Source organism: Heptranchias perlo, chromosome 13, assembly GCF_035084215.1.
Source record: "Heptranchias perlo isolate sHepPer1 chromosome 13, sHepPer1.hap1, whole genome shotgun sequence".
Taxonomy (NCBI): domain Eukaryota; kingdom Metazoa; phylum Chordata; class Chondrichthyes; order Hexanchiformes; family Hexanchidae; genus Heptranchias; species Heptranchias perlo.
In genome coordinates, this window is record NC_090337.1 from 173,218 (window position 1) to 234,165 (window position 60,948).

Below are 60,948 nucleotides of genomic sequence, written 5' to 3' on the forward strand. Positions count from 1 at the left end.
GTTAGTGCACTCTTCTGTTTGTACACTCTGTCCCTTCCTGACACAAGCTGGTTACCCTTACCCCAATCACTTTCCTGCACTGCGTCCTTGTCTTTTCTCTTTAGCATTCTCGATTTCTGTCCACCAGGACCCTCCCACCCCCCCCCCCCCAACCACCGCCTCCCTCCTTTTTTAGTTTAAAGTCCTATCTACCTCCCTAGTTATTCGATTTGCTAGAACTCTGGTCCCAGCATGGTTCAGGTGAAGCCCGTCCCAGTGGAACAGCTCCCTCTTTCCCCGGTACTGGTGCCAGTGCCCCACGAATCGAAACCCACTTCTCCCACACCAATCTTTGAGCCAAGCATTCATCTCCCTGATCCTATTGACTCTATGCCAATTTGCTTGTGGCTCAGGTAATAATCCAGAGATTATTACCTTTTGTGGTTCTGCTTTTTAATTTAGTCCCTAGCTGCTCAAACTCTCTCAGCAGAACCTTTTTCTTAGTCCTACCTATGTCGTTGTTTTCTGTTCTTTATTCGTTCATGGAATGTGGGTGTTGCTGGCAAGGCCGGCATTTATTGCTCATCCCTAATTGCCCTTGAGAAGGTGGTGGTGAGCCGCTGCCTTGAACCGCTGCAGTCCGTGTGGTGAAGGTTCTCCCACAGTGCTGTTAGGAAGGGAGTTTCAGGATTTTGACCCAGTGACGATGAAGGAACGGCGATATATTTCCAAGTCGGGATGGTGTGTGACTTGGAGGGGAACGTGCAGGTGGTGTTGTTCCCATGTGCCTGCTGCTCTTGTCCTTCTAGGTGGTAGAGGTTGCGGGTTTGGGAGGTGCTGTTGAAGAAGCCTTGGCGAGTTGCTGCAGTGCCTTGCCAGCAATGCCCACATCCCATGAACAAATAAAAAAAAAAAAAAATGCTCTTCTACACTCCTCATTGAACCAGGGTTGATCCTCTGGCTTGTTGGTAATGGTAGAGTGAGGAATATGCCGGGCCATGAGGTTACAGATTGTGTTGGAATACAATTCTGCTGCTGCTGATGGCCCACAGCGCCTCATGGATGCCCAGTTTTGAGCCGCTAGATCTGTTCTGAATATCCCATCCAGCATGGTGGTAGTTCCACACAACACGTTGGATGGTGTCCTCAGTGTGAAGACGGGACTTCGTCTCCACAAGGACTGTGCGGTGGCCACTCCTACCAATACTGTCATGGACAGATGCATCTGTGACAGGTAGATTGGTGAGGACGAGGTCAAGTAGGTTTTTCCCTCGTGTTTGTTCGCTCACCACCTGCCGCAGGCCCAGTCTGGAAGCTATGTCCTTCAGGAATCGGCCAGCTCGGTTAGTAGTGGTGCTACCGAGCCACTCTTGGTGATGGACATTGAAGTGTCCCACCCAGAGTACATTCTGTGCCCTTGCTACCCTCAGTGCTTCCTCCTAGTGGTGCTCAACATGGAGGAGGACTGATTCATCAGCTGAGGGAGGAGGACTGATTCATCAGCTGAGGGAGGAGGACTGATTCATCAGCTGAGGGAGGACGGTAGGTGGTAATCAGCAGGAGGTTTCCTTGCCCATGTTTGACCTGTTGCCGTGAGGTCCAGAGTCAATGTTGAGGACTCCCAGGGCCACTCCCTCCTGACTGTATATCACTGTACCGCCACCTTGGTCGGTCTGTCCTGCCGGTGGGACAGGACATACCCAGGGATGGTGATGGAAGAGTTTGGGATGTTGGCTGAAAGGTATGATTCTGTGAGTATGGCTATGTCAGGCTGTTGCTTGACTAGTCTGTGGGACAGCTCTCCCACTTTTAGCACAAGTCCCCAGATGTTAGTGAGGAGGACTTTGCAGGGCTAACTGGGCTTGGTTTGTCTTTGTCGTGTCCGATGCTGAGTGTTCTACTGCCGGGTGGTCCGTCCGGTTTTATTCCGCCACGGCAGCTGGCGAATTTAAATTCAATTAATTAAATAAAAATCTGGAATTAAAATACTAGTATCAGTAATGATGGCCATGAAACTACTGGATTGTCGTAAAAACCCATCTGGTTCACTAATGTCCTTTAGGGAAGGAAGCCTGCCGCCCTTACCCGGTCTGGCCTATATGTGACTCCAGACGCACAGCAATGTGGTTGATTCTTAATTGCCCTCTGAAATGGCCGAGCAAGCCACTCAGTTGTAAAATCTCGCTACGAAAAGTCATAACAAGAATAAAACCGAACGGACCACCCGGCATCGGACCACTAAGCACCGGACACGACAACGGCAAAACACCAAGCCCAGTCGACCCTGCAAGGTCCTCCTTACCAACATCTGGGGACTTGTGCCAAATTTGGGAGAGCTGTCCCACAGACTAGTCAAGCAACAGCCTGACACAGCCATACTCACAGAATCACACCTTTCAGCCAACATCCCAAACTCTTCCATCACCATCCCTGGGTATGTCCTGTCCCATCAGCAGGACAGACCCACCAGAGGTGGCGGTACAGTGATATACAGTCAGGAGGGAGTGGCCCTGGGAGTCCTCAACATTGACTCTGGACCCCATGAAATCTCATGGCATCAGGTCAAACATGGGCAAGGAAACCTCCTGCTGATTACCACCTACCGTCCTCCCTCAGCTGATGAATCAGTCCTCCTCCATGTTGAACACCATTTGGAGGAAGCACTGAGGGTAGCAAGGGCACAAAATGTACTCTGGGTGGGGGACTTCAATGTCCATCACCAAGAGTGGCTCGGTAGCACCACTACTGACCGAGCTGGCCGAGTCCTGAAGGACATAGCTGCTAGACTGGGCCTGCGGCAGGTTGTGAGCAAAGCAACACGAGGGAAAAACTTACTTGACCTCGTCCTCACCAATCGACCTGTCGCAAATGCATCTGTCCATGACAGTATTGGTAGGAGTGACCACCGCACAGTCCTCGTGGAGATGAAATCCCGTCTTCGCACTGAGGACACCATCCAACGTGTTGTGTGGCATTACCACCGTGCTAAATGGGATAGATTCAGAACAGATCTAGCAGCTCAAAACTGGGCATCCATGAGGCGCTGTGGGCCATCAGCAGCAGCAGAATTGTATTCCAGCACAATCTGTAACCTCATGGCCCGGCATATTCCTCACTCTACCATTACCAACAAGCCAGGGGATCAACCCTGGTTCAATGAGGAGTGTAGAAGAGCATGCCAGGAGCAGCACCAGGCGTACCTAAAAATGAGGTGCCAACCTGGTGAAGCTACAACTCAGGACGACATGCATGCTAAACAGCGGAAGCAGCATGCTATAGACAGAGCTAAGCGATTCCACAACCAACGGATCAGATCAAAGCTCTGCAGTCCTGCCACATCCAGTCGTGAATGGTGGTGGACAATTAATCAACTAACGGGAGGAGGAGGCTCTGTAAACATCCGCATCCTCAACGATGGCGGAGTCCAGCACGTGAGTGCAAAAGACAAGGCTGAAGCGTTTGCAACCATCTTCAGCCAGAAGTGCCGAGTGGATAATCCATCTCAGCCTCCTCCCGATATCCCCACCATCACGGAAGCCAGTCTTCGGCCAATTCGATTCACTCCACGTGATATCAAGAAACGGCTGAGTGCACTGGATACAGCAAAGGCTATGGGCCCCGACAACATCCCAGCTGTAGTGCTGAAGACTTGTGCTCCAGAACTAGCTGCGCCTCAAGCCAAGCTGTTCCAGTACAGCTACAACACTGGCATCCACCCGACAATGTGGAAAATTGCCCAGGTATGTCCTGTCCACAAAAAGCAGGACAAATCCAATCCGGCCAATTACCGCCCCATCAGTCGACTCTCAATCATCAGCCAAGTGATGGAAGGTGTCGTCGACAGTGCTATCAAGCGGCACTTACTCACCAATAACCTGCTCACCGATGCTCAGTTTGGGTTCCGCCAGGACCACTCGGCTCCAGACCTCATTGCAGCCTTGGTCCAAACATGGACGAAAGAGCTGAATTCCAGAGGTGAGGTGAGAGTGACTTCCCTTGACATCAAGGCATCATTTGACTGAGTGTGGCACCAAGGAGCCCTAGTAAAATTGAAGTCAATGGGAATCAGGGGGAAAACTCTCCAGTGGCTGGAGTCATACCCAGCACAAAGGAAGATGGTAGTGGTTGTTGGAGGCCAAGCATCTCAGCCCCAGGGCATTGCTGCAGGAGTTCCTCAGGGCAGTGTCCTCGGCCCAACCATCTTCAGTTGCTTCATCAATGACCTTCCCTCCATCATAAGGTCAGAAATGGGGATGTTCGCTGATGACTGCACAGTGTTCAGTTCCATTCGCAACCCCTCAGATAATGAAGAAGTCCGAGCCCGCATGCAGCAAGACCTGGACAACATCCAGGCTTGGGCTGATAAGTGGCAAGTAACATTCGTGCCAGATAAGTGCCAGGCAATGACCATCTCCAACAAGAGAGAGTCCAACCACCTCCCCTTGACATTCAACGGCATTACCATCGCCGAATCCCCCACCATCAACATCCTGGGGGTCACCATTGACCAGAAACTTAACTGGACCAGCCATATAAATACTGTGGCTACAAGAGCAGGTCAGAGGCTGGGTATTCTGCGGCGAGTGACTCACCTCCTGACTCCCCAAAGCCTTTCCACCATCTACAAGGCACAAGTCAGGAGTGTGATGGAATACTCTCCACTTGCCTGGATGAGTGCAGCTCCAACAACACTCAAGAAGCTCGACACCATCCAAGATAAAGCAGCCCGCTTTATTGGCACCCCATCCACCACCCTAAACATTCACTCCCTTCACCACCGGCGCACTGTGGCTGCAGTGTGCACCATCCACAGGATGCACTGCAGCAACTCGCCAAGGCTTCTTTGACAGCACCTCCCAAACCCGCGACCTCTACCACCTAGAAGGACAAGGGCAGCAGGCGCATGGGAACAACACCACCTGCACGTTCCCCTCCAAGTCACACACCATCCCGACTTGGAAATATATCGCCGTTCCTTCATTGTCGCTGGGTCAAAATCCTGGAACTCCCTTCCTAACAGCACTGTGGGAGAACCGTCACCACACGGACTGCAGCGGTTCAAGAAGGCGGCTCACCACCACCTTCTCAAGGGCAATTGGGGATGGGCAATAAATGCCGGCCTTGCCAGCGACGCCCACATCCTGTGAACGAATTAAAAAAAAAAAAATTCTTATTATAACATTTTGTAGCGAGATTGTACATTTAGAACCATAGAAGAACCGTACAAAAGATACGGCACAGAAGTGAAATCGTGTCCACGCCGGCTCGAAGAACCACCAGGTGCCCATTCTAATCCCACCTTCCAGCACCCGGTCCGTAGCCCTGCAGCTTACAGCACTTTAGGTACAAGTCCAGGCACTTTTAAAAAGAGTTGAGGGTCCCTGCCTCTACCACCAATTCAGGCAGTGAATTCCATACACCCACCACCCTCTGGGTAAAAAAGTTTTTCCTCATGTCCTCTCTAATCCTTCCGCCAATCAGCTTAAATCTATGTCCTCTAGTTCTTGAACTCTCCGCTAGGGGAAACAGGTACTTCCTGTCTACTCTATCTGGGCCCCTCATAATTTTGTACACCTCAATCAAGTCTCCCCTCAGCCTCCTCTGCTCCAAGGAAAACAACCCCAGCCTATCCAATCTCTCCCCGTAGCTGCACTTTTTTAGCCCTGGCAACATTCTTGTAAATCTTCTCTGCACTCTCTCCAGAGCAATTACGTCCTTCCTGTAATGTGGTGACCAGAAATGCGCACAATACTCCAGCTGTGGCCTTACCAGCGTTTTATACAGTTCCATCATTACATCCCTGCTTTTGTATTCTATACCTCGGCTAATAACGGAGAGCATTCCGTATGCCTTCTTCACAACCTTATCTACCTGTACTGCCACCTTCAGAGACCTGTGCACATGCACTCCAAGGTCTCTCACTTCCTCTACCCCTCTCAATATATTCCCGTTTACTGCGTATTCCCTTTTACTGTTTGCCCTCCCTAAGTGCATTACCTCACACTTCTCCGGGTTGAACTCCATTTGCCACTTTTCCGCCCACTCCACCAACCCATTGATATCTTCTTGGAGTCTACAGCTATCCTCTTCACTATCAACTACACGGCCAATTTTTGTGTCATCTGCAAATTTACCAATCATGCCCCCTACATTCAAGTCCAAAACATTAATATTTACCATAAACAGCAATGGACCCAACACTGAGCCCTGTGGCACACCAATGGAAACAGATTTCCATTCGCAAAGACATCCATCGACTTTTACCCTTTGTTTCCTGTTACTGAGCCAATTTTGGATCCAATTCACCACATTGCAGATGGAGTTTAATTTAGATAAATGTGAGGTGATGCATTTTGGTAGATCGAATCGGGCCAGGACCTACTCCGTTAATGGTAGGGCGTTGGGGAGAGTTATAGAACAAAGAGATCTAGGAGTACAGATTCATAGCTCCTTGAAAGTGGAGTCACAGGTGGATAGGGTGGTGAAGAAGGCATTCGGCATGCTTGGTTTCATTGGTCAGAACATTGAATGCAGGAGTTGGGATGTCTTGTTGAAGTTGTACAGGGCATTGGTGAGGCCACACTTGGAGTACTGTGTACAGTTCTGGTCACCCTATTATAGAAAGGATATTATTAAACTAGAAAGAGTGCAGAAAAGATTTACTAGGATGCTACCGGGACTTGATGGTTTGACTTACAGGGAGAGGTTAGACAGACTGGGACTTTTTTCCCTGGAGAGTAGGAGGTTAAGGGGTGATCTTATAGAAGTCTATAAAATAATGAGGGGCATAGATAAGGTCGATAGTCAAAATCTTTTCCCAAAGGTAGGGGAGTCTATAACGAGGGGGCATAGATTTAAGATGAGAGGGGAGAGATACAAAAGGGTCCAGAGGGGCAATTTTTTCACTCAAAGGGTGGTGAGTGTCTGGAACGAGCTGCCAGAGGCAGTAGTAGAGGCGGGTACAATTTTGTCTTTTAAAAAGCATTTGGACAGTTACATGGGTAAGATGGGTATAGAGGGATAGGGGCCAAGTGCAGGAAATTGGGACTAGCTTAGTGGTATAAACTGGGCGACATGGACATGTTGGGCCGAAGGGCCTGTTTCCATGTTGTAACTTCTATGATTCTATGATTCTATTTCCCTCTATCCCATGGGCTTTTACCTTTGTGCCATGTGGGACCTTGTCAAATGCCTTACTAAAATCCACGTAGACAACATCCACTGCACTACCCTCATTAATCTGAGGGCAATTAAGAATCAACCACATTGCTGTGGGTCTGGAGTCACATATAGGCCAGACCGGGTAAGGACGGCAGGTTTCCTTCCCTAAAGGACATTACTGAACCAGTTGGGTTTTTACGACAATCCGGTAGTTTCATGGCCACCATTACTGATACTAGTTTTTTTTATTCCAGATTTTATTTAATTAATTGAATTTAAATTCCCCAGCTGCCGTGGTGAGATTTGAACTCATGACTCCGGATTATTAGTCCAGTAACATAACCACTATGCTACTGTACCCGGTATTACCTACCCGTACCTACATGGACCAGGACAACTGGATCCTCCCCCTCCCACTTCAAGTTCTTCTCCAGCCTGGAGGAGATGTCCTTTACCCTGGCACCAGGTAGGCAACTTAGCCGTCGGGACTCATGCTCCTGGCTGCAGAGAGCAGTGTCTATCCCCCTAACTATACTGTCGCCTACTACAACCACCTTCCTTTTTACTTCCCCAGCCTGAACGGCTTCCTGTATCACGGTGCCGTCGTCAGCTTGCTCATTGTCCCCACAGTCCCCGCACTTGTCCACAAGGGTTGCAAGAACCTTGAATCTATTGGACAAGCGCAGGGACTGAGGCTCCTGCAATACTACCTCCTGGATCCCCGTACCTGCCTCACTCGCAGTCACACCCTCCTGTCCCTGACAATGTGTCAATTCTAAAGTATTTAATCTAAGGGGTGTGGCTGCCTCCTGGAGAATAGAAAAGCAGAATACTTTTTAAATGGTGAGAAAATATCAATTGTTGATGTTCAGGGCGATCTGGGTGTCCTCATACAAGAAATACAAAGTTAATATGCAGGTACAGAAAGCAATTAGGAAAGCAAATGGCATGTTGGCTTTATTGCAAGGGGTTTGGAGCGCAAGAGTAAGGAAATCTTGCTACTGTTGTACACTGCTTTGGTGAGACCTCACCTGGAATATTGCGTACAGTTTTAGTCTCCTTATCTGAGGAAGGATATAATTGCCTTTGAGGCAATGCAACAAAGGTTCACTAGATTGATTCCTGGGATGAGCGGGTTGTCCTATGAAGAGAGGTTGAGTAGAATGGGCCGATACACTCTCTGGAGTTTAGAAGAATGAGAGGTGATCTCGTTGAAACATATAAGTTTCTAAGGGGGCTTGACAGGGTAGTTGCTGAGAGGTTGTTTCCCCTGGCTGGCGAGTCTCGAACTCGGGGGCATAGTCTCAGGATAAGGGGTCGGCCATTCAAGACTGAGATGAGGAGGAATTTCTTTACTCAGGATTGTGAATCTTTGGAATTCTCTATCCAGAGGGCTGTGGGTGCTCAGTCGTTGAGTATATTCAAGGTTGAGATCGATAGATTTTTGGACTCTAGAGGAATCAAGGGATATGGGGATCGGGCAGGGAAAGTGGAGTTGAGGTCGAAGATCAGCCATGATCTTATTGAATGCTCCTATTTCTTTTGTTTCTACATTCGTATAGAATTATATAATATTGAGCTAGAGTTGTTAGGTTGAAACGCACTTTAGAGAGAGACACATTTGTACCAGACAGGTATTTATCACAGCAGGAGGAATGTGAAGAAGAAATTTCGATTGCCAGTATAGCTAAGGGAATTGTTTCTTTTGCAATAAAGATTGGATGAGATAAGACATCAAAGGATAGCATCTGTATCAACAGCAGAGCGGTAGTGATTGTTTTTAAAACTCAGGAACTTTAGCTGCCTTCTCAGGAGAAGTATCGTGATCGTCCTGCAGGGGCATTGCTCATGATTCCTGGGGAGTTCTTTACACGTAAGTTTCAAGATGTAGGACTGTGCGTTGCTCTGTATCTAGTCTGAGGGTGAATGTTTTGAAACAATAATAATGAAATTAATTGTTCGACATATTACTGTCTCTAGCTTTCATGTCTGTTATTAAAAGGATAAGGATTATCGAACACCTCTCCCATTTCCAATGGATGAAATTTAAAATATTTATCCTCATCTACAAAACCCTCCACAACCTTGTCCCATCTTATCTTTGCAATGTTCTTCAGCCAGCAACCCTGCTCTTTGGTTTCCTCCCAACCCTTCTGCTTCTCCATTTCTCAAATCTTTCAGAAAATGCATCTCTCCAAACAAGCTTTTGGCCATTTCTCTTAACCCACTCTCAAAGGCTCCCACTTGCTCTTTTTGTTGAGCCTTTGGATTTTTTTTTACACTGAAGGTATTATAGAAAATGCAAACTGTTGTTATAAAATAGCTAATGGCCTTTTTCTGTAAAATTCTTGTGTTGCTGAAATAAATAATATTTTTCTGGTTTAAGGGTGTGCACAAGGAGAAAATAGTGTGGCCTAGGATTTGTGCCAAAAATGGAGAACACAGGTATTGTATGATTATTATTTCTTAAATCATAATTCAATGGAGGTGCTCTCTAAAGATCGAACAACTCATGTGCATTATCAATATTATGTTAGAGCTAGTGATTCAACAGATAATAAACTATATGTAAAAGACTTGAATAGGACCCCTGGCAGCAGCTCTGAAGTGCTAGATTGTATAAATGCAGAGATTAGACACGAGTGTAACAAAGGCATAGTGGTCTTAATGGAGGACTTTAACCTTCACATAGATTGGGAAAAGCAGAATAGCAACTGTCAGAAAGGTAGTGAATTTCTTGAGTGTGTCCGGGATAGTTTTCTACAGCAGTATGTCCTAGAGGCAACAAAGGGGCAAGCCATACTAGATTTAGTAATGAGTAATGAACCAGATTTAGTTAACAGCTTAACTGTGCGTGAACATCTATCCAATAGCAATCATAACATGATCGAGTTCAATGTAGTGTTTGAAAGGGAAAAAAGTGAATCAGCTGCTAAGATTCTAGACTTGGGTAAGGCCGACTTCAATGGGATGAGCCAGAGACTGTCCACAGTAAACTGGGCAAATCTGTTAATGGATAAAACGACTGATGAAACATTTAACGAGATACAGAACCAGTTTATACCCCTGAGGGGCAAGAACTCTACTTGCCAAAAAAACAGCCATGGACGACTGAAGAGGTAAGGGATAGTATAAGGCATACAGAAAGGGCATACAAAACGGCAAGAAATGGCACAGATCCTGGCGAATGGGAAAGATACAAAGATCACCAAAGGGTCACAAAACTGATAGTAAGAGCTACAAAAAGAGAGTATGAAAAGAAACTTGCAAGGGATATCAAAACCAATACAAAGAACTTTTATAATTAAATTAGGAAAAAGAGGGTGGTCAGGAGCAGTGTTGGCCCCTTAAAAACTGAGTGGGGATATTGTCATTGACAATGGGGAAATAGCGGACATGTTGAACAATTACTTTGCATCAGTATTTACAGTAGAAAAAGAGGATAGCATGCCAGAAATTCCAAGAAAATTAATATTGAATCGGGGACAGGGATTCGATTAAAATTAACATAAGTAAAGCAACAGAAATGAAGAAAATAATAGTGCTAAAGAGTGACAAATCCCCAGGACCAGATGGTTTCCATCCCAGGGTTTAAAGGAAGTAGGTGAGCACATTGCAGATGCCCTAACTATAATCTTTCAAAGTTCGCTAGATTCAGGAACTGTCCCTCTAGATTGGAAAATTGCATATGTCACTCCGCTTTTTAAGAAAGGAGAGGGAGGGAAACCAGGGAATTATAGACCAGTTAGCCTAACATCTGTTGTGGGGAAAATGCTGGAGTCTATAATTAAGGATAGGATGACTGAGCACCTCGTGAATTTTCAGTTAATCAGAGAGAGCCAGCATGGATTTGTGAAAGGTAAGTCGTGCCTGACAAACCTGATTAAATTTTTTGAAGAGGTGACTAAATTGGTGGACAGGGGAATGTCAATGGATGTTGTTTATAATGGACTTCCAGAAGGCATTTGATAAGGTCCCACATAAGAGACTGTTAGCTAAGATAGAAGCCCATGGAATCTAGGGAAAAGTACAGACTTGGTTAGGAAGTTGGCTGAGCGAAAGGCGACAGAGAGTAGGGATAATGGGAAGGTACTCACATTGGCAGGATGTGACTAGTGGAGTCCTGCAGGGATCTGACTTGGGGCCTCAATTATTCACTATTTATTAATGACTTAGATGAAGGCATAGAAAGTCTCGTATCAAAGTTTGCTGATGACACAAAGATTGGTGGCATTGTAAGCAGTGTAGATGAAAACATAAAATTACAAAGCGATGTTGATAGATTAGGTGAATGGGCAAAACTGTGGCAAATGGAATTCAATGTAGACAAATGTGAGGTCATCCACTTTGGACCAAAAAAGGATAGAACATGGTACTTTCTAAATGGTAAAAAGTTAAAAACAGTGGATGTCCAAAGGGACTTAGGGGTACAGGTACATCGATCATTGAAGTGTCATGAACAGGTGCAGAAAATAATCAATAAGGCTAATGGAATGCTGGCCTTTATATCTCGAGGACTGGAGTACAAGGGGGCAGAAGTTATGCTGCAGCTATTCAAAACCCTGGTTAGACCACACCTGGAGTACTGAGAGTAGTTCTGGTCACCGCACCTTCGGAAGGACATATTGGCCTTGGAGGGAGTGCAGCGTAGGTTTACTAGAATGATACCCGGACTTCAAGGGTTAACTTACGAGGAGAGATTACACAAATTGAGGTTGTATTCTCTTGAGTTTCGAAGGTTAAGGGGTGATCTGATCGAAGTTTCTAAGATATTAAGGGGAACAGATAGGGTGGATAGAGAGAAACTATTTCCGCTGGTTGGGGATTCTAGGAGTAGGGGGCACAGTCTATAAATTGGAGCCAGACCTTTTAGGAGTGAGATTAGAAAACATTTCTACACACAAAGGGTGGTAGAAGTTTGGAACTCTCTTCCGCAAACGGCAATTGATACTAGCTCAATTGCTAAATTTAAATCTGTGATAGATAGCTTTTTGGCAACCAAAGGTATTAAGGGATATGGGCCAAAGGCAGGTATATGGAGCTAGATCACAGATCAGCCATGATCTTATCAAATGGCGGAGCAGGCATGAGGGGCTGAATGGCCTTCTCCTGTTCCTATGTTCCGATGTCACACTTTTTGTACAAAATATCAAGAAATCACATTGAACGATCTTCAAAAGAATAACCTTGAATATAGATGACTTTGAGATAAGTTATCACCAAGCAGAGAAGCCAAGGAGCTGCTAATTTGGAGACGTCCAACAATAATATTAACTTCTAATTTACATCAGGATGACCTTATTTTGAGCACATAACACAGGGAGCTGTGATCTGAAAGGGGTAGGACAAGTTAATGCCTGAACATAATTATGATTCAGAACCCAGTGTATCTGACGATCAGCTCGTAAATGTTTTGAACTTTTAAGGCATACCTCCCCCCGCCCCCCCCCCCCCAGTTTTCTCCCCATGTCTCTTGAAGGAGCTGCCTTTTGCTGGAGTATTATGGTATGGGCATTAACAGCCCCCCTTACCTTGCTGAGTCACCATTCTGTCTGTGTGTGTAGAAATTAGCTGTTGATAGTATTCAACTGAAGAAGACTTCATAGCTCAGCTTGATCCTGTCCTTGTTTCTCCCAGTGTTTGAGTGAAAGTGCATAAAATGACCAGTCTGATAGCCTGTTGAATCTCTATACAAACTATCTTGGCTAATATAAGACTAGTGCACGATCATTGTTCTTTTTAGGCTCCACACAACACAAGGATGAAAGCAGTACAAAGCTCTCGAGGTCTCCCTTTGATCTGATCGTGAACCAGATCTGGAGGAATAAATCTTTCTCAGAGAGATGGCCACGATCTTCAGTGTCTCGCTTCTTCAAGTTGTCTGAGAATTCTTCAGAAAATTCTAATAAAGCCGCCTACATCACAGAAAACCAGGAAGTGGGAAAAACATTACTGGATTCAGAAAATAAAGAGAATATTTCAAAGATATCAGGTAACCAGAACTGTCATTTTGTAATCTGAGGAGCAGGCCTTGATCAGTTAAAAGGACTGAAGAAAACAAATCCCCTCGACACATAGGGCTCGATATTAGGAGGGAGGCGGGTTGGCAGCGGGGGGTCAACTGGGCACGCGAAAGCAGCCTAATTGAAGGCACTTACCTTGGCTTCCGGGTTTTGCGCTGGAAAGCTGCGCAGCGGGCGGACTGCGCACCCGCATCATAGGCTGTCAGCTGGAGGAGCCCTGTTTAAAGGGGCAGTTCTCCACTGACTGATGCTGCAGAAAATAGAAAAAAATTACAGCATGGAGCAGCCCAGGGGGAAGGCTGCTCCCAGGTTTAATGATGCCTCACTCCAGGTCCTACTGGATGGGGTGAGGAGGATGAGGAGGAGGACAACAGAGATCTTTTCCCGAGAGGACGGGATGAAGTGGACTGCCTCTGACACCACGAAGGCCTGGCTCGAGGTGGCAGAGGAGGTCACCTGCACCACCAACATATCGCCCACCTGCATACAGTGTAGGAGGTGCTGCAATGACCTAACTAGGTCAGCGGAAGTGAGTACACTTATTCATTCCCCTACACTCCGTCTGCCACATCACCGCCCCCACCCCACATCTCCTTCTGCATTGCCAACACTACTCTATCACATCACTCCTCATACCCACTCAAAGCTCATCCTCATCTTACCTGCACTTACTCACCTCGCCAATACTCATGCCACCACTACCACTCAACCCAATCCTCATACAATCTCATGGCTCCGTCTCATACCCTCTCGTGCATCTCTTTCACGGTCAGCCTCACCCAACCTGCCACTACCTGTGCTGCAGCCACAGGGCATGCATCACATATGTGCAGTAGGAAGTGTAAGGCAAACGTGTCGTGAGCATGAAGGGGATGCACAAGGGTGTTTGAGGGTTTGTCATGGTTTTTATTTATATTTGATTTCTGATCAACTCACATTACATATTATATTGTCACCACTACTGCCACATCTTTTCAAATCTTGTCTGGTTTGTGCAATAATGCCCTTTCCTGAGGATCACAATGAAGACCCACACCTGATGCCACCCATTGTGTCACTGCAGAGTGGGTGTAGGTGTATTTGCAGGGCTCTTTTGTGCAGACGACTGAGAGACGTCGGCGATGTCCCCGGTGGCACCCTGGAAGGATGCGGAGGAGAAGTTGTTGAGGGCAGTGGTGACTTTGACAGCGACAGGTAAGAATATGGTGCTCGGGCCAGCCGGGAGCAGCTCGGCATGAAAGAGGCTGCAGATGTCCACGATTACATGTCGAGTGACTCTGAGCCTCCGTGTGCACTGCTGCTCAGAGGTCCAGGAGGCTGAGCCTTGGTCTGTGGACCCTGTGGCGAGGGTAGTGCCCTCTGCGACGCATCTCTCTCTGCGGTTGCCCTCCCTCCTGCTGTGCAGGTGGATGTGTCACAGCACTGTGTTGTGGAGCGCCACGTGTCAGAGGTGGACGATGAGGCTGGTGATGCTGTTTGTCCTCCGAGGACGTCACAACTGCAGCTATAGCGGCCCCCATCCAGAAGATGTACGTTTGAGGGGGTCCACAAGGTAGGTAAATGTGTTTGCACACCGGGGTTGAGGTTCCAAGTTGGTGAATTTTATTGTTGGGATGAGGGTGGTGGAGGCCAAACTTTGTCCAAAGTGACAGAGTGGCCTCCTGCAATGAGTGAGGGTCTCCCCATCCCCCCACCTGTCAAATGGACCTTTGCAGCTGCCACAGGCTGATGGCTGCAACACGTCCATTTCAACTGGGAGTGTTTACCCCAGTACGGGAAACAGTCTCAGTTGAGTTGAAAAATCCCACCCCTACTAAAATATCCTACAAATCAGGTCTGCTAACAACCTGAACTATCACATTAATTGCCTTAAGTGGGATCCCCCTGGCTTTAATTGCCGGTGGGAGTCCCGCACGCGGGGGCTGAGCGCGCATCAAAGCGCGTCACTGGGGAACCCGGAAGTCGGCAGGTTGGAGCCGGGCTCCGGACCCGCCTCAGGAATCCCCGATTTCCGGAGCCCCCCCGCCACGAGCCTGCCGGCTCGGATGTCTGAAAATCGAGCCTGTACTGTGGGTGAAGGCTGAGAGGCACTGGCTATGTTAATGAAAGATTCTTTGGGTATGGGAAAGGTTCTGCATGATTGTAAGCAAATAGCTGCAGTGCCAATAATTAAAAAGGGAGAAAATTGGAGCCCTGGACACTCCAGCCTTGCAGTATGATCAGATTTCCAGCATCCACAGTATTTTGCTTTTGTTTTATTGTTTAATGCACTGTCTCTTCTCTCCCGGGAATGCCCATCTTGAAGTCCTGCTCTTCCCTCTGGGCCTTTCCCTTTTGTTCATTCCCTCCCCCATTTTCCCTGGCTCTGTATTTGTTTAAAAGCTGTTCATCTCTAACATCTTCCAGTTCTGATGAAAGGTCATCGACCTGAAACATTAACTCTGTTTCTTTCTCCACAGAGGCTGCCTGACCTACTGAGTGTTTCCAGCATTTTCTGTTTTTATTTCAGATTTCCAGCATCAACAGTACTTTTTGTTTTAGCCTTGCATTAATGCTGGATAAAGTAATGGAAACTATACTAAGGAGTAGGTTGGAGGAGTACCTGTGTAGTAATAATTTTAATGAGTAACAATCAGTGTGGATTTGGGAGGGGAAGGTTCTGTTTGAAAAGATTTCTTGACTTTGGGGATGTTATAAATAAATAGCTGGTGGAAGTGCCTCAGTTTCTATGATGTACTTTGGATTTGCTGAAAGCCTTTGACAACTGCATAAGAAATTAGATTAAACAATATGAAATTGAGTAACTGTGTGAGGCGTAGAATTGGAATGGGTGCAGTCCGGCAAGGGTCAACGTTGGACCCTTGGTATTTCTTATCTACATATAGGACCAAGATCCAGAAAGCAATTGTAAGCTTGTTATCTTTACCTACTCATGTTTACAAACTAAAATGTTTGTTAAATGGCAAAGTTGGAGTCCCTGCTTGGATTTATCACCATTGAAATCTGATTGCCATCCCTCGCACCTCCACTTAGAATGATTGCCTTTTCTTTCATTAAGATGAATTGAAGTCCACAGACCTTGAAGAGCAGAATGCAGCCAGGTGGGGTCGAGTCGTTGAGTTTACTGAGAGACTGGGGAAGAAGCCACACCACAAGTGCATGAATCTCAATAATAGTCAACTCACTGCCAACGATGCTGTTCAGTTGGGTAAGTTTATCCAATATTACAAGCCATGGGGTCTGCAGTGCTTTTGGCACATTAGCCTGCTAAAGGCAAAAGCATTGTGCAAAGCTGAGCTTAAAAAAGCAAGAGGAGCATAGGCCATAAATGGGAATCAGCAAACGGTAAATTTAAAATAGGCATCAATAACTCAATGCTAAATCCTTGAAAAATCTGCCACACAGGGTAGTAGAGGCAAAACACTGGGATTTGTCAAATTATAATTGGATGCTATAAGAGGAAAGTTAGCAGATGAGCTTTAGTGGGCTGCAAGTCCTGTGCTCCACTGAATTATGCAATCCTAGAATCATAAAATGATACAGTACAGAAGGCAGCCACTTGGCCCATCATGCCTGTGCCACTCTTTTTGAATGAGCTATCCAGTTGGTTCCACTCCCCTGTTCTTTCCCCATAGCCCTGCAAATTTTTCCCCTTCAAGTATTTATTCAATTCCCTTTTGAAATTTATTATTGAATCTGCTTCCACCACCCATTCAGGCAGTGAATTCCAGATCATAACAACTTGCTACGTAAATTTTTTTTCCTCATCTCCCCTCTGGTTCTTTTGTCAATTACCTTAAATCTGTGTCCTCTGGTTACTGACTTTTCTGCCACTGGAAACAGTTTCTCCTTATTTACTCTATCAAAACCCTTCATGATTTTAAACACCTCTATCAAATTTCCCCTTAACCTTCCCTGTTCTAAGGAGAACAATCCCAGCTTCTCCAGTCTCTCCACATAACTGAAGTCCCTCATCCCTGGTACCATTCTAGTAAATCTCCTCTGCACCCTCTCTAAGGTCGTGACATCCTTCCTAAAGTGTGGTGCCCAGAACTGAATACAATACTTCAGCTGGGCCCTAAGCAGTGTTTGATAATGGTTTAGCATAATTTCTTTGCTTTTATACTCTATGCATTTAATTATAAAGCCCAGGATTCCATATGCCTTTTTAACAGCCTTCTCAACTTGTCCTGCCCCATCTTCAAGAAATGGGTACATACACCCCCAGGTCTCTCTGTTCTTGAATCCCCATTAAAATTGTACCATTTAGTTTATATTGCCTCTCCTCATTCTTCCTACCAAAATGTATCACTTCACACTTCTCCGCGTTAAATTTCATCTGCCATGTGTCTGCCCATTTCACCAGTGTGTCCACGTCTTCATGAAGTCTATTACTATCCTCCTTGCTATTTACTACATTTCTGAGTTTCATGTCATCTGCATCTTTGAAATTATTCCCTGTATACCCAAGTCCAGGTCATTACTATACATCAAGAAAAGCAGTGGTCCTAATACTGACCCCTGGGGAACACCACTGTAAACTTCCCTCCAGTCTGAAAAACAACCGTTCACCACTACTCTCTGCTTTCTGTCCCTGAGCCAATTTTGTATCCATGCTGCCACTGTCCCTTTAATCCCATGGGCTTCAATTTTGCTAACCAGTCTAATAAGTGGTACTTTATCAAACACCTTTTGAAAATCCATATTTACAATATCGACCGCACTACCCTCATCAACCCTCTCCGTTACTTCATCAAAGAACTCAATCAAGTTAGTCAAACATGATTTGCCTTTACAAATCCGTGCTGGTTTTCATTTATTAGTCCATATTTTTCTTAGAGACAATTAATTTTGACCGGATTATTGTCTCTAAAAGTTTCCGCACCACCGATTGTTACTACAGGCCAGTAACCGGGTTTATCCCTCTCCCCTTTTTTTAAAATGGGGAGACGGAGCTAATCCAGGTTATTATAGGTCAGTTAGATTAACCTCTGTGGTAAGGTGAAATTCCCACTGATCTAGATAAAGAGAAAATAATTAGAGAAAATAATCAGCATGGATTTCAAAAGGGACGATCGTGCTTGACAAACCTCTTTTAATTCTTTGAGGAGGGAACAGACATGGTGGGTGTAGTGTTCATGGACTTTAGGAAAGCTTTTGACAAGGTACCACACAGGAGATTACTGGAGAAGATTAAGAGGTATGGAATTCGGTGGCGAATAGCAAACTGGGTTAAAAATTGGCTAGAAGGGAGAAAAGAGAGAGAGTAGGAGTGAAGGACAGTTTTTCAGAGTGATTGGAAGTTGGTAGTGGTGTTCCACAGAACTATTTGTTTGCATAGAAATACATAGAAGTTAGAACACAGAAACAGGCCATTTGGCCCAACTAGCCAGTGTTGGTGTTTAGAACCATTTGCTCATGTGAAGGATAATCACATTTACCTGCCCTGTTTCTCTATCCCTTCATCCACCTATCCAATGTAATCTTGAATGTTGACAGTTTCTGCCTCAACCACTAACCCTGGAAGTGAATTCCCCAGCCTCACAACTCTCTCTGAATTCTAAATCCCTTGCATTTAATCTTGTATCTATAGCCCCTCGTTCCTGACCCATCAATGTGGAGGATTGATGCCAACTGGTTGGGCCAAAGGGCCTGTTCCTGTGTGGTAACTTATATGTATTCTATGTAAATATTTATCACCTTTCCTCTTAAATATCCCAAATGTTTCAGCTTCAATAGATGCTTGTGGTAAAGCATTCTATATTCTAAAACATTCAGCCTACCCCTTTATGCCTGTAGTATCTATCCGGAGTTTATATCCCGTCATTACCGATTCACCAGTGAAAATAATTTTTCAGTAATGATCCTTTTAATAATTTTGAGTACTTCTGTTAGGCCCCTGTCTGAACATTCTCTGCTCCAGTGAATACTGCCTGTTTTTCAAATCTTTACTATATTCCCTCATCCTCTGTACCATTCTACTGAATCTACATTGATTCTTTTCCAATGCTTCGCTATCCTTTTTATACTGGGATGCCAAAACTACACACAGTTCTAGTGACTGATGCAGGTTTATCATTGATGACAGAAGCAGACACATTGTCCCATATGTGAAACTGAGAATCCCATTTGCCCTTTTAGACTTTTCTCCCGTGCAGTCCTCCTTTTGAAGGATGGTTTCACTCCCCATTTATTTCTCCTTTTTTTACTCCGTTGACAATTTTTCCATTTTTTAAAAATTCTTTTTCCGAAATGTGCTCCTTCACATTTATTCATGATGTGACACACACACATCTGCCCTTTTTCCTAACACTTCTTTCATTCTGCAGTTTCCTTTATCGTTCTTCAGTTTTCCTGCCTCCTATTTGATATTGTCAGAAAACATTCCTTTGGTAGCCATTTCCAAATCACTTATGTGTATGGTGATCAGGAGAAATCCCAGTACAAAATCCTGGACACCCCACTAGCTACATCTTGTCAATCTCAGAAATATTCATTTACTCCTATCCTCTTTTCTGTCCTTTGACCATCTTTCTACCAAATGCTGCAAATACCCAGCGGGTCTGTCAACATCTGGGAAAAAAGGAAAATATTTCCAGCATTTTCCCCCTCTATCCACTTTTACCTTCAATGCTAAAGCTCCCAATTTTCAAAGCAAGCCTAACTTACTTAACCTTTCTTCATAACTGAAACTCCTCGTTGCTGTATCCACTCCGAGGCAATGATATAGTTTCTATGATTAGATGAGCAGAATTGTTCCAGATAGATTTGGCCAGTGCCTCACACTGGAGTCCCAGACTATGGAGGTAAGTTAAATGCACCCACCTGATGCACAGCGAAGCCCCACAAGCAGCAAGCAAATGGATAATATTTTTGGTGATATTCGTTGAGGGAGAAATGTTGGCTTAGCTCCCTGCCCTTCGAATAGTATCTTGGGATCTTTTAAGTCCACCTGAACTGACAAATTTAATGACTATTTTTAAAGATGGATAATCTGAAGCTGATTTAAGAGGAATGCATGTTCTAAATAGAACAGAAGAATTTTTCAGAATAGGAAAATATCATTTGGCCCAAAAACCTCATTATTTTATCCATAATCCCTCAATCCATTTTCTCTCCAGAAATTTTATCTTGTTACTTGCATCTGTTTTTACATAGAATCTACAGCACAGAAACAGGCCATTCAGACCAACTGGTCTGTGCTGGTGTTTATATTCCACACGAGTCTCCTCCCACTTTAATTACCTCTTCTGACACTGTCCCCGTATCGCTCGACTCTCTTCTCCCTCGTGTATGCATCAAGCCTCCCCTGAAATGTGTCAGTGTTATCTGCATCAACCCCTCCATATGGCAACGAGTTCTACATTCTCACCACTCTCTATGTGAAGAAATTCATCCTGAATTCTTTATTTGATCAGTTAGTAGCTATCTTTCAATAATAATGTCCCCTTGTTCTGGACTCCCCCACAAGTGGAAACAGATTCTTTATATCCACCCTATTCTACTGGTTTGATAATATGCACTTGTACAGCTGCTGTTTCCAATGTGGACGAAGGGGATCTGCTTTCCTGCGATCCTGCTTTTGAAGGTTTATGTATCACAGGTGAGAGGATTGAAAACAAGTGATTTTGCAATTTTTGAATTTATAGAATCATAGAAGTTACAACATGGAAACAGGCCCTTCGGCCCAACATGTCCATGTCGCCCAGTTTATACCACTAAGCTAGTCCCAATTGCCTGCACTTGGCCCATATCCCTCGATACCCATCTTCCCCATGTAACTGTCCAAATGCTTTTTAAAAATAGAAATTTGGTTATCCTAAGTATGTTTAAATTAATGAAGCCTCAATAAGCTTGTAGCAAAACAACATTCTGCATTTATATAGCAATTGTTATGCTTTAGAAGGACATAAATAGATTTCATAGAATCTTAGAAAGGTTACAGCACGGAAGGAGGCCATTCAGCCCATTGAGCCGACATAAGAACATAAGAAATAGGAGCAGGAGTAGGCCAATCGGCCCCTCGAGCCTGCTCCGCCATTCAATAAGATCATAGCTGATCTGATCCTAACCTCAAATCTAAATTCATGTCCAATTTGCTGCCCGCTCCCCGTAACCCCTAATTCCCTTTACTTCTCGGAAACTGTCTATTTCTGTTTTAAATTTATCTAATGATGTAGCTTCCACAGCTTCTTGGGGCAGCAAATTCCACAGACCTACTACCCTCTGAGTGAAGAAGTTTCCCCACATCTCAGTTTTGAAAGAGCAGCTCCTTATTCTAAGATTATGCCCCCTAGTTCTAGTTTCACCCATCCTTGGGAACATCCTTACCGCATCCACCCGATCAAGCCCCTTCACAATCTTATATGTTTCAATAAGATCGCCTCTCATTCTTCTGAACTCCAATGAGTAGAGTCCCAATCTACTCAACCTCTCCTCATATGTCCACCCCCTCATCCCCGCGATTAACCGAGTGAACCTTCTTTGTACTGCCTCGAGAGCAAGTATGTCTTTTCTTAAGTATGGAGACCAAAACTGTATGCAGTATTCCAGGTGCGGTCTCACCAATACCTTATATAACTGCAGCAATACCTCCCTGTTTTTATATTCTATCCCCCTAGCAATAAAAGCCAACATTCTGTTGGCCTTCTTGATCACCTGCTGCACCTGCAAACTAACCTTTTGATTTTCTTGCACTAGGACCCCCAGATCCCTTTGTACTGCAGTACTTTCCAGTTGCTCGCCATTAAGATAATAACTTGCTCTCCGATTTTTCCTGCCAAAGTGCATAACCTCACATTTTCCAATATTGTATTGCATCTGCCAAATCTCCGCCCACTCACCCAGCCTGTCTATATCCCCTTGTAGGTTTTTTATGTCCTCCTCACTCTCTACTTTCCCTCCCATCTTTGTATCATCTGCAAACTTTGATATGTTACACTCGGTCCCCTCCTCCAAATCGTTAATATAGATTGTAAAGAGTTGGGGACCCAGCACCGACCCCTGCGGAACACCACTGGCTACTGGTTGCCAGTCCGAGAATGAACCATTTATCCCAACTCTCTGCTTCCTGTTAGATAACCAATCCTCCACCCATGCCAGAATATTACCCCCAATCCAGTGATTCTTTATCTTGAGCAATAATCTTTTATGTGGCACCTTGTCGAATGCCTTCTGGAAGTCCAAATACACTACGTCCACTGGATCCCCTTTATCCACCCTGTACGTTATCGGACCTACGTTTGCCTTAGCCACCCTTTTTCTTTTTATATAACTGTAGAAACTCTTGCTATCTGTTTTTATTTGTCAGACATGACTTCCCCTTTGTGAAGCCATGCTGACTTTGTCCTATTAAATTATGTTTATCCAAATGTTCTGCTACTGTCTCCTTAATAACAGACTCCAAAATTTTACCCGCCACAGATGTTAAGCTAACTGGTCTATAATTTCCAGCCTTCTGCCTACTACCCTTTTTAAATAAGGGTGTTACATTAGCAGTTTTTCAATCTGCCGGGACCTTTGCCGAGTCCAGAGAAATTTGGAAAATTATTACCAAAGCATCCACAATCCCTACTGCCACTTCCCTCAAGACCCTCGGATGTAAGCCATCAGGTCCAGGGGATTTATCCGCCTTGAGTCCCATTAATTTACTGAGTACCAATTCCTTAGTGATTTTAATCGTATTTAGCTCCTCCCCCCCGAGAGTCCCCTGTTTGTCCAGTGTTGGGATATTCTTAGTGTCCTCTACCGTAAAGACTGAAACAAAATATTTGTTCAGCATTTTTGCCATCTCCATGTTTCCCACCATTAATTTCCCGGTCTCATCCTCTAAAGGACCTACATTTGCCTTAGCCACCCTTTTTCTTTTTATATAACTATAGAAACTCTTGCTATCTGTTTTTATATTTTTTGCGAATTTATTTTCATAATCCATCTTCCCTTCCTTAATCAATCCTTTCGTTACTTTTTGCTGTCTTTTGAAGACTTCCCAATCTTCTATCCTCCCACTAAGTTTGGCTACCTTATATGTCCTTGTTTTTAGTCGGATACTATCCTTAATTTCTTTACTTAGCCACGGATGGCTGTCATTTCTTTTACACCCTTTTTTCCTCAGTGGAATATATTTGTTTTGAAAGTTGTAAAATAACTCCTTAAATGAACACCACTGCTCATGTACCTGAGCTGGCTCTATGCAAGAGCAATCCAGCTAGTCCCACTCCCCCACCTTATCCCCTTGGCTCTGCACATTTTTTTGTTTCAAGTACTTATCCTGTTCCTTTTGAAGGCCATGATTGAATCTGCCTCCACCACCCCCTCGGGCAGCGCATTCCAGATCCTAACCACTCGCTGCGTAAAAAAGTTTTTCCTCATGTCACCTTTGGTTCTTTTGCCAATCACCTTAAATCCACGCCTTCTGGTTCTTGACCCTTCCACAAATGGGAACAGTTTCTCTCCATCTACTCTGTCTAGAACATTCATGATTTTGAAATCTCCTTGCAACCTTCTCTGTTCCAAGAATAACAACCCCAGCTTCTCCAATCTATCCACGTAACTAAAGTCCCTCATCCCTGGAATCATTCCAGTAAATCTCTTCTGAACCCTCTCGAAGGTCTTCACATCCTTTCTAAAGTGCGGTGCCCAGAACTGGACACAATATTCCAGTTGTGGTCAAACCAGTGTTTTATAAAGGTTCATCATGACTTCCTTGCTTTTGGTAGTAATTTTCCAAAATTCTCTGGACTCTGCAAAGGTCCCAGCAGATTGGAAAACTGCTAATGTAACACCCTTATTTAAAAAGGGTAGTAGGCAGAAGGCTAGAAATTATAGATCAGTTAGCCTAACATCTGTGGTGGGTAAAATTTTGGAGTCTATTATTAAGGAGACAGTAGCGGAACATTTGGATAAACATAATTTAATAGGACAAAGTCAGCATGGCTTTACGAAGGGGAAGTCATGTCTGACAAATTTTCTTGAGTTCTTTAAGGACATAACGTACAGGGTGGATAAAGGGGAACCAGTGGACGTAGTGTATTTGGACTTCCAGAAGGCATTCGACAAGGTGCCACATAAAAGATTATTGCTCAAGATAAAGAATCACTGGATTGGGGGTAATATTCTGGCATGGGTGGAGGATTGGTTATCTAACAGGAAGCAGAGAGTTGGGATAAATGGTTCATTCTCGGACTGGCAACCAGTAGCCAGTGGTGTTCCGCAGGGGTCGGTGCTGGGTCCCCAACTCTTTACAATCTATATTAACGATTTGGAGGAGGGGACCGAGTGTAACATATCAAAGTTTGCAGATGATACAAAGATGGGAGGGAAAGTAGAGAGTGAGGAGGACATAAAAAACCTACAAGGGGATATAGACAGGCTGGGTGAGTGGGCGGAGATTTGGCAGATGCAATACAATATTGGAAAATGTGAGGTTATGCACTTTGGCAGGAAAAATCGGAGAGCAAGTTATTATCTTAATGGCGAGCAACTGGAAAGTACTGCAGTACAAAGGGATCTGGGGGTCCTAGTGCAAGAAAATCAAAAGGTTAGTTTGCAGGTGCAGCAGGTGATCAAGAAGGCCAACAGAATGTTGGCTTTTATTGCTAGGGGGATAGAATATAAAAACAGGGAGGTATTGCTGCAGTTATATAAGGTATTGGTGAGACCGCACCTGGAATACTGCATACAGTTTTGGTCTCCATACTTAAGAAAAGACATACTTGCTCTCGAGGCAGTACAAAGAAGGTTCACTCGGTTAATCGCGGGGATGAGGGGGTGGACATATGAGGAGAGGTTGAGTAGATTGGGACTCTACTCATTGGAGTTCAGAAGAATGAGAGGCGATCTTATTGAAACATATAAGATTGTGAAGGGGCTTGATTGGGTGGATGCGGTAAGGATGTTCCCAAGGATGGGTGAAACTAGAACTAGGGGGCATAATCTTAGAATAAGGGGCTGCTCTTTCAAAACTGAGATGAGGTGAAACTTCTTCACTCAGAGGGTAGTAGGTCTGTGGAATTTGCTGCCCCAAGAAGCTGTGGAAGCTACATCATTAAATAAATTTAAAACAGAAATAGACAGTTTCCGAGAAGTAAAGGGAATTAGGGGTTACGGGGAGCGGGCAGGAAATTGGACATGAATTTAGATTTGAGGTTAGGATCAGATCAGCCATGATCTTATTGAATGGCGGAGCAGGCTCGAGGGGCCGATTGGCCTACTCCTGCTCCTAGTTCTTATGTTCTTTTGTACTCTGTGCCTCTATTTATAAAGCCCAGGATCCTGTATGCTTTTTTAACCCCTTTCTCAACCTGCCCTGCCACCTTCAACGATTTGTGCACATATACCCTCAGATGCCTCTGTTCCTTTACCCCCTTTCGAGTTGTGCCCTCCAGTTTATATTGCCTCTCCTCATTTTTCCTATCGAAATGCATCATCTCACATTTTTCCGTATTAAACTTCATCTGCCACGTGTCCGCCCATTCCACCAGCCTGTCTATATCCTCTTGAAGTCTATCACTATCCTCCTCGCTGTTCACTACCCTTTCAAGTTTTGTGCCATCTGCAAATTTTGAAATTGTGCCCTGTGCACCCAAGTCCAAGTCATTAATATATATCAAGAAAAGCAATGGTCCCAGCACCGACCCCTGGGGAACACCACTGTACACCTCCCTCCAGTCCGCAAAACAACCGTTCACCACTACTCTGTTTCCTGTCATTTAACCAATTCTGTATCCATGTTGCTATTGCCCCCTTTATTCCATGGGCTGCAATCTTAATAGCAAGCCTACCATGTGGCACTTTATCAAACTTTTTAACAAAATAGACATTGAACCATGGAGGGAGATATTAGGAGGGGTGATAGGTTTTGTGAAAGTTTTTAAAGATATGTAGAGAAGAGGAGAAAGCTTGTGGGTGAAAGTTAGATGGGACGCACCAAAGAACAGGAGTCGGACAGAACATAAGAACATAAGAAATAGGAGCAGGAGTAGGCCATCTGGTCCCTTGAGCCTGCTTCGCCATTCAATCAGATCATGCTATCCTCTTTTTCTACTGTAAATGCCGACGCAAAGTAATTGTTCAACATGTCTGCCATTTCCCCATTGTCAATGACAATATCCCCACTTTCAGTTTTTAAGGGGCCAGCACTGCTCCTGACCACCCTCTTTTTCCTAATATAACTATAAAAGTTCTTCGTATTGATTTTGATATCCCTTGCAAGTTTCTTTTCATACTCTCTTTTTGTAGCTCTTACTATCAGTTTTGTGACTCTTTGTATCTTTCCCATTCGCCAGGATCTGTGCCATTTTTTGCCTTTTTGTATGCCCTTTCCTTGTGTCTTATACTGTCCCTTACCTCTTTGGTTGTCCATGGCTGTTTTTTTTGGCAAGTAGAGTTCTTGTCCCTCAGGGGTATAAACCAGTTCTGTATCACGTTAAATGTTTCTTTAAACATTTCCCACTGATCATCAGTCGTTTTACCAACTAACAGATTTGCCCAGTTTACTGTGGACAGTCTCTGTCTCATCCCATTGAAGTCGGCCTGACCCAAGTCTAGAATCTTAGCAGCTGATTCACTTTTTTTCCCTTTCAAACACTACATTGAACTCGATCATGTTATGATCGCTATTGGATAGATGTTCACGCACAGTTAAGCTGTTAACTAAATCTGGTTCATTGCTCATTACTAAATCTAGTATGGCTTGCCCCCCTTGTTGCCTCTAGGACATACTGCTGTAGAAAACTATCCTGGACACACAAGAAATTCACTACCTTTGACAGTTGCTAGTCTGCTTTTCCCAATCTATGTAAAGGTTATAGTCCCCCATTTAGGCCACTATGCCTTTGTTACATGCTTGTCTAATCTCTGCATTTATACAATCTAGCACTTCAGAGCTGCTGCCAGGGGCCCTATACACAATTCCCACTATAGTCTTAGATCCTTTCCTATTTCTCAAATTCAACCCATAAGGTCTCTGTTGGCTGCTTACCTCTCGTTATATCCTCCTTTATCATTGAAGTGATTTCATCTCTAATCACTAAGGCTACTCCTCCCCCCTGTTCCATTTTCCTATTTCTCCTGTAGGCCTTATAACCTGGTATATTTAGTTCCCAATCCTGACCATCCTCCAGCCATGTCTCAGTAATAGCTATCATGTCATACCCTCCAATTTGAATTTGCGCCTGTAGCTTGTTTAATTTATTCCTTATACTCCGTGCGTTTGTATATAGAACTCTTAGTTTGGGCCACACACCCGAGCCTGTCCTTCAGCTTTGATGCTGGGTTAATCGCTTTACACCTTCTAGTTTTCACTTTATTTGTAGTGCCTAAAGTACACTTTCCGCTGCTCTACGCTTTTCACTTTCACTTGTTCTTGAACAACTATTTGTATTTTAAATTTCCCCTGGGTCTTCCCCTCTCTTGCTGCTCTCAACTTTACTCCCTTCTGACTCCCCGCTCAGGTTCCCATCCCCCTGCCACTCTAGTTTAAACCTTCCCCAACAGCAGTAGCAAACCCCCCTGCAAGGATATTAGTCCCGGATCTGTTGAGGTGCAACCCGTCCGGCTTGTACAGGTCTCACCTTCCCCAGAATCAGTCCCAATTCCTTACATCTTGATGGTGTAACTGTTATTCAGGATGTTTGTGCACAACTGAAAATATTTGTGCTCCATCAGTGTGACAATAGTGAGCTGTTTATAATATCGGTGTGTTCTGGTAAATTGCAAACACAACATATTTACTTTAAACCGCACCTTGCAGTAAGAACATAAGAAATAGGAGCAGGAGTCGGCCATATGGCCCCTCGAGCCTGCTCTGCTTATCAATCAGATCATGGCTGATCTTCGATCTCAACTCCACTTTCCCGCCCGATCCCCATATCCCATGATTCCCCTATAGTTCAAAAATCTATCGATCTCAGCCTTGAATATACTCAACCACTCAGCATCCACAGCCCTCTGGGGTAGAGAATTCCAAAGATTCACAATCCTCTGCATGAAGAAATTCCTCCAAATATCAGTCTTGAATGGCCGACTCCTTATCCTGTGACTATGTCCCTTAGTTCTAGACTCTCTAGCCAAGGGAAACAATCTCTTAGCATCTACCCTGTCAAGCCCCCTAATCTTTTCTGTTTCAATGAGATCACCTCTCATTCTTCTGAACTCCAGAGAGAATAGGCCCATTCTACTCAGTCTCTCCTCATAGGACAACCCTCTCATCCCAGGAATCAATCTAGTGAACCTTCATTGTACTGCCTCCAAGGCAAGTATATCCTTCCTTAGATAAGGAGACCAAAACTGTACACAGTACTCCAGGTGAGGTCTCACTAAAGCCCTGTACAACAGTAGTAAGACTTCCTTACTCTTGTACTCCAACCCTCTTGCAATAAAGACCAACATGCTATTTGCTTTCCTAATTGCCTGTTGTACCTGCATATTACCTTTTTGTGTTTCTTGTATGAGGACACCCAAATCTCACTGAGCACCAACATTTAATAGTTTATCACTATTTTAAAAATATTCCGTTTTTCTATTCTTCCTACCAAAGTGAATAACCTCACATTTCCCCACATTTTACTCCATCTGCTACCTCCTTGCCCACTCACTTAACCTGTCTATATCCCTTTGCAGACTCTTTGTGCCCTCCTCACTGCTTACTTTCCCACCTAACTGTATTGTCAGCAAACTTGGATACATTACACTCTGTCCCTTTATCTAAGTCATTAATATAGATTGTAAATAGCTGAGGCCCAAGCACTGATCCTTGCAGCACCCCACTAGTTACAGCCTGACAACCTGAGAATGATCTGTTTATCCCTACTCTCTGTTTTCTGTCCGTTAACCAATCCTCTATCCATGATAATATGTTACCCCCAACCCCATGAACCCTTACCTTGTGTAACAACCTTTTGTGTGGCACCTTATCGAATGCCTTTTGAAAATCTGAATATACGACATCCATTGATTCCCCTTTATCTACCCTGCTAGTTACATCCTCAAAAAACTCTAATAAATTTGTCAAACATGATTTCTCTTTTATAAAACCATGTTGACTCTGCCTAATCATATTATGATTTTCTAAGTGCCCTGTTACCACTTCCTTAATAATGGATTCCAGCATTTTCCCGACGACTGATGTCAGGCTAACCAGCCTGTGGTTCCCTGTTTTCTCTCTCTCCCTCCCTTCTTGAATAGCGGGGTAATTGAAGGCATTTTTCTGATTTCCTATTCCCAGCTGCCTTGTTACCGTACTTGCCAACTCTAGAGGAGCTGGACTTGTCGTGGAACGAGTTAATTGGTGGAACTCTGAAACTGCTGACCAATCACCTGCAACACGTCCCCAAACTGAGGGTTCTCAAACTGGACAGTTGTAGACTCTCGGAACATGACATATCCGCCTTGGGTAAGTGCAGTTGGATCACTGGGTACCAGCAGTGAACTGGAAATCAGCACTGTGGTAATAGGAATCAGGATTGTACCTAATCAATCAATAAATAGTTTTCTCAAATTTCTCCCTTTCCTGGAAACATGGACTCTCCCTGGGGTACAGTTCCTGAAGATGCTGTCTCTCCCTGGGGTACAGTTCCTGAAGGTGCCGACTCTCCCTGGGGTACAGTTCCTGAAGGTGCTGACTCTCCCTGGGGTACAGTTCCTGAAGGTGCCGACTCTCCCTGGGGTACAGTTCCTGAAGGTGCTGACTCTCCCTGGGGTACAGTTCCTGAAGGTGCCGACTCTCCCTGGGGTACAGTTCCTGAAGGTGCTGACTCTCCCTGGGGTACAGTTCCTGAAGGTGCTGACTCTCACTGGGGTACAGTTCCTGAAGGTGCTGACTCTCCCTGGGGTACAGTTCCTGAAGATGCTGTCTCTCCCTGGGGTACAGTTCCTGAAGGTGCCGACTCTCCCTGGGGTACAGTTCCTGAAGGTGCTGACTCTCCCTGGGGTACAGTTCCTGAAGGTGCTGACTCTCACTGGGGTACAGTTCCTGAAGGTGCCGACTCTCCCTGGGGTACAGTTCCTGAAGGTGCCGACTCTCACTGGGGTACAGTTCCTGAAGGTGCCGACTCTCACTGGGGTACAGTTCCTGAAGGTGCCGACTCTCCCTGGGGTACAGTTCCTGAAGGTGCCGACTCTCCCTGGGGTACAGTTCCTGAAGGTGCCGACTCTCACTGGGGTACAGTTCCTGAAGGTGCCGACTCTCCCTGGGGTACAGTTCCTGAAGGTGCCGACTCTCCCTGGGGTACAGTTCCTGAAGGTGCCGACTCTCACTGGGGTACAGTTCCTGAAGGTGCCGACTCTCCCTGGGGTACAGTTCCTGAAGGTGCCGACTCTCACTGGGGTACAGTTCCTGAAGGTGCCGACTCTCCCTGGGGTACAGTTCCTGAAGGTGCCGACTCTCCCTGGGGTACAGTTCCTGAAGGTGCCGACTCTCCCTGGGGTACGGTTCAATCCATCAGCCGCTCTCATCCCACTCTCACTTTGGCCAACTTTCTTTCCAGGACCTAATCTTGTTGCCCTTCCCCCTTCCCCCTTCCCCCTTCCGACCGTTGCCCGCCCCCACTCTTCCCACCAGCACCTTGTTTGGAAGATGTTGGGCTGATCCACTCCCCACCACCCCAGGAACACACATGCTCTGATGGACTGCACCATTTCTGGGTCAATATATATGAGATCTAATAACAAAGAGAACAGCAATAATGTTAATAATTTATTGATGATTAATACAAAGATATAGAATTAATTTATATTTCTAACATGATAAATCTTTCTTTCTACAAATATTCATCAGGAAATTAAATGGAGAACTAATAGTGGAATTCTGTTGCAGGTGTTTCAGTCCAACTCCTGCTCAATATTGAAGAGATTGATTTATCCTGGAATGTGGATTTGGGAGGGAATCTGTCTCACTTTACTCAGGGATTTGAGCGGGATTGTAAGCTGAAGATTCTAAAACTGATTGATTGTAACCTAACGGCAGGAGATGGCGTGGCACTGGGTAATAATCGCTCACAAGAATTGAAGGAACTCTTTTTGTTCAGAATTTTTGTCTTGTAAACAAGTGTCTCAGGAAGGTTGTGTTATCAGTAATAGCAAGCAAAAATCATGCTTTTGAAAATTTAAAGTTTTACCTTGTCATTGTTTTTCTAAAAGAAGCAGATAATTGAAATTTAAAAATGAAGTTTTTTTTAAGATGAATTACTGTCAGTTCACTGGACTTGAAAAATGTGTCAAAGTCCAGCAGAATTGCTGCTGGATCCACATGAATAATCAGTCAAGGAGAATGTGAGGCCAGTTCCAGGAACGACTGTCCCTCAAGTTATTTTTTTCTCTTTCTCACCCAGTGATTGGGCTGAGATCAAGAACTTTGCAGCACCAGAGATTCAGAATGGAGTTCTGCCCCCAGAAGGGGAGGAGTTTCAGGTTAAATTACCCTGTCTATAAATGTGGCTTTGCCAGTATCACCCTCATCTTAAGAATAAATGTAAAGAAAGAAAGACTTGCATTTATATAGCACCTTTCACAACCTCAGGATGTCCCAAAGCGCTTTACAGCCAATGAAGTACTTTTGAAGTGTAGTCAATGTTGTAATGTAGGAAACCCGGCAGCCAATTTGTGCACAGCAAGATCCCACAAACAAGTGAGATAAATGAGCAGACCATATCTTCAAGTGATGATGGTTAAGGAATTAATATTGGCCAGCACACCGGGGGGAACTCCCCTGCTCCTCTTCGAATAGTTCCATGGGATTGACTATAGTGATCACTGGTGCTGGATTGGTGATTTACTATAGTGATCACTGGTGCTGGATTGGTGATTTACTATAGTGATCACTGGGCGCTGGATTGGTGATTTACTATAGTGATCACTGGGCGCTGGATTGGTGATTTACTATAGTGATCACTGGGCGCTGGATTGGTGATTTACTATAGTGATCACTAGTGCTCGATTGGTGACTTTTTTTTATTCGTTCGTGGGATGTGGGTGTCGCTGGGAAGGCTGGCATTTATTGCCAATCCCTAATTGCCCTTGAGAAGGTGGTGGTGAGCCGCCTTCTTGAACCGCTGCAGTCCGTGTGGTGAAGGTTCTCCCACAGTGCTGTTAGGAAGGGAGTTCCAGGATTTTGACCCAGCGACTATAGTGATCACTGGTGCTGGATTGGTGATTGGCTATAGTGATCACTGGTATTATTAATCTCCACAGAATTGTGCTTTACCCTATGCTAATATTTTTTTTAATTCTATACGGATAGGAGAGTAATGTTCTTACTGAAAATAATCCCAAAGTTTTCCTTTTGCTATGAGCAATGATGGGTCTGCCTGTCCATACTGAAGACAAGCTCACATTCCTCTGCATGTTCTCCTAATCCAGTCTCGCTCTACCCAGTGTTATTTTGAACCTTTCTGTTTAAATGCGATCCATCATTCTCGGTTAGATAAATCAGTGAAAATAGGAACTCTGAATTGTATAGTCATTTGTATCTTGAGCTCCAACTTGTTCTTGTTTCTGTTCTAAAGCACAGGTTTTGTCTGTGACCACAAAATTGGAAGTTCTGGATCTCTCCATGAATAAAAGCGTGGGGAGTAGTTTGGAAATCTTATTTCGGGAGCTGAGGAATGTACCTCATCTGCAAGTGTTAAAGTTGCATATGTGTGGACTGACACGGGACAACGTCCAGGCTTTAGGTAATATCTCTAATGTAGTAATGAGGCAATATCAGTTTGTCCTCTTGTATTTCTTAGTTGTCTTCACCTTACCTATCCTCTCCTCTCCGTCTTCTCTCTCCTCTTTCCTCCTACTGAAATTGTGCAGCACAGTACACAGATGATGCTGGATGTCTTGTCACTGCTTTTGATCAAGACTCTTCCCCTGATCTGTTGAATCACTACTAGAAGATGCCATTGGCTTGTTCAACCTGAATGAGTGGATTGATGGGCTTCCTTGTTCCTGCATTCTGAGTCTGATGATCTGTTTCTCAAGAAGGCTCTCAATTTCAACTTCCAGGAAATGTTCCAGGGTTTTGCTTCTACTAATTACCTGATTGTTTAGTCCATGTATTGATTATTCTTTGTGTATGAACAACAATTTCCTGATATCTGTCCTAAATTTGCTTTTTTCTTGTTTGAACCTGTGGTCCCCTTGTTCTACTCTCAATTCAATTTAATCCATTTTTCCAGATTTACCTTTCCCAAACCATTTACTGTCTATAAGATCAGATCTCAGACATTCCCCTTCCAAGAGTGAAAAGCTGATGGGCGCTAAATTGGACCGCGTAGCTCCCGTTGTTTCGGCACTACCCGGCCTCTCGAACATCCAAGATGGTATCTTGGATGCGCACGCACGTTGCCAACGTGATGTGCACCGGAAGCCATCTGGGTGTAGGAGTTAGCGCAGGTGCAAATTCTGAACGCTGGCTGCATATAAAGTAGGGAGAAAATGGAAACGATCAGTGTGTGACACTGATTTAAAGTGATAGACACCATTTTGGGACTTATCGCTCAATTTAACGCACAGTCTTAACCTCGACCATCTGAACGTGTCTGAGAGTGCCTGGAGGACCCCCCCACCAGCGCTATTTAAAGGGACCATGCAGGATTCACAGGTTAGTGGCTGGATTATTGCTTCTGGCTGCCGAGACATTTCTACCTGTTTTTGGAGGTCTCCTATACTTGAATACTAGGACGCAGGGACATAGCCTAACATTTAGAGCCAGGATGTGCAGGAGTGAAGTTAGGAAACTCTTCTACATGAAAAGGGTGGGAGAAGTTTGGGAAGTTCTTCTGCAAACGGCAGTTGATGCTAGCTCAATTGTGAATTCTAAATCTGAGATTGATAGATTTCTGTGAACCAAGGGTATTAAGGGATATGGGGCTAAGACGGGTATATGGAGTTAGGTCACAGGTCCACCATGATCTCACTGAATGGTGGAACAGGCTCGAGGGGCTAAATGCCACTGCCATTAGCTACCTCCTGATATGCGCCACCTTCTCCTGCAAGAAAGCGGGACGTGTGTCTGGGTGATGTGCCTGTCATGGTTGAATAGCTGCCAGTGTGTGTGGCCTGTGAGTTGTGGGTGGGCGGCTTGAAACAGTGATAACGTGTAAGGGGGAGAGGAAGCATCTGATTGTCAGAGTTGAGTACTGATGGAAAGAGTTTGTTGGTGGGTGGGTGATGGGGGGTTTAGTCCGTGGAGGAGTGGATGCGGCTCGTGGTGCAGTTGGTAGGAGACGCCACTTGACAGTTGACCTCGCTCATCTTGACCACTCATGTCAAAGCATTGAACTTCTTCCTGCACTGCATCCATGTTCATGATGCTGTGAGCCTGGCATTGACTTCATTCCCTGCTGCCTCCCACCACCTTCTCGAGGGCAATTAGGGATGGGCAATAAATGCCGGCCTTGCCAGCGACGCCCACATCCCGTGAACGAATTTTTAAAAAAAATGTCTGGAGGGCCTCTTGCCCTCCTCCGGGCGGATCTAGGATGCCCCTCCTTCTGTCCACCTCTTGCATCAAGGCCTCTAGTGCATCAGCAGAGAACCTTGGTGTACGCACTCTCGCAGACCTGGTACCAACTCAGATCGGCAGATTGGTGAGGTCTGGTGTGCAGATTAGAGGATGTGGGATTTGGTAGCTCGCAACCTTTATTCAATGTTTTAACATAATTCTTCAGTGTGTACACATAAGGACGGGACCTACATATGTGTTTTACGTGTGTGATGTCTGATCTCCGTTCAGACTCCGTGCCGACAGCAGACTATTATTTTTAGCAAATAACAGGAACTGGCTACCTTTAAGAGATTTGAAGAGACATCCTCCCTTTAAGAGATTGGGGCTCCCCTGCTGGTGGTAAGTACGAATTACATTGAATCGACTTGCAAGGCCTGGATTTGAACGCAGATTGACGGTGATTACTGATGCCGGATGAAGTTCTCATTCTGCCTATGCGAGGGCCATTGGGCGCGGGTTTACAGCTACCTACGCCTAATAATAGGCCCTGTCGAATTTTCCCATGTATCTCCAACTGTCCTCCTAACTCAGACCTCGAACAATAGGAATCAGTCTTGGCTCTTTACACTGACTCCAATCCTTGAATGTCCCCCATGTGCTTCAGTGGCACGGTACTCAGGTTGGTCTGACCACATAACACATTTGATTTCAACTTCCTCTGACTTTTATCCTACTGCTCTGCACAGTTTTTTTAAATATATTTCACAATAAACTTTATTCATAAAATTTGTAAAGGTACATACAATGCAATTCAAGTCATGCTTCAAACAATACAATACAGGTCATACAATTTGCAACGGTACTTACAGTACAAATCAACGGCCCTGGTACAATCAAAAATATGCACCATACATTGTAGGTACAGCTCATGGCACCCTAGGGTGCCTCATTACATTATAGTCGTTACCGGTTACAGATACTGTGCACAGTGTTACGTTCATTAATAATTTACATTCTGCCCAAGGGGGTTTTCCCCTAATTCCAGTGTCTCTGTATACAATGGCAGGAGGGCTCTAAACCCATAAAGCCTTTGTGTAGGTTGCACCTCACTTCAGTGCGTCACACAGCATATTTTCCTGCACCTTGGAGTGTGCCAGGTGGCAACGCTCGGTCGTGGACAGCTCCTTCAGCTGGAAGACCAGCAAGTTTCAGGCGGACCAAAGGGCCTCCTTCACCGAGTTGATGGTCTTCCAGCCGCGGGTGATATCTGCCTTGCTGTGCGTCCCGGCGAACAGCCTGTAGAGCACAGCTTCCTGTGTTACCGAAATGTTTGGGATGAACCGGGACAGATACCAACGCGTCTCTCTCCACATCTTCTGCGCAAAGAGGCAACCCATCAGGAGGTGGAGGTGGACGACGGTCTCTTCCCCGCCGCAGCCTCGAGGTCAGCTCGTAGTGGCGCTGAGATTCCGTGATTGTTGGAAGGACCCCACTGGGAGGGACCTTCTCACAACCATCCAGGCTACATCCTGGTGCCTGTTGGTCAGTTCCGGCAACAAGAAATGGTCTCGACCGTCTGGTCGGGGAAGGAAACGATTGAGTCTACCCTCTCAGTTCCTTGCAGGACTCTGAGAAAGTTTCGTGTCGACCACTGTCTGACGGCCTTGTGGTTGAAGGGATTCCTCCTCAGGAACTTCTCCACCTGGGACAGGTTTTCGGGGGGTGGGTATGGGGGACTGCCCAGCTGCTCTGCACAGTTCAATATTGGCTTTGTTGATTGTTGCTCTGCAGTAGAAGAACATGTTGAGTGTCGAGTCTATGACCTCCCTAGGCCTCTTAATGTCATCCTTGGCTATTTCAGAACCATGGAAAAAGTCCGTGTATTGCCCATTTTCATTTCTGCATGCAGTACTTTTCACTTGTCTGCATTAAATTCCATCTGTCATTGTTTAATCCACATACAGATTTTGTCCAGCTCTGCCTGTAGTTTCTGAACAGCTTCCTCCTAGTTTTGGTTCAATTGCAAATTTGAGTAATTTGCATAGAGTTTGATTCCAAGTCATTGATGTAAATTAGAAACAGTAGTGGCCCCAATCCCAATCCCTGGGATATCTACTCCTTTCCCACTGACCTGATGTAACTTCTCTAATCATTTGTTCTTTTCTACTATTCACACAATGTATTATTCACATACAAGATTTACACTGAATTCCCATAGTTTTAAACTTAAATAACAGTCTTTAGTGTGAAATTTTGTCGAGTGCCTTCGAAGACTAGGTCGAACACATCTACAGGCTTACCACAGTCTATTTGAAATGTCACTTCTCAAAGAAGTCAAGGAAGTTGGTCAGACTTCTTCCATGTTGACTCTGCTTCATGTACCACTGCTTAATTTACTTCTGCCAATTTTTGGGCCATTTTAGAGCACTTCATCTGTGTTGTACCTCGCAACCTTGTGGACCAATGTCCTATGTTGCACTTTAACAAAAGCTTAGCTGAAATCTAAATAAACATCATCCACTGAGTCATCCTTGTCCACAAGGTTCTTTTTATCTGAGCTCTGAGATTCATCAGTCTTGATCTCCCTCTCAAGTAGCCATGCTGGCTCCCTTTTTATAAATTTTTATTTCTTCCGGTGATTCTTCATTTTTTCCTTCAGGTTGCCTCCAGTATTTTCCCTGCAGTGGATGCCAGGCTGACTGGCCTGTAGTTCTCTGCGTTATCTCTTGGCATCACATTCCTTTTTCCCCCCCCCAATTTTCAGACACCATGCCCATATCCAAGGATTCTCTAAATATACCCATTAGAACATCTTAAGTTTCATTTGCTACTTCCTTAAGTACCTGGGGTACAATTCATCTGGACCTGGGTCTTGGTTATCTTTAGCCCATCCGTCACCTCTTCATCGGTTACATTTGGCAGGGGGATGGGCACCAGGATGAAACTGTTGTTTCCATCCCTCCACCTCAGCTTTAGCTGCTTGGGCTTCTCCCTCTCTCTTACTCTTTTCATTAGCCAATTTTTCGCACTGTAACTGATATAGGTTCATGTGCATCAAATCCGCACTTCTCTGTCCCTTTAGATCATTAACCTTCTCACTAAGGCGGACTATCTCCTCACGGAGTTTTTTATTCTCTTCCTCTAGTATGTCCCATTCTATCCATTCCTCAAGTAAACATCCGACCGCTACGGACTTCTGTACCTTTTTAAATTTCTTATCTGACATCTTTGTTTGCACAATTCTCCAAAGGGCCTCCCCAGCGGGTTTTCCCTTGTCTCCAATGTGACCTGCACATTCCCCGTATTGCGGCCACTTCCCTATTGCGTATTTTTGGAGGAGTCCCTTCCAGTCAAAATGGCCCAAGTCCCCAGTACTTGGAGATTCCCCTTTATTCGTCATCTTATGTTAGTAGCTATGAATTAACCCAAACTCCTGTTCTCTGTGTACTTTGCCAATTCGGTTCGGCTCGAGTCTTCCGCTGACGGAGAGATTTATTCTCGCGCCCACCCAGGGACGCCAAATATGGTGACCGGGCACCGGTTACGGTTATTGGCTTAGTACAAAGAGGAGAAGAGTCAATTCTCTCTTAACTCACAATTCGCTTTATTCATGTCGTTAGATCAAAACATTAGAGAGGAGCAACAAGGTGCACAGAGGACTGGGGAGGGGGGCAAATAGTTCAGAAATAGGGGGATCAAACGGGGCAAATGCGAGGCAGTCAAAGATGGGTTTGAAGTGCATGTGCGTAAATGCACATTGAGTGGTAAATAAGGTTGGTGAGCTGCAGGCTCATGAGAATATGATATAGCGGCAATAACAGAGACCTGGCTCAAAGAAAGGGACAATTGGGAACTTAATATTCCTGGCTACAAGGTATTCAGGAAAGATAGGGCGGGGGTGGGTGGCAGCATTGATCAAAGAAACTATTATAGCACTGGAAAGGGATGATGTAGTTGAGGGTCAAATTTGGTTAGAATTAAGGAACATTAGAGGAGCTATTACACTACTGGGTGTAGACTATAGGCCACCAAACGGTGGGAAGGAGATAGAGGAGCAAATTTCCAGGCTAATTACAGAAAGATACAAGAACTATAGGGTAGTGATAATGGGGGACTCAATTATCCCAATTTAGACTGGGACAGGATCAGTGTAAAGGGCAAAGAGGAAGAGGAATTCCTGAAATATGTACAAGAGAACTTTCTTGATCAGTGTATTTCTAGCCCAATGAGGAAGGAAGCCATGCTGGATCTAGTTCAGGGGAATGAAGTATAGGCAAGTGGAACATTAACTTGATTGAATGCCTTGATGAAGTGACAGGGCGGGTTGATGAAGATAGTGCAGTTGATGTTTCAGTGAGCGAGCATTTCGGGAACAGTAATCATCATATCATCAGATTTAGAAGGTTATGGAAAAGGACAAGGAACAATCAAGCATAAAAATACTTAACTGGAGGAGGGCAAATTTCAGTGCATTAAAAAGAGATCTTGCCCTGGTGGATTGGAATCAAAAATTGGTAGATAAAACGGTAAATGGGAGGCCTTCAAAGAGGAGATAGTTTGGGTATAAAGAAGACATATTCCCACGAGGGAGAAAGAAGGGCATCCAAAGCTAGAGCTCCCTGAATGACGAAAGATAGAGACCAAAATTGTACACAATACTCCAGGTGCGGTCTCACCAAGGCCCTATATAATTGCAGTAAGACATCTTTACTCCTGTACTCAAATCCTCTTGTAACAAAGGCCAACATACCATTTGCCTTCCTAATTGCTTGCTGTACCTGCATGTTAGCTTCAGTGACTCATATACAAGGACACCCAGGTCCCTTTGAACATCAACAATTCCCAATCTCTCACCTTTTTAAAAAAAATATTTTGTCATTTCTGTTTTTCCTACCAAAGTGGATAACTTCACATTTTTCCACATTATATTCCATCTGTCATGTTCTTGCCCACTCACTTAGCCTGTCTATATCACCTTGAAGCCTCTTTGCATCCTCCTCACAACTCACATTCCCACCTAGTTTTGTGTCAACAGCAAACTTGGAAATATTACATTTGGTCCCCTCATCTAAATCATTGATATATATTGTGAATAGCTGGGGCCCGAGCACTGATCCCTGCGGTACCCCACTAGTCACAGTCTGCCAACCTGAAAAAGACCCGTTTATTCCTAATCTCTGTTTTCTGTCTGTTAACCAATTCTCAATCCATGCCAGTATATTACCCCCAATTCCACGTGCTCTAACTGTTCACCAACCTGCTGTGTGGGACCTTATTGAAAGCCTTTTGAAAATCCAAATACACCACATCCACTGGTTCCCCCTTATCTATTCTACTAGTTACATCCTCAAAGAACTCCAAGGCATCTGTCTTCAGAAGAGGATGATGCAAATGTAGCAGTAAAAGAGGAAGTAGTAGCAAAGGAAAATCATGTTTGGATATCTTGATTGAGTTCTTTGAAGTAATGGAGAGGGTTGATGAGGGTAGTGTGGTTGGGTGTGTATATGAACTTTCAAAAGGCATTTGATAAAGTACCACCTAGCAGACTTGTTAGCAAAATTTAAAGTCCACTGGATTAAAGGGACAGTAGCAACTTGGATACAAAATTGGATAAGGGACAGACTGGTGAAAAGGGCAGACACATGGCAGATGAAATTTAATGCAGAGAAATGTGAAGTGATTGAACAAACTTATGAATTGATCTTTCCTTAAACAAAAAGTTCTTGCAATGTCCCTATTGACCGAATTCCAAATCTGACATATTGTCCTCTATCAATTTTAAAAAAACCTGTTTGTTTCAACTTCTGCAGGTAATGCACTGGAGCACATACCTGCCATGAAGAAGATGTTTTTCTCCTGTAATGACATTGGCGGTGGCTTCAAGGAGGCAGCATCTCATTTATTGAACTTCACGCAGCTCCAAGTGTTCGATGTCCATCGGTGCTCATTGACTGAAGACGATATTTCTGCTCTGAGTGAGTAAAGTTCAAATCAGCCCCCCTGTTACTATTCCAGCCTAGCCGGACTCGACACATCTACAAGAGTAAGTCGTACAGAGAATGTTTTCGGAGCAGAGGCTGTATTTATGAGCTCATCAAGAAAGAGTGCTGGAAGAATGGAACATCTTCCCACTTTCTATAGTCCATGTCAGTCTGAGCAGTCTCGGGAGGGGTGTCGCACTGTAGGGGGTGAAGGGAAACTCGACATCTCTGTTCCAATCTCTGAATAGTGCCCTGCCTACACCAGTGTGACGTTTTTCCATTCTCCCTTATTCACCCTCCGGGCCTCTGCTCGCAAGGAACTGGATTGAGATAAAATTTGCCAAGGCTCATTGCCATCGGGCAGGACTGGGTTCGGCCCGGCGTCTGGTCGCGCTGTGAGGCCCGGCGTCTGGTCGCGCTGTGAGGCCCGGCGTCTGGTCGCGCTGTGAGGCCCGGCGTCTGGTCGCGCTGTGAGGCCCGGCGTCTGGTCGCGCTGTGAGGCCCGGCGTCTGGTCGCGCTGTGAGGCCCGGCGTCTGGTCGCGCTGTGAGGCCCGGCGTCTGGTCGCGCTGTGAGGCCCGGCGTCTGGTCGCGCTGTGAGGCCCGCTCATGGTTTATGTTCCAAAGTGTATTTCGTTTCAAGATAATTGATCAGTTTGGAAGGGATTAAGTTAGTGAGGGGCAGTCAAATTACACCTACAGTGAAACCATGGAACAGTTCCAGTTGGCCATAATGCGGGATCTTATTCGGGGTTGAACCTGGATCCATCGGGTTTCCACCTCGTTGATGGTGACGGGAGATTTTTCTCAGGATGGTCGGTGCCGTTATTTTGCAGCCGTTCCTGGGAATCCTGATCGGCCTAGCAGGACCTGCACCTGATTAGGGCCCAGTGAAGGAGGGTGGGGGGGGGGGGGAAGTGCGCCGGGTGGGGTGGGGGTGGGGGGGGGGGAGGGGAAGTGCGCCGGGTGGGGTGGGGGTGGGGGGGGGGGGGAGGGGAAGTGCGCCGGGTGGGGTGGGGGTGGGGGAGGGGAAGTGCGCCGGGTGGGGTGGGGGTGGGGGGGGGGGGAGGGGAAGTGCGCCGGGTGGGGTGGGGGTGGGGGAGGGGAAGTGCGCCGGGTGGGGTGGGGGTGGGGGGGGGGGGGGGAGGGGAAGTGCGCCGGGTGGGGTGGGGGTGGGGGGGGGGGGGGGAGGGGAAGTGCGCCGGGTGGGGTGGGGGTGGGGGGGGGGGGGAGGGGGAAGTGCGCCGGGTGGGGTGGGGGTGGGGGGGGGGGGGGGGGGGGAGGGGAAGTGCGCCGGGTGGGGTGGGGGTGGGGGGGGGGGGGGGGGGGAGGGGAAGTGCGCCGGGTGGGGTGGGGGTGGGGGGGGGGGGGGGGGGGGAGGGGAAGTGCGCCGGGTGGGGTGGGGGTGGGGGGGGGGGGGGAGGGGAAGTGCGCCGGGTGGGGTGGGGGTGGGGGGGGGGGGGGGGAGGGGAAGTGCGCCGGGTGGGGTGGGGGTGGGGGGGGGGGGGGGGGAGGGGAAGTGCGCCGGGTGGGGTGGGGGTGGGGGGGGGGGGGGGGAGGGGAAGTGCGCCGGGTGGGGTGGGGGTGGGGGGGGGGGGAGGAGGGGAAGTGCGCCGGGTGGGGTGGGGGTGGGGGGGGGGGGAGGGGAAGTGCGCCGGGTGGGGTGGGGGTGGGGGGGGGAGGGGAAGTGCGCCGGGTGGGGTGGGGATGGGGGGGGGAGGGGAAGTGCGCCGGGTGGGGTGGGGATGGGGGGGGGGAGGGGAAGTGCGCCGGGTGGGGTGGGGGTGGGGGGGGGAGGGGAAGTGCGCCGGGTGGGGGGGGGTGGGGGGGGGAGGGGAAGTGCGCCGGGTGGGGGGGGGGTGGGGGGGGGAGGGGAAGTGCGCCGGGTTGGGGGGGGGGTGGGGGGGGGAGGGGAAGTGCGCCGGGTTGGGGGGGGGGGAAGTGCGCCGGGTGGGGATGGGGGGGGGGAGGGGAAGTGCGCCGGGTGGGGTGGGGATGGGGGGGGGAGGGGAAGTGCGCCGGGTGGGGGAGGGGAAGTGCGCCGGGTGGGGGGGGGGGGGAGGGGGAAGTGTGTTGCCGTTCTTAGTCTTGACAAAGAAGCAGGTGCCATTTAAATGAATTGATTGCTGTTTTTATGCTTACAGCTCAGATAATCCCCTTACTCTCCAGTCTTGAAGTGCTGAATCTAGCGTTGAATAAGAATATAGGAAATTCCGTGAAACATCTGTTTGCTCGACTCCGCTTTTTACCAAGATTAAAGAATCTTATTGCCAACAATTGTAACTTAACCAACGAATCCATCGTTGAATTAGGTGAGAAAATTGTAATAATCGAACCCCTTTCTTCTTTTAGACTTTGGTGTTAACTTTTGTGTGTTACATAAAGATTATTCGGTGAAATAATTTTCCTTGAGATGATGGGAAACTGCTCGGTTAAGGTAGGAATTGGCAGCAGTCAAGAGCTCCACCATCCTGGTAAGCTTTGGATGAGCTGAACTGATGGAGGGTGGAAGATGGGAGGCCGGCCAAGACAGCATTGGAATAGTCGAGTCTGGAGATGGTGGCCAGGGAGAGGGATGGAGTTGGTGACTAGAGAATGGAGTTTGTGGCGGGGACCAAAGACAATGGCTTCGGGCTTCCCAATGTTTAATTGGAGGAAATTTCTGCTCGTCCAATACTGGATGTCGGACAGCAGTGTGACAAATGAGAGGCAGTGGGAGGGGGGGGGTTCTCGAGAGGTGGTGGTGAGTTAGAACTGGGTGTCGTCAGCGTGTGTGTGGAATCTGACCTCAAGTCTTTGGATAATGTCGCTGAGGGGCAGCATGTAGATGAGGAAGAGGAGGGGCCAAGGATGGATCCTTGGGGGATTCCAGAGGTAATGGAGTGGGAAGAGAAGCCGTTGCAGGAGATCCTCTGGCTATGACTGGATAGATAAGAATGGAACCAAATGAGCGCAGTCCCACCCAGCTGGGCAATTGAGAGATATTGAAGGAGATCAGTGTGGCTGACCATTTCAAAGGCTACAGAGAGGTTGAAGAAGGATAATGCACTATGTCACAGTCACATAGGATGTCATTGTGATTTTAGTTAGGGCTGTTTTGGTCATATGGGCAGAAACCCAATTGGAGAGATTCAAACATGGAGTTGCAGGAAAGATGTGAATGGATTTGGGAGGCAACAACACATTCCAGTATATTGGAGAGGAAAGGGAGGTTGGCAACGGAGCTGTAGTTTGCAAGGACGAGGTCAAGGTTATTTTGAGGAGTGAATGATTGTTTTAAAAGGGAGAGCGACAGTACCTAATAAATTGTTTGCCTTGGTGGGTAGGGAAGGAAGCAGAGGCAACTGAGCAGATGGTCTCCAATTTAGTGGCAAAGAAACCATGAGCTCCTCACACTTGTTGGAGGTGAGGGTGCAAGGGGAGGGGAGAAGGGTTTAAGGAGATGGTGGATAGTGGAGAAAAGAAGCTGGGGTAATCTTTGCTCTCCAGGATGATCCTGTCGTAGTTGGTGGTTTTGGCAGAGTTCACTGAAACCTGATAGCACTTAATGTGGTCCAGCCAGATCTGGTGATTGATCGTAAAGCCAGTTGTGCACCTGACATGCTCAGATCTGTGCTACTTGGATTTGAGGGAGTGCAGATGGGGTTCACACCATGGGGAATGATCAGGATGGGAGAGAGTAAAGGTTTTGTTGGGACATGGGCATCAAAGGTGGAGGGTGAGGGAGTGGTTAATGGCTGCAGAAGTAGCGTGATGAATGGAGAGCCAAAAGCTAGACTGGTGGGAGTTTGAAAGTGCCATTATAAGTGATTTAGGGGAAGAGTTAGTGAAGGAAGTGAGGTTGGAAGGGTGTAATGGTCGGAGATGGGCTTGTCTGCGATCAAGTCCAAGGGAGTAAAGAGGCCTTAGATGATGACTAGATCAAAGGGTTGGTGGTGAATATGGGCAGGAGAGTTTATATGGAGGGAGAGATTTAGATAAGGCGGCAGGGCAGTGAAATCAGAGGAGAGGGCACGGGGAAATGAGATGGAAATTTAAATCACCAAGAATGAAGAATCACATAGTGCAGAGGCTGATGGAGGAAATCTTAGTGAAAAACTCAAGAGTGGGGTTTATGGGGTAGTCGAGAAGAAGGGTTTTAAATGAGAGAGAGGGGTGGAGTAAACTGAGGTGCCCGAAGAGTTGGGGGAGAGACCATGGTGTGATTTGGTGATGGTGGAAAATACAGTCACTTTGGGAACAGGACCGGTGTCGTCACCTGTGAACCAAGTGAAGATTCCTCTGCGCAGGACATTAATTTTAAAACCCAAGTAAAATTATGGAAACTACAATAAGTAGATGGAGGAGCATGTGTACAGGAAAAGCTTATTAAGTAACGGTCAGTCTGGATTTAGGAATAGAGGGTTCTTCTTGAAAAAGCTTAACTATTTGAGATTATAAATAAAATAGCTGCTTGACGTCCATACAATATTGTCTAAAGACTGAAGGCCCATAAGAAAAAGTAATTAAACTAAAATCAATTACATTTCAAGATAGAATGTGATATTAAATAATAAATTGAACAAAAAATAGGAAACAGAGTGGTTGAGAGGCAGTTTCAGATGGCGGGGGGGGGCGGGGCAAGAGGATAGGGGAGGGGCCAAAATTGATTCATAAGAATGCTTAAAATCAGAAAAGGCCATTGAGCCAATCAAGTCTCTGCCCTCCATCCCTACCCCCTCCCCCTCCTAAGGGTGACTTCTGATCTTTTCTACAAAGAAATCTACCCCATTATCATTCATCTCCTGAAGTAATTTGAGAGTTGGCATCAAAAGATGAAAACTGCCGGATTGTTAAAGACCCAACTTGTTCGCTAATGACGTTCAGGAAAGTGTTCAAATGAGTGCTGGCTGAGGCTGATATCAGGGTACAGACGGTGGGTGGGGATTGGCTAATTGTCTGTCATGGTTACTGTCGTTTCCTGGAGCTCCCTTTGATCACCTTCAGGGGCCAGAGGAAATTAGCAGAGTTTTTTTTTCCTGAATTGGCTTTAGATTTTTCTGGAGATTATGTGGGTGGAATATTGTGATCTTGACTGTATGAGACTGGCTTGTTGGGCCACAGCTCTTTTCTTGTATGTTATTACCGTATGTTCATATGAAACCTGCCACATGTACCCTGCCTGGCCTACATGTAACTCCAGTCCGACAACAATGCCCTCTCAGTGCTTCTAGGGACGAACAATGTCACCCACATTTCAAGAGCAATAAACAAATCTATCTGCATTCACATCTCTACAATTCAAACTGGCCACTTTGCTTTCCACAGTCCCAGGACTTGTTCCTCATCTTCTGTGAAATATTTGATTGTTGGTATATAATTACAATCTTCAATCCCATTCCTAAACAGGCCAGCTTTCTTTGAAGGATTTACTTGTAATTTGCACAGTTGTTAAATCGATGAGTTTTCCAGCTATTTTCTGTAGGCTCAGGTTCAGCTCATCTTTTAAGTTGTTGGGGCCGGGTTTTGAAGATAAAAATAACATTTTGTGTTACAGCTGACAGCATCCCGAATCTGACTGAACTGGAGACCTTGGACTTATCCTGGAATAAATGCCTTGGTGGAAATCTGGGGCTGCTAGTCCGGATGTTGCAAAATAAGATTCGTCTCCGTGTGCTGAAGTTGAGTAGCTGCAATCTGACCAGACAAGACATGACCACTCTCGGTAATCACACCATTGCTCAATCTGGGTCAATGGAAATGCTCCAGACTGAGGGCGATAGTTTTGTTGGGTAAGGGTATCAAGGGATATGGAGCAAAGGCAAGGAGATGGAGTTGAGATACAGATCAGATAAAGGGACAATGGCAGTGTGGATACAAAATTGGCGAAGGAACACAAAGCAGAGAGTAGTGAACGATTGTTTTTCAGACTGGAGGGAAGTATACAGCGGCGTTCCCCAGGGGTCGGTATTAGGGCCACTGCTCTTTTTGATATATATTAATGACCTGGATTTGGGTATACAGGGCATAATTTCAAAGTTTGAAGTCAACAATGTGGAGGATATTAACAGACTTCAGGAGGAGGTGGACAGACTGGTGAAATGGGCAGACACATGGCAGATGAAATTTAATGCAGAGACGTGCAAAGTGATGCATTTTGGTAGGAAGAATGAGGAGAGGCAATATAAACTAAATGGTGGAATTTTAAAGGGGGTGCAGGAACAGAGACACCTGGGGGTGTATGTACACAAGTCTTTGAAGGTGGCAGGACCAGCTGAGAAGAGTGTTAAAAAAGCATATGGGATCCTTTGCTTTATAAATAGAGGCATAGAGTATAAAAGCAAGAATTTTGTGCTAAACCTAATTTGTATGTTCGTATATAGTCCCACTCCTCTGCTCTTTCCCCATAGCCTTTCAAATTTCTCCTTTGTGCCATTTAATTTATGGCCATAATTATTCGTGCTGGCACCTTTAATGACCTGTGTATTTGCCTCTTGATTCAGAATTTGACTGTTCTTCCCTACGCTTGCCTCAAAAATATGAATTCATATATTTTGCTATATTGAACTGGATCTGCCTCCGAGTTGCCCACCCTCCTCATTTACCTATGTCCTCCTGTAATTTTTTTTTATTCGTTCATGGGTTGTGGGTGTCGCTGGCAAGGCCGGCATTTATTGCCCATCCCTAATTGCCCTTGAGAAGGTGGTGGTGAGCCGCCTTCTTGAACCGCTGCAGTCCGTGTGGTGAAGGTTCTCCCACAGTGCTGTTAGGAAGGGAGTTCCAGGATTTTGACCCAGCGACGATGAAGGAACGGCAATATATTTCCAAGTTGGGATGGTGTCTGACTTGGAGGGGAATGTGCAGGTGGTGTTCCCATGTGCCTGCTGCTCTTGTCCTTCTAGGTGTAAGAGGTCGTGGGTTTGGGAGGTGCTGTCGAAGAAGCCTTGGCAAGTTGCTGCAGTGCATCCTGTGGATGGTACACACTGTAGCTATGGTGCGCCGGTGGTGAAGGGAGTGAATGTTTAGGGTGGTAGATGGGGTGCCAATCAAGCGGGCTGCTTTGTCCTGGATGGTATCGAGCTTCTTGCCTGGATGAGTGCAGCTCCAACAACATTCAAGTGCAGAGTATTCCATCACACTCCTGACTTGTGCCTTGTAGATGGTGGAAAGGCTTTAGGTAGTCAGGATATGAGTCACTCACTACAGAATACCCAGCCACTGACCTGCTCTTGCAGCCACAGTATTTATATGGCTGGTCCAGTTAAGTTACTGGTCAATGGTGACCCCCCAGGATGTTGATGGTGGGGGATTCGGCGATGATAATGCCGTTGAATGTCAAGGGGAGGTGGTTAGGCTCTCTCTTGTTGGAGATGGTCATTGCCTGGCAATTGTCTGGCGCAAAATTTACTTGCCACTTATCAGCCCAAGCCTAGATGTTGTCCAGGCCTTGCTGCATGCGGGCTTGGACTGCTTCATTATTTGAGAGGTTGCGAATGGGACTGAACACTGTGCAATCATCAGTGAACATCCCCATTTCTGACCTCATGATGGAGGGAAGGTCATTGATGAAGCAGCTGAAGATGGTTCGGCCTAGGACACTGCCCTGAGGAATTCCTGCAGCAATGTCCTAGGGCTGAGATGACTGGCCTCCAACAACCACTACCATCTTCCTTTGTGCTAGGTATGACTCCAACCACTGGAGAGTTTTCTCCCAGATTCCCACTGACTTCAATTTTACTAGGGCTCCTTGGTGCCACACTCGGTCAAATGCTGCCTTAATGCCAAGGGCAGTCACTCTCTCCTCACCTCCGGAATTCAGCTCTTTTGTCCATGTTTGGACCAAGGCTGTAATGAGGTCTGGAGCCGAGTGGTCCTGGCGGAACCCAAACTGAGCATCGGTCAGCAGGTTATTGGTGAGTCAGTGCCGCTTGATAGCACTGTCGATGACGCCTTCCATCACTTTGCTGATGATTGAGAGTAGACTGATGGGGCGGTAATTGGCCGGATTGGATTTGTCCTGCTTTTTGTGGACAGGACATACCTGGGCGATTTTCCACATTGATGGGTAGATGCCAGTGTTGTAGCTGTACTGGAACAGCTTGGCTAGAGGTGCGGCTAGTTCTGGAGCACAAGTCTTCAGCACTACAGCCGGGATGTTGTCAGGCCCATAGCCTTTGCTGTATCCGGTGCACTCAGCCGTTTCTTGATATCACGTGGAGTGAATCGAATTGGCTGAAGACTGGCTTCTGTGATGGTGGGGATTTCTGGAGGAGGCCGAGATGGATCATCCACTTGGCACTTCTGGCTGAAGATAGTTGCAAACACTTCAGCCTTGTCTTTGCACTCATGTGCTAGACTCCGCCATCATTGAGGATGGGGATGTTTACAGAGCCTCCTCCTCCTGTTAGTTGTTTAATTGTCCACCACCATTCACGACTGGATGTGGCAGGATTGCAGAGCTTTGATCTGATCTGTTGTTTTCCTGTCATCTTCATAATTTGGCATACACTGTGTTGGGTTTATATAGGATATTGTCATACACCCTTTAGCTCTAATACAAGTTTGAGAACTAGGAAACGTTGAAACGTCTGGGTAATAGTCTTTAATAAATCAAGCCAATGAGATACTAAATCCCTTCCATACAGTGTTCCGCCCATCTGACCAACCCATCTATATCGTCCTGCAGACTGAGGCTATCCTCCTCGCTATTTACCACCCTACCAATTTTTGTATCATCAGCGAACTTACTGATCATACCTTTTACATTCATATCCAAGTCATTAATGTAGACCACAAACAGCAAGGGACCCAGCACCGATCCCTGTGGTACCCCACTGGCCACAGGCTTCCAGTCACAAAAACAACCTTCGACCATCACCCTCTGCCTTCTGCCACTAAGCCAGTTTTGTATCCAAAGTGCCAAGGCACCCTGGATTCCATAAACCCATGCTGACTTTGTCCAATCCCGTTCATGCCTTCCAAGTGTTCTGTTATCACATCTATAATAGACTCTAGCATTTTCCCCACTACTGACGTTAGGCTAACTGGTCTGTAATTACCTGTTTTTTCTCTCCCATTTTTAAATAGTGGGGTTACATTTGTCACCCTCCAATCTGTAGGAACTGTTCCAGAGTCTATCGAGTTTTGGAAGATGATCACCAATGCATCCACTATTTCCAGGGCCACTTCCTTTAGTACTCTGGGATGTAGATTATCAGGCTCTGGGGATTTGTCAGCCTTTAGCCCCATTAATTTCCCTAGCACTATTTTTACTAATACTGGTTTCCTTCAGTTCCTCCCTCTCACTAGACCCTTGGTTCCCTAACATTTCTGGCAGGTCATTTGTGTCCTCCTTTGTGAAGACAGAACCAAAGTATGTGTTTAATTGTTCTGCCATTTCTTTGTTCCCCATTATAATTTCCCCCATTTCTGACTGTAAGGGACCTACATTTGTCTTCACTAATCTTTTTCTCTTGACATATTTATAGACGCTTTTACAGTCAGTTTTTATGTTCCCTGCTAGTTTACTCTCATACTCTATTTTCCCCCTCTTAATCAATCTCTTTGTCCTCCTTTGCTGAATTCTGAACTGCTTCCAATCCTCAGTCTTGCCATTTTTTCTGGCAATTTTATATGTCTCCTCTTTGGATCTAATACTATCCCTAATTTCTTTTGTAAGCCACGGTTGAGGCATCTTTCCTGTTTTATTTTTGCGCCAGATAGGAATGAATAATTGTTGTAATTCCTGCATACGTTCTTTAAATATTAGCCATTGCCTATCCACCGTCATCCCTTTTAGTAAAGTTCCCCAATCTATCATAGCCAACTCACACCTCATACTTTCGTAATTTCCTTTATTTAGATTCAGGACCCTAGTTTCGGATTCAACTACTTCACTCTCCATCTTTAATGAGGAATTCTATCATGTTATGGTCGCTCTTCCCTAAGGGACCCCGCACAACAAGATTGTTAATTAATCCTTTCTCATTGCACAATACCCAGTCTAGGATCGCCTGTTCTCTAGTTGGTTCCTCAACGTCTAGAAAACCATCACGTACACACTCCAGGAATTCCTCCCCCACAGTATTATCGCTAATTTGGTTTGACCAATCTATATGTAGATTAAAGTCACCCATGATTATAGTTGTACCCTTCTTGCATGCATCTCTAATTTCCTGTTCAGTGCTCTCCCCTACATTGCTACTACTGTTTGGGGGCCTATAGAAAATCCCCACCAACGTTTTCTGCCCCTTGGTGTTTCTTAGCTCCACCCATACAGATTCCACATCGTGATTTTCCGAGCCAATCTCCTTCCTCACTTGCATTGATTTCCTCCTTTACTAACAACGCTATCCCACCTCCTTTCCCTTTTTGCCCGTCCTTCCTAAATATTGAATACCCCTGGATGTTCAGTTCCCATTCTTGGTCACCCTGCAGCCATGTCTCCGTAATCACAACTATATCATAACCGTTAATATCGATCTGCGCTGTTAATTCATCTACCTCATTGCGAATGCTCCGTGCATTAAGACACAATGCCTTTAGACTTGTCTTTTTAAGATTGCTAGTCATAGTTGAGGAGTCAAAGACAGAATCTATTTTGTTTGAAGTAAGGAACAATAGAGGAGCTATTTCACTACTGGGTGTATACTATAGGCCACCAAATAGTAGGAAGGAGATAGAGGAGAAAATTTGTAGGCAAATTACAGAAAGATGCAAGAACTATAGAGTAGTGATAATGGGGGCCTTTAATTATCCCAATATAGACTGAGACAGGAACAGTGTAAAGGGCAAAGAGGGGGAGGAATTCCTGAAGTGTGTTGAGAACTTTCTGAAACAGTGTGTTCCCAGCCCAAACCGGGAGGAAACTGCGCTGGATCTCGTTCTGGGGAATGAAGGGGGGCAGGTGGAGCATGTTTCAGTGTGGGAACATTTGGGGAACAGTGATCATAATATCATTAGGTTTAGAATAGTTATGGAAAAGGACAAGGAACAATCAAATGTGAAAATGCTCAGCTGGAGGAGGGCTAATTTCAGTGAGTTAATAAGAGATCTTGTCCAGGTGGATTGAAATTAAAAATTGGTAGGCAAAACAGTAATTGAACAATGGGAAGCCTTCAAGGAAGAATTGGTTTGGGTACAGAGTAGACCTGTGAGATCCCTTTTGAGGTGGCAAATAAAGGCTCCCTGGATGACTAAAGACATAGAGACTAAAATGAAACAGTAAAAGGAGGTTTATGACGAATGTAAGGTTCATAATACAGTAGAGAACCAGGCTGAATACAGAAAGTACAGAGGAGATCGAAAAAAGGAATAAGGGAGAGTTTGAGAATAGATTAGTGGCTAACATAAAAGGAAACCCAAAAGCCTTTTATAAACATATGTAGTTAAAGGAAGCATGGGACTGATTAGGGACAAAAAAGATAATCTTGTGGAGTTAGAAGGCATGGCTGAGGTGCTAAATGAATACTTTGCATCCCTCTTCACTAGAGAAGAGGATGCTGCCATTGTAGCAGTAAAGGAGGAGGTAGTGGCAATATTGAATAGAATAGAAATAGAGGAACTATTTAAAAGATTGGCAGCGCTCAAAGTAGAAAAGCCACCCAGTCCGGATGAGATGCATCCTAGGTTACTGAGGGCAGTAAGGGTGGAAATTGCGGAGGCTCTGGCCACAATCTTCCAATCCTCCTTAGATATGGGGATGGTTCCAGAGGACTGGAGAATTGCAAATATTACACTCCCGTTCAAAAAAAGGGGAGAGGGATAAACCCAGCAATTACAGGCTAGTCAGCCTAGCGTCGGTGGTGGGGAAACTTAGAGACAATAATTCGGGACAAAATTAATTGGCACTTGGAAAAGTCTGGGCTAATAAATGAAAGTCAGCTCGGATTTGTTAAAGGAAAATCATGTTTGACTAACCTGATTGAATTCTTTAATGAAGTAACGGAGAGGGTTGATGAGGGTAGTGCGGTTGATGTTGTGTATAAGAGCTTTCAAAAGGCTTTTGATAAAGTGCCACATCATAGACTTGTTAGCAAAATTAAAGCCCATGGGATTAAAGGGACAGTGACAGTGTGGATACAAAATGGTTAGGGGACATAAAGCAAAGAGTAGTGGTGAACGGTTGTTTTTCAGACTGGAGGGAAGTATAGATTCTCCTCAGAGCGGAGAAGGTTAAGAGGAGATTTGAGTGTTCAAAATCATGAAGAGTTTAGCTAAACTAAATGAAGAGCAACTGTTCCCGTTGGCGGAAGGGTCAAGAACCAGAGGACACAGATTTAAGATGATTGGCAAAAGAACCAAAGACAACACAAGGAAAACTTTTTTACACAGCGAGTAGTTATGATCTGGAATGTGCTGTCTGAAAGGGTGGTGGAAGCAGATTCAGGAGGGTTCCCTCCCAGTCGGGGAACACTTCAGCAGTCATGGACATTCATCCACCGACCTTCGGGTAAGCGTAGTCCAAGGCGGCCTTCGAGACACACGACAACGCAAAATCGTCGAGCAGAAATTGATAGCCAAGTTCCGCACCCATGAGGACGGCCTCAACCCGGATCTTGGGTTCATGTCACGCTACACGTTACCCCACCAGCGAACAAATGTTATCTGTTTTTAATATAACGGGTCAGTTGCTGTCTTTTCTATGTTTCTACCTCTATCTCTTTTTTTTTTGTTTGTTGTTTTTTTTTGGTGATTTGTATATTTTGAGACCTGGCAGGTAACACCTGTCTGTCTGCACACTGATTGCCTTGGCAACGGGCAGTTGAAAAAACTGTCTGTAATCACCAAGCATTGTTCTGTGAATTATAAATGCGATTTCATTTCGAGGATTTCATTTTCACATCGTTCACCTGACGAAGGAGGAAGCCTCCGAAAGCTTGTGAATTTAAAATAAAATTGCTGGACTATAACTTGGTGTTGTAAAATTGTTTACAATTGTCAACCCCAGTCCATCACCGGCATCTCCACATCATATTTAAATATACTCTGCCTTTCTGTTTTTCCTTCTGAAATGGATAACTTCACATTTATCCACATTATACTGCATCTGCCATGTATTTGCCCACTCACTCAACTTGTCTAAATTGCCTTGCAGCGTCTTTGCATCCTCCTCACAACTCACGATCCCACCTAGCTTTGTGTCGTCTGCAAACTTGGAAATATTACATTTGGTTCCCTCATCCAAATCATTGATATATATTGTGAATAGCTGGGGCCCAAGCACTGATCCCTGCGGTACCCCACTAGTCACTGCCTGCCACCCCGAAAAAGACCCATTTATTCCTACTCTCTGTTTTCTGTCTGTTAACCAATTTTCAATCCATGCCAGTATATTACCCCAATCCCATGTGCTTTAATTTTGCACACTAACCTCTTGTGTGGGACTTTATCAAAGGCCTTCTGAAAATCTAAATACACCACTTCCACTGGTTCTCCCTTATCAATTCTACCAGTTACATCCTCAAAAAAACTCCAGTAGGTTTGTCAAACACTCTTTCCCTTTCATAAATCCATGTTGACATGTCTAATCCTCTAATCCCATTGATATTTTCTAAGTTTCCTCTTATCACATTCTATATAATAGACTCTAGTATTTTTCCTACTACTGATGTTAGGCTAACCAGCCTGTAGTTCTCTGTTTTCTCTCTCCCATTTTTAAATAGTTGGGTTACATATGCCACCGTCATGCCTTTTAATGAAGCTCCCCAATCTATCATAGCCAACTCACTCCTCATACCTTTGTAGTTTCCTTTTTTTAGATTTAGGACCCTAGATTCGGATTGGACTACTTCTCCACTTTACATCTTAATGAAGAATTCTATCATGTTATCTATCACCATTTAAATAATGAAGAATTCTATCATGGTCATTCTTCCCTAAAGGACCCCACACAACAAAATTATTAATTAACTCCTTCTCATTGTACAATACCCAATCTAGGATAGCCTGTTCCCTGGTTGGCTTCTCAACGTACTGGTCTAAAAAAACCATCTCGTACACACTCCAGGAATTCATCCTCCACAGTATTATTGCTAATTTGGTTTGGCCAGTCTATATGTAGATTAAAGTCACCCATGATTACTGTAGTATCCTTGTTACATGCATCTCTAATTCCCTGTTTGATCCCATCCCCTACATTGCCACTACTGTTTGGAGGCCTATAGACAACTCCCACCAATGTTTTCTGCCCCTTGGAGCTTCTTAACTCCACCCAGACTGATTCTACATCTTGATTTTCTGAACCAATATCCTTTCTCACTATTATTCTGATTTCATCCTTTACTAACAATGCCACCCCACCTCCTTTTCCTTTTTGCCTGTCCTTCCTTAAATATTGAATATCCTTGGATATTCAGCTCCCAGCCTTGGTCACCCTGCAGCCATGTCTCTGTAATTGCTATTATATCGTATCTGTTTACATCTATTTGCGCTGTTAATTCAACCACCTTACAACGAATGCTTCGTGCATTCAGATACAGTGCCTTTAGATTTGTCTTTTTAACATCTTTAGACATCTTAACATTTTTTTGTACTATGGCCCTATTTGTCTTATTACCATTTTTTTCTTACCTGGACCCTATTTGTTGTCTTTTGTTTGTACGCTCTGTCCCTTCCTGACACAATCTGGTTATCCTTACCCCAATCACTTCCCTGCACTGCTTCTTTGTCTTTTCTCTTTAGCATTCCAGATTTCTTTCCAGCGGGACCCTTCCCCCCCCCCCCCCCCCCCCCCTTATTTAGTTTAAAGTCCTATCTACCTCCCTAGTTATTCGATTTGCTAGAACTCTGGTCCCAGCATGGTTCAGGTGAAGCCCGTCCCAGTGGAACAGCTCTCTCTTTCCCCAGTACTGGTGCCAGTGCCCCACAAATCGAAACCCACTTCTCCCACACCAATCTTTGAGCCACGCATTCATCTCTCTGATCGTATTGACCCTATGGCAATTTGCTTGTGGCTCAGGTAATAATCGAGAGATCATCACCTTTGTGGTTCTGCTTTTTAATTTAGTCCCTAGCTGCTCAAACTCTCTCAGCAGAACCTGAACCTTTACCTTAATCCATACCTATGTCATTGGTAGCTACATGGACCACAACAAAGGGATCCTCCCCCTCCCACTCCAAGTTCTTCTCTAGCCCCAAAGAGATGAACTTAACCCTGGCACCGGGTAGGCAACACAGTCTTGGGACTCACGCTCCTGGCTGCAGAGAACAGTGTCTATCCTCCTAACTATACTGTCGCCTACTACAACCACCTTCCTTTTTACTCCCCCCGACTTGAACGGCTTCCTGTATCATGGTGCCATGGCCATTGCTCGTTGTCCCCGCACTTGTCCACAAAGGTTGCAGTAACCTCGTATCTATTGGACAAGCGCAGGGACTGAGGCTCCTGCAATATTACCTCCTGGATCCCCGTACCTGCCTCACTCGCAGTCACACCCTCCTGTCCCTGACCATGTATCAATTCTAAAGTATTTAATTTAAGGGGTGTGGCTGCAGGACGTCAGTAGGACATAGACAGCTGGTGAAGTTGGCAGACACATGGCAGATAAAATTTAATGCAGGGAATTGTGAGGTGCTACATTTTACTAGGAAGAATGAGAAGAGGTGATATAAACCCAATGGTACAGGGGGTGCAGGAACGGAGACCTGGTGGCAGGACAAGTTCAGAAGGCTGTTAAAGCCTGTTGGATCCTGGGCTTTATTAATAGTGGCATAAAGTAAAAAAGCAAGGAAGTTTGCTAAACCTTTATAAAACATGGTTAGGCCTCAGCTGGAATATTGTGTTCAATTCTGGGCACCACATTTTAGGAAGGATGTCAAGGCCTGAGAGAGGGTGCATATGAGATTTACTAGAATGATACCAGGGATGAGGGACTTCAGTTATGTGGAGAGACTGGAGAAGCTGGGATTGTTCTCCTTAGAGCAGAGAAGATTAAGGGGAGATTTGATAGAGGTGTTCAAAATCATGAACAGTTTTGGCAGAGTAAATAAGGAGAAACTGTCCAGTGGCAGAAGGGTTAGTAGCCAGAGGACACAGATTTAAGGTGATCGGCAAAAGAGCCAGAGGCGACATGAGGAAACATTTTTTTACGCAGTGAGTTATTATGATCTGGAATTCACTGCCTGAAAGGGCGGTGGAAGCAGATTCAATAATAACTTTCAAAAGGGAATTGGAGAAATACTTGAGAATAAATGTACAGGGCTCTGGGGAAAGAACAGGCGATGGGACTAATTGGATAGCTCTTTCAAAGAGCCGGCACAGGCACAATGGGCCGAATGGCCTCCTCCTGTGTTGTACCTACTACGACTATGACATAAGGGCCGGGGACCACTAATAGCTGCAGTGGGGATGTGGGTTTCATTGCTCTGTTTCATTCACTTGCTGGTCTAAGCTGCACTGTGTGGCAGAGTCTCTCCTCTCCTTAAAGGAGGGGAGGAATTTGAGGGGATGTCTTGCCTGGTGATGGGAAGGAGGAGTGAGCAATATATATGTAACTCGCACTGGGATCCAAACTCACCTGGCAGGTGTGCTTTTTTTTCCAGTGTCTCTCTCACGTGCTGGATTTCTCGCAAACCTCCAAAAGTTGGATTTAACGTACAACAACTCTGTGGATGATCAAGCTTGGGCCATGTTTTTCCAGGAAATCAATGGCGTAACAAACCTCTCTGAGCTGGATATTGGCCTGCGACCTTTGACTCGGCGTGAGTGTGACCCATGGTTCACCATTCTCCTGGACAGCCTGGTTAGGCTTCCCTCTCTCTCAGAATTGGGGATGCAACGTTGGGTGATGAGTACTTCACAAGGAGAGCTCCTGGACACTTTCAACAAGGACAATAAGAGGACTATCCATTTTGAGTATAGTCAGTCCACGTGTATCAGCACATGCCGAGATACAGAAGTTCAAAGTTGAGCAACTAAATTCAGAATATGCACAAATCACAGGTTCATTGTAATAATATCCTTTAAAATCAGCATAGTCAACATTCAAAGCACTTCACACGTGCCCAACTCTGGGTCCTGTACACTGACTCTAGTCCGCGTTTCACACGTGCCCAACTCTGGGTCCTGTACACTGACTCTAGTCCGCGTTTCACACCCGCCCAGTCTGCGTTTCACACGTGCCCAACTCTGGGTCCTGTACACTGACTCTAGTCCGCGTTTCACACGTGCCCAACTCTGGGTCCTGTACACTGACTCTAGTCCGCGTTTCACACCCGCCCAGTCTGCGTTTCACACGTGCCCAACTCCAGCTCCTGTACACTGACTCCAGTCCGCGTTTCACACCCGCCCAGTCAGCGGTTTACATTTGATGGTCCACATTTGACCAGTCTGTTGGTATCCAAAAAAAGGTGAACATTTCTGGTATAAAAACAGAATGGTGCAAAGTCGGGTCAATTTGTGTCTGTGGAGGGAATGGACAAGTTGTTAAAGGCCTAAACCCAAACCCTCAGCTTGTCTGTTCCCTCCACAGATGCTGCCTGACCTGAGCGTTCCTACCATCCTGTTTTTATTTCAGATTCCCAATACTTGCAGGATTTTGCTTTTTGTTCACCTTTCAGGTGTTGATCAGTTCGTCCTGTTAAGTGTTTGCATCCTGAACATTAGCCGCCTGTGTATTTGCAACATTTTATTTCTAACTCCAGTCCATGTTTTATATCCTCCCAATTGTGATTCCAGGTTTGTCTCATTAAGATAATCTGTTAGTCAGTCCCATAGGCTTGGTGCAGATTAATACAAAAGCACAGATTTATCTATTTTTATCGATATGTGGAGATGCATCAGGGCCCATACACCTGCCCTGAACTGATGAGCTCTGCACAGTTGTGTTGCACGTAGCGTTCAGTTACAGGGTCCTGGGCTAACTCAGCTCAAGGCAAATGGAAAACCTAAACAGAGATTTGCTTGTTGTTATACCAGATGCCCAGATAACAGCCTAACCAGAGACCACAGACTGTACCTCCCAGTCTGTTATCACTAGGATTCCAGTACAGTGTAATGGTGAGTGTGTGAAATTGGCACTGCTGCACTGGAGGGTTTTACACTAATTTATTGTTTACAGGACAGATATGTGTGAAATTTTGTACAATTTCTAGTTCAACTATGGAAAATATCATGCAATACATTTATAGACTTTGTCCTTCCAGACCTGGCTCGTGTGTGGATGATGCTGAGCTGTGATATGGAGGTGAAGGGATGACTGTACAGAATGAAATATTGGCTAAATTTGATTTGTTTTTTCCCCCCTATGGTTGAGTTATAAATAGATTTAATGATGATACTGATTTGTTTTTATTCTGACTCTGGCCTTCAGGCCTACTGATAATGCTTTACTTCAACACTGGCTAGAAAGACTGTAACCCGGGCGGACGCAGCCCTGGAAAGACTGTAACCCGGGCGGACGCAGCCCTGGAAAGACTGTAACCCGGGCGGACGCAGCCCTGGAAAGACTGTAACCCGGGCGGACGCAGCCCTGGAAAGACTGTAACCCGGGCGGACGCAGCCCTGGAAAGACTGTAACCCGGGCGGACGCAGCCCTGGAAAGACTGTAACCCGGGCGGACGCAGCCCTGGAAAGACTGTAACCCGGGCGGACGCAGCCCTGGAAAGACTGTAACCCGGGCGGACGCAGCCCTGGAAAGACTGTAACCCGGGCGGACACAGCCCTGGAAAGACTGTAACCCGGGCGGACACAGCCCTTCCTTTCCCTGGTTCTTCACTCAATTGAAATTGAGTTGAAAATGCTGCAAAAAAAATCTGACACTGTTACAATCTTCTTTTGATTCTTTAAATTGATTCTTTTGAAGAGCATTTGCAAAGTACTTGTTTGAATAGTTAAAGGTGGAATAGTTCCTTAGCAATTAGGGCCTGGAAATCCTGCAGGATTCTCTCGATCTCCCAGTGGACCTTTGGCGGGAAATCAGCAGAAACCTGGAGAAACAGACCAGCTCCTGCAGGTACCCCATGGAAACTCCAGCAGAACTTTTTCACCTCTGGGACTTGTAATCCAGCCCAGGCAGAAGGGCTGCAAGTCTTCCTCTGTGACGGTCAAGGACATGCGAAATGGGTTTAGGCAATCTGGATCCAATTCTCAGTGGGAACAAGACACTAAAAGACTTGCGCTAATTGGCCCTGTAAGGCAGAGGTCCCTCTGGGGATTTATCACATTGGCCACATTTAACACATGCAGGAAAGCCTTGGCTTATGCTGGTCGTCTCGCTCAGAGAGGCCACTGCGGGCTTTTATGTGATTCATCCTTCTTCACACAAAGGGTGGTGGAAATGTGGAACTCTCTCCCACAAAGAGCAGTAGATGCTAGCTCAATTAATAATTTTAAATCTCAGATCCATAGACTTTTGCTAGCCAAGGGTATTAAGGGATATGGAGCCATGGCGGGTGGATGGAGTTAGTTTACAAATCAGCCATGATCTCATTGAATGGCAGAAAAGGCTCGAGGGGCTGAATAGCCTTCTCTTGTTCCTATATTTCTATATCTTATATAACCATAATTTGTCAACGCTGCTTGTCCAACATCCAGTCCTGGATGAGCAGAAATTTCCTCCAACTAAATATTGGGAAGACTGAAGCCATTGTCTTCGGTCCCCATCCACCGAGTCCATCCCTCTCCCGGCCACTGTCTGAGGCTGAACCAGACTGTTCACAATCTTGGTGTCCTATATGACTGAACTGAGCTCATCCTTGTTTTCAAATCTCTCCATGGCCTCACTCCTCCTTGTCTTTGCAATCTCTGTGATGAAATAAACAATGAAATTCCTGGCCCTGCATAGAGCTCCTTGATGCAACTACCAAGCAGACTTCCCTTAAAGGAACAATAACCAACATGGCTGAATGAGACAACCATTGGGAAGTCCTTTTCATATGGTCACTAAGCTCCAGCAGCGCATTATGGAGCAAGGTGTTACTGAATTTAGCATATGCTTGGTGTGCAGGCTCTCTGTCCAGCCCTCCGCACCGCCACTGCCCTCCGCCCCCCCAAGCCCCTGCTGACTGCTTCTCTTTTAAAAGGGAATTAAATATTACCTTTGAAATGGTGGGATATTAAAGGGTACAGGGAGTGAGCAGAAGAGTGGGATTAGACTTGGGATATGAATCGATATTGGGAGTGAGCGGGATTAGCCTGGGTAGGATATTAAAGTATATGGGGAGTGGGCAGAAGAATGAGATTAGACTGGATGGGATAATAAAGGGTATGGGGAGTGATTGGGAGAGTGGGATTAGACTGGGTGGGATATTAAAGGGCATGGGGAGAGTGGGATTAGATTGGATGGGATATTAAAGATGTGGAGATGCCGGTGATGGACTGGGGTTGACAATTGTAAACAATTTTACAACACCAAGTTATAGTCCAGCAATTTTATTTTAAATTCACAAGCTTT

The 60,948-nt window shown here is 45.6% G+C and overlaps 1 protein-coding gene and 1 long non-coding RNA gene across 3 annotated transcripts; both read left to right on the forward strand.

The window, feature by feature from the left end:
• Positions 1–9,524: 9,524 nt before the first annotated feature.
• On the forward strand, positions 9,525–58,948 carry LOC137331203 (leucine-rich repeat-containing protein 31-like). Its single transcript, XM_067994815.1, has 10 exons — positions 9,525–9,585; positions 12,884–13,132; positions 16,222–16,371; positions 29,389–29,556; positions 30,979–31,146; positions 32,666–32,833; positions 40,407–40,571; positions 42,721–42,888; positions 46,113–46,280; positions 57,098–58,948. The coding sequence occupies exons 1-10, from the start codon at positions 9,573–9,575 to the stop codon at positions 57,463–57,465; spliced, it is 1,785 nt and encodes a 594-aa protein (XP_067850916.1). The 5' UTR covers positions 9,525–9,572; the 3' UTR covers positions 57,466–58,948.
• Positions 29,719–30,596, forward strand: LOC137331204 (uncharacterized). 2 transcript variants are annotated; one of them, XR_010965391.1, is made up of 3 exons: positions 29,719–29,778; positions 29,812–29,910; positions 30,043–30,596. It is a non-coding gene; the product is annotated as an uncharacterized lncRNA (long non-coding RNA). The 2 variants fall into 2 exon arrangements; XR_010965390.1 differs by having other exon boundaries at positions 29,725–29,910; positions 30,043–30,075; positions 30,142–30,596.
• Positions 58,949–60,948: the final 2,000 nt, after the last annotated feature.

Excerpts from the sequence above, each read along its gene's own strand:
- LOC137331203 (XM_067994815.1), top strand. Across the intron at positions 31,147-32,665 it reads AGGAGATGGCGTGGCACTGG|CACAGGTTTTGTCTGTGACC; the intron begins GTAATAATCGCT and ends TCTGTTCTAAAG. Across the intron at positions 42,889-46,112 it reads CGAATCCATCGTTGAATTAG|CTGACAGCATCCCGAATCTG; the intron begins GTGAGAAAATTG and ends TTTGTGTTACAG.